At 38.6% G+C, this 72,089-nt stretch overlaps 4 protein-coding genes and 4 pseudogenes across 4 annotated transcripts; 7 read left to right on the forward strand and 1 right to left on the reverse strand.

Moving 5' to 3' along the window:
* Positions 1-233: 233 nt before the first annotated feature.
* Positions 234-5,424, forward strand: LOC149113567 (allatostatin-A receptor-like; annotated as a pseudogene).
* Positions 5,425-16,753: 11,329 nt separating this feature from the next.
* On the forward strand, positions 16,754-17,689 carry LOC149113568 (uncharacterized). The gene has a single exon (XM_089287722.1). It carries the CDS (start codon positions 16,754-16,756, stop codon positions 17,681-17,683), a length of 930 nt encoding a protein of 309 aa, XP_089143848.1. The 3' UTR covers positions 17,684-17,689.
* Positions 17,690-17,917: 228 nt separating this feature from the next.
* LOC149113569 (allatostatin-A receptor-like) lies at positions 17,918-21,921 on the forward strand. Its single transcript, XM_089286129.1, has 2 exons — positions 17,918-18,161; positions 19,206-21,921. Exons 1-2 carry the CDS (start codon positions 17,948-17,950, stop codon positions 20,207-20,209), a joined length of 1,218 nt encoding a protein of 405 aa, XP_089142255.1. The 5' UTR covers positions 17,918-17,947; the 3' UTR covers positions 20,210-21,921.
* Positions 21,922-28,850: 6,929 nt separating this feature from the next.
* On the forward strand, positions 28,851-34,753 carry LOC149113570 (allatostatin-A receptor-like; annotated as a pseudogene).
* Positions 34,754-41,856: 7,103 nt separating this feature from the next.
* LOC149113571 (allatostatin-A receptor-like) lies at positions 41,857-47,630 on the forward strand (annotated as a pseudogene).
* Positions 47,631-51,256: 3,626 nt separating this feature from the next.
* LOC149113572 (uncharacterized) lies at positions 51,257-51,982 on the reverse strand. Its single transcript, XM_089287358.1, has one exon. The coding sequence runs from the start codon at positions 51,980-51,982 to the stop codon at positions 51,257-51,259; it is 726 nt and encodes a 241-aa protein (XP_089143484.1).
* Positions 51,983-52,139: 157 nt separating this feature from the next.
* LOC149113573 (melatonin receptor type 1A-like) lies at positions 52,140-55,997 on the forward strand (annotated as a pseudogene).
* LOC110069458 (somatostatin receptor type 4-like) lies at positions 55,944-57,989 on the forward strand (the record flags this gene model as incomplete). Its single annotated transcript, XM_020776982.2, has 1 exon — positions 55,944-57,989. A coding segment is annotated over one exon (1,026 nt), but the record flags the coding sequence as incomplete, so codon positions are not given.
* Positions 57,990-72,089: the final 14,100 nt, after the last annotated feature.

The following is a 72,089-nucleotide window of genomic DNA, read 5'->3' on the forward strand; positions in this document are numbered from 1 at the left end:
CTCATTTACAACATTTTGTCTTAGGTTTTCTTAGTTATGTAAAATAACCCTAAGTGGCTTACTAGATTGAGGGAAAAGCCGAAGAAAACAAAGAAACTAAGTGGCTCTAAAACTGATTAAACTTAGAATAACAATTTAAAAGTCTAAGAATGAATTGTCAGTCTCATGACATCAAAGGTCTACATTTGTGTATTTATTCTCTTAGTAAGACAACATTTGTTTTCTAGTCCAGCACCTAGAAGGCATGAACACCACAGACTCCGCAGGAAATAAAACCTTTGTTGACTACTCACGAACAGCTCTAAGGGTAACATTTGGAGTTATCGCCTTGCTGGCGGTTTTAGGCAATGGATTGGTTTGTGCGGTTATTCTCCGATGTCGCAGAATATTGAAGAACTCGTATAACTTGATGATTCTCTCCCTCGCCTTTATTGATATGTTCACAGGTAAGATGCATGTGACAAAAACAAAACTTACCTAAAGAAATAAATATAGGTGATATAAGCCCAGTTTAAAACCAAAATCACAAGCAGAGATCTATTACAATGAAGAAATCTGGCAAGAGACAAGTTATTACAGAAGCAAATTTATTATAACTTAAATCGGTTATCACAAACACTGGAACAGCAGCTCAGTCCACGGAAGTGAACACATATATCTTATTAGTCGGGTAAAAGCCGACTCCTGTCAAAGAGCAGTCATGTGCAATGGGCAATACCGCAGAAATGTAATAAAGGCTTAACCTTCTTTGCACGATGTCAAAGTCAATGCCGAAAGAAAAAGATACGTCGAATATGTTAACAAATGGTGTCATCTTTTCTACGTTCAAACATACAGACCCAGACACCGTTCGCGGTAGATCCACTCTAAAAGATGGCGTAGTTAATGAGCGTTTATTTCGAAACGGGTCGTTCCGCGGACTCAAAAATGCAAAAGAATAAAATGATTTGGCGAAGGTCTTACTAGAATAAAACTAGAAATCAAATGAGTTATCAATGAACAAAAAATAGGCAGAGACTGTTACTACAGACGACAGAAGAACATTTACGAAAGTTTTAGGTACTCATAAAGACAAGCTGCCTCGGTAACAAACTCTAGAAAACAACAACAAAGATTCTATGTTGGACTGCATAAGTGGCTTACATCAGAGTGAAGAGAAACGTTATTGTCATATTTACGTGACCTCTATCATGATTATTACATTTCTAGTTTTTGCTCAAACAGAGTGCATTGTCAGCTGTTATTTTTTCTCTTTGTGCCATTAGTTTTGTCGCTCTTGTTTATATTATATTCGCATGTTGTGCAGGAATGCTTGTGGGGTATCAAATAACCTGGTGTCAAATGAATGTGATATATTGGACAAAGCATGTATACAACAAATGTGTGACGAATCAGAGTTGTGTGTACAACAAAATGATGTTGAAAAGGAAATAAAATATGCAGAACAAATCAGGTCTCGTTATGCGATGGGTGTTAATTGTAATATTAACAATCGTGAGTACCATGTGCGCAGCAGAAGAATACCTGTAAAAGGAAAACTAGAAAGGTCTCACGTAAAAGCACAAAAATTAGACATGTGTATGCGAATTCTTAAAAACATTCTTGTGTCGTCAACAATGTATCGCTACATCAAATGCAGACTTAAAACAAGGATTGATAATGACAGTATCAAGTTTGTAAAAAAGATGAGGAAGAAATGGCATATTACACGGTCGACACTGCAACGAAAATCGACGATTTGACTGTAGAGGGTCTGTGGGCAAATATACCTCTTTGTATAGCTGTAATATGTCATCTAGTGTGTACAAGAATGCGAGCCACAGAGGTCATTGAACCTGTGTAATGACATTGAAACAAATCCCGGGCCTCAGGACTATACATAGTATTGATCCTACTCTAACAATCAAGGCACCATATAGTCAAGCTGATATCATGTACTTTGGTGAAAATGCTGGAAAGCAATGTGTTGCTATGAGTTTAAGTGCGTTGATTTATAATTAGATAAAACTAATACATAGCTGTAATGACCTTGTGCAAATTGCTATGTCTGAGAAAAATACCAGCTTAGTTATAGTGAAAACTACACCAGTAGTCTACATCATTGTGATTCAGTAATTGAGGGATATCAGTATAGTAAAGTATTTCCAGACTACACACTCACTCGGTGGCAATTAAGAACTCAGAGGAGTGCAGATTAATACATATAAAATAACTGCAATGAACAGTGTGAGAGAAGAACACAACTGCTCTTGTAAACAATGTTATGCTGTAGGGCTTTATGCAATGTGTTACTCAGTAGCAAAGACATATGTGTAATTATTAAATACTAAGCGTGACAGAAACCCTTTTCTCCCCTAGCACATAAGTGACATCGCAACTCAATCAACTTCAGTACGATTAACGTAGATTAAACTGCCATCTATCGGTCAGTACAAATAAGCAATGTTTTCATGATGTACGATTATAGTTTCATAATATTTCTTTAAGACATGCATCTATTAGCATGTGCATATTACACATGCTATTTTTAGAATCGCTGCGCACCGCAAAAGATCAACACTCGTGGCAGTGTTTTTTCTCAGGACTACAAAATTATGTTCGTTTAAGTTACAAGCATCGGATATTGTATCAGAGTTAAATAATATTAATTGAACCATGTTTGTTTGTTTCAAACAACTTTTGTTCATTGAAGTTGAACTTGAAGTTGAATTGAATTGAATTTTATCTTCTTATATGGAGTCACAAGAACTGCTTGTCCCCTCAGCTAGTTCCAAGACTAATCGAAGCGGGGTCAAGAGTTTATCTTAAAAAGGAAAGAAAGAAAAAAAGTAATGATAATTAAGAATAAGAAGCAGCGATATTATAGAACGACGTTTCGACGACTCCATGCCATCATTCTCAAATTGAAATAAGATACGTTATGTGAGTTCGTTATATAGTGAATCAGCGATCAGCCGACTTAGTACGAAGACAGCTCTCCGATCTTGCGAAGAAAATTAACAGTGACTTGCGCCCAGTGTTTACGAGCAAGAAATTTGCTGAAGAAATCAAAGTGACGGAACCCAAACCACCTCTTGTTAACGAACAATGCGTTGTTTATGAATACAAATGTGATCTGTGTGACGCAGATTATGTGGGCTATACATGCCGACACTTATTTCAGCGCATTAATGAGCATATTAAGCATTCTGTCATTGGTAAGCACCTGCGGGACGTACACAATCTGAGGAACAAAGATCTCCGTGACCAATTTACAATCCTCAAGAAATGCCGTCGGAAACTGGATTGTTTAATTTATGAAATGCTCTTCATCAAAAACAAAACACCAACACTTAACACCCGATCTGACTCCATTAAAGCAAAACTTTTTATTTGACACTTCAAGCGCACCACGCTTGGTATTTTTATTTTTATTCATCGATTTTTTTTTTATCTCTTAATCATATGCACTGAGACCTTCACACGTACATTCACTATATAACGAACTCACATAACTTATCTTATTTGAATTTGAGAACGATGGCATGGAGCCGTCGAAACGTCATTCTTTAATATCGTTGCTTTTTATTCTTAATTGTTTATTGAAAACCTTACTTATTAGTAGTGATAATTTACAACAAAATTACAAAAGGTACAAGTTAAACAATGGAAACAACTACAGGTAACCGAAAACAAAGTAACAGTGTAACGTCCACACACATAAGCGACTAGAATACTAGTCGTTTCAACCAAAACGTTCCGGCAACGCTTTCGATTTTGTCTTTGTCATCATACTGTGTACATCTTCAAACGAGAACAGAACGAACTAGTTTGCCATTACCTTCTTCACAGGGCACAGGATTACAAAACATATAGCTCAATAGCATGTTCAACTGTTAATTTAGCCACTGAATGTTGAATTGAAAGCAAGGACGAGCAGTTTTTACCACAACGTTTCAACGATACACGGTTAAATGAAAAGTGATGGTAGACAATAGGCCATTTCCGAGTTCCTTTTGGCTTTGTGTCAAGACGAGTCTTCGTGTGAAATCATTTATATGAAAATGTGTTTCGCACACAGGTTCATTTCCATGCAGATCAAACTCATTTTCAAATGAAAATTTTAGCACGAGGACTCCTTTTGAATCACAGACCCAAGGTAACTCGGAAATGGCCAATTGTATTTTGTTGTTGTTGTTATCTTCGCAGGAGTTATACTGGCAATTACTCCTGCCTTTGTCATAGGAGACGAAAACTTTCCCGTCCCGGGAAACTTGGCAGGAGATGTTTTCTGCCATATACTTAGTTCCCAGTACTTCGTCTTCACCTTCGGCAAGATCTCTGTTGCCATTGTCATGCTATTGGCAATAGACCGCTGGTATGCAATAACTAGACCCGTCAAGTATAAAGCTACATTCAAGCGGCGGAGAGTCATTATGTACATTACAAGCGTCTCCATGGTTTGTTGTGCACTCAACTGGCAAGCGTTAATCGAGAAGAAACTTGTCATCGAAAACGGAACTCCCTCTTGTGTTTGGATCACGCTGATTGAAAACAGGTTCTCCTCTCAGATTTTCACTGTCGTTTACGTGGCATTTACCTTTTTCATTCCACTGTTTATTTCCATGATTACCTTTTTTCACTTGCATCGAGAAATGCGGAGGTCACGTGATCGTCTGGCCAGGAGCAACAACACGAAATCTTTTAAAAGCCTTTTGCGCATGTGCGCTATAACAGGTTTGTTCCTGGCACTGTGCTGGATTCCAAACCAGTTTGTTTATGTGCTGTCAAAGTTCAACATCACGCAACTGGATACACCTCTCCATCACGCCACAGTTGTTTTAGCCATGTTCAATTCTTGTGTAAATCCTTGGATCTACGGAGCTACCAACCGTAATTACAGGAAAAAATTCGCAAGAATTCTCTGTTTCTGGAAGAAAGTGGAAGTCGCGCCACAAGAGACAGACATTACAGGAAAGGAAAGAGGGACCAGACGTCGCCACGTTGGAAGATGTAGTAAGATGGAGCATCAGCCGGAACGGTCAAAGGATGTGAACTACTCGGCATTTGCACTCGAAGGCTCCCAAGCAAAACCAGAGAAACACCAATAAGAAAGCAACGGAAATATCTCAATGACCGGAATACCCGGTGACGATGGCGAAACCAAAATTCGCGACAAAGCCACGATTGAATCCGTCACATAAAGCAAACTATAACTTCAGGGAAGCATTGTCTTAATCGACTTGCTCTTATAATAATAACATCGACTTGACTTATTATCATGTTAGATTTAAGCGATAGAGTTCTCTTACCATGTATACATAGCCTCATCTAAACGCGAGGGAGAGACACTTACGTAAACCTGAGACGCAGTCGATGGTTTGCATAACTTTCGAGAATTCTCTCAACCCCACGAGTACAGTACCCGGGAAGACATATAACAATGCTGACTAATACAAGAATGTCTTGTGTAGAAAAAGGCGTTATTATTATTTTTTTGCCAGTTATTACCACTTATATTTAATCTCTAATTATTTTCATTGATTGATCCAAATGTGGTTTTAATAACTGTCAGTCTTTTTCCACCATTATATTTCTTGCTAGTAATACTTATGATTACTATGTTTTCTGCACTATTTTCATTTTACTTCAGTTGTTTTACAGTTTTATGGGTTATTTATGTCTCCTTTGCTTTGTGTTTCTGTGTTTCAGTTTTTTGCCAAGAGGCGAGCTTAACCTACGCTGCTATTGTAATTTCGGTCACAGGATAGTCTTCTGACTATTGCTCAATATTTTTTTCTTATACCTGTCATGCCCTTTGATGTTCAACTGCCACCAGACCCCTAAGGTCTATTTTGCTAAATAAATTATAATCAACAACTTGTCTCTAGTGGGTAGGAGTCATAATTTTTTTATTTGCTGGCAAATAAATTCCTTTTAAATAATGTAGTGGTAATAGGGTATGGTATGTAAAAACATATTGTAAGTTATGTTCTGTTAGTGAAACAGTTGAGTAAGGTACCAAGTTTGTAGAAGTGTTTTGTTATGTAAATTTAGGTTCATTACCTAAATGTAATGAAACATCATGTATTAAACTTAGTGGTTATGCTGTTTATCATTAAAAAAAAGTGTCTACATAAATTTCATAACCAATATAGCTGGCTTTTATCGCAATCTGTCTGCTTGAAATCAGCTATTTAGTATTACGAGAAAAAATTTTGTTTTATTCAAATCGTACAAGTAATTAGAGCAACAAAGCAACGTAGTTTAATAATTACTTTTTAACACATTTTGTCTATCAAGAGGATTAATTAAGTCTTATTATTGTTTCAATTTAATTACATTATTACACTTAATGTAGTCATCTATTGACCAATCGTATGATTACTTTACTGTGATATTTTATTATAAGGTACCCTAACAAAATGTAAGTTAGTGTATTAGGGTATTAGGGTATTAGGGTATCAGGGTATTAGGGCAATAGGGTATTAGGTGTCATGTATTTGGTTTATTTCTATCGAAGCACATGGAACAGAGTGCGCATAAGTGCGCATGCTCATAATGTCAACCGCTGGCTCAATACACTACAACTCCTCCCCCTTAAGCCAGTCTCGTACCCCAAAAGTTCAACACAACATGCAGAGCCCTAGAAATGGACAGTTCAATGTTCAAAGGTCCAGTCGGGCTGGGGGCTTCCTCTCTCTGGTAGGGTATCTTCTAACAGGAACATGTTCAATCTGGCTCGGCGGGCTGCTAACTGAAGCTTTAGCCGCTGGATTGGATGGCTGAAAACACGTTTCCCGTGGGACGGCTTCTGTCTGCTCAGGCGGCTCAGCTACTTGGTCACCATGGCATTCGACTGTGGGCGGGAACGGCAACGGCTGGATAACTGGCGTACGGTTGTCTGCAACAGGAACATTGGAATCTTTGATTTGGTCTGTGTGTCGACGCCAAACTAAGTTAGGCCCAATCTCCACTTCATAAGACAGGGGTCCTAGTTGTGCACGCACAATACCTGGTACCCACTTTGATTTTCCATTGTAATTTCGTGCTATTACTCTCTGGCCAATGGAAAAATGCCGCGTTACAGAACCACCCGTGGCGACAGACTGGTCTATCTGACGGTTGTTTATCTGGACGCTGAGATCTGGTTTTAAAAGGTCCAGTCGAGTGCGTAATCTTCTTCCCAAGAACAACTGGGATGGTGGCTCTCCAGTGGTTGAGTGGGGAGTGTTCCGATAAGCCAGCAAAAATCTTGCCAACTTAAGATTCAAGGATTTCACTTCAGTTTCGCTCTTCATCGCACTTTTGAAGCTCCCCACACCGCGTTCCGCCAGCCCGTTGGTAGCAGGGTGGTAAGGTGCTGACGTGATGTGTTTGATTCCGTTTCTCTGAAGGAATTGCTGAAACTCTTCTGATGTAAATTGCGACCCGTTATCGCTTACCAACTGGGCTGGTATTCCATATCTGGCAAATAATTTCTGAAGGACTTCAATGGTCTTCTCTGAGGTTGTACTAGTCATTCTCTCTATCTCTAGCCATCTTGAATGTGCATCCACTACCACCAAGAACATGCTGTTGAGGAACGGACCTGCAAAATCAAGGTGAATTCGTTGCCAGGGGGACGAAGGCCACTCCCATGCGTGTACCGGTACTGTACTGGGCTCTCTCTGTGTTAGTTGGCAACCTGAGCAGGACTTAACCGTCAGTTCAATTTCCTTGTCGATTCCAGGCCACCAGATGTAACTTCGGGCGAGGGCCTTCATCTTCACGACCCCCATATGTCCCTGATGCAGTTCCTCGAGAACTTGAGGGCGCAACTTTGGAGGTACTACGACTCTTATTCCCCACATCAGACAGCCTGATTGTATTGTGATCTCATCTTTGCGAATAAAATAGGGTTTGAGTGCAGGAGCAGTGTTGTGTGGCCAACCTTTGCTGGTCATCTCATACACTTGAGCCAAAACAGGATCTCTCTGTGTTTCTCGTCTAACGTTATCCACTGTGACTGGCAGTGGATCAAACTGCATCAAATTAAATACACCCACAGGGTCGACAACTTCTTCATCTCTGGATTCCTTTACGAGTGGAAGGCGGGAAAGACCATCGGCATTACTGTGAACTTTCGTGTTCTTGTATTCAATGGTGTAATCATAGCCCGCCAGGAACAAGGCATAACGTTGCAGTCGAGCTGCAGTGACCACAGGGATGCTTTTCCGCGGATGAAAGATTGACGTTAAGGGCTGATGATCTGTGTACAATGTGAAAGAGCGGCCAAACAAATACATATGGAACTTCTTTACCCCCCAGATTATTGACAAGGCTTCTTTGTCAATCTGTGCATACTTTTGCTCAGTTTTGGTGAGTGTTCTTGAAGCAAAAGCTATCGGTCGCTCGGTACCATCGTGCATCACGTGAGATAGCACCGCTCCAATACCGACAGGGGATGCATCACAAGCAAGCCTTAGTGGTAGGCTGGGATCATAATGCGTTAAAACTTGCTCTGACGTGATCATTTCTTTCACTTTGTGGAATGCTATCTCGCACTGTTCTGTCCATTTCCACTGATGATTCTTCTCCAAAAGTTGTGTCAGGGGATGCCCTACTGTCGATAGGTTAGGCAAGAACCTGTGATAGTAATTGATTAGCCCGAGAAAAGATCTCACTTCAACTACATCGTTTGGACGTGGCGCATTCAATACTGCTTCTACTTTCTCTGCTGACTTGTGTAGGCCATCTTTGTCGATGTCATGTCCACAATAAGTTATCTTCTCCTTGAAAAACTCACATTTTACCTTGTTTGCTCTCAATCCATGAAGCTGAAGCCGTCGTAGAACTTCTTCTAAGTTAGCCAGGTGTTCTGCATCATCCTTGCCAGTAATGATCATATCATCAAGGATACAGCTTGTGCCAGATGTTCCTTCCAGCACTTGATCAATGGTGCGCTGCCAGATTGCAGGTGCTGATGTGATGCCAAACACCAGTCTGTTGTACTGAAACAGGCCCATGTGTGTGTTGATGGTGAGGTATTTCTTGGAATCTTCTTCCATCTCTAGTTGGTGGTATGCCTGACGAAGGTCAATCTTTGAGAATTTCTGCCCACCACTAAGCTTTGCAAAGATATCTTCAATGCGGGGTAAAGGATACCGCTCAGCTTGTAGTTCTGGGTTCACTGTGCCTTTGTAATCACCACAAATTCTGACAAACCCATCTTTCTTTGGGACAGGTACAATGGGCGTTGCCCAGTCGCTCCACTCAACTTTCGTGAGAATACCTTCGTTCTGAAGTCTTCTCAGTTCTTCTTCAACCTTGGGCCTCAAGGTGTAAGGTACAGCACGAGCTTTGCAGAAATGAGCTTGGCTATCTTCTTTGAGGGTTAGCCTTGCCTTAGCTGATTTGAATGTTCCCAGTTTATCTTCAAAAACATCAGAGTATTTGTCTAGCGTGGTCTGCAGACGTTCGTTAGCAATTGGTGGGGTTTGTGAAGCTTTCAGTGATTTAATAGCATACCAATCCAGGCGTATCTTGTAGAGCCAATCCCTTCCCATCAACACAGGGCCCTTATTCTTAACCACATACAGATCCAATAGTAAAGGTTGCTGACTTTTGTACTCAACATTTGCCTTAAGCACTCCCAGTGGAACAATGCTTTCCTCCGTGTAGGTTTTCAACATTAGTTCAGTTTTATGCAAGGGTTTGTCGTTAAATTTCTCCTCGTACAAATCATGTGGAATGATCGACACAGCCGAGCCTGTGTCCAGTTCCATTTTCAACGGTTTCCCTTCTACTTTCAGATCTACCCAGATTACATTACTGCTCGGTTTCCTCACATTGTGTATCCTCATGCTTCCTAACACATCTTCAAATTCATCACTTTCACTGTACTGAACAGTATGGACTTGAGTGTTTTGTGGTGTTTTGAGTGGTTGCTTTGGCTTACCTTGTCGTCTCGAGTTACAAACTCTGGAAATATGGCCCACCTTCCCACAATGATAACATGTCTGGTCCTTGAATCTGCAATTGTGTGATGCGTGCGAGTCTCCTCCGCATCGATAGCAACCCTTAGGCGTGAGGTTCGGCGGCGGCGGCGGCGGCGGCGGTGGCGGTGGCGGTGGCGGTGGCGGTGGCGGTGGCGGTGGCGGTGGCGGTGGCGGTGGCGGTGGCGGTGGCGGTGGCGGTGGCGGTGGCGGTGGCGGTGGCGGTGGCGGTGGCGGTGGCGGTGGCGGTGGCGGTGGCGGTGGCGGTGGCGGTGGCGGTGGTTTGCTGTTATCTGAGATCTTGTCAACTCGAGGTTCTGCGTGCAGCTCACTGTGCAATTCCGAAGCATCACGTACGGCAGTTTCCATCTCCAAAGCCTTGGAATATTTCAGTTTTGCTTCTGAAAGCAAACGCCTTTGTATCTGCATATTTTGAAGGCCACAGACCAATTTATCCCGTAAAGCTTCGTTAAGGTTCGCGCCAAAATTGCAGTGAGTCGCTAGTTTCTTCAGTTCTGCTACGTAGGCCAACACGGTTTCTCCTTCTCGCTGATTTCGTTTGTAAAAACGAAAGCGTTCTGCTATTTCCAATGGTTTAGGACTTAAGTGTTGCTGAAGGGTCGTGACGATCTCTTGGAAGCTCTTCGTGGCTGGTTTATCCGGTGAAAGAAGGTCCCTCAACAATGTGTACGTTTTGTTGCCGATCAAGCTTAACAAGGTTGGCACTTGGCGGTTCTCATCGATGTTGTTTGCTAAGAAAAACTGTTCTACACGTTCCGCATAAGTTTCCCATTTCTCTTGTGTCTCATTAAAACTCTCTATCTTCCCGATAGCAGTCATATTTTCGACGTTTTCCTACGACTTCATCCTCGTCGCCACTGTCATGTATTTGGTTTATTTCGATCGAAGCACATGGAACAGAGTGCGCATAAGTGCGCATGCTCATAATGTCAACCGCTGGCTCAATACACTACATTAGGGTATTAGTGTATTAGGGTATTAGGGTATTAGGGTATTAGGGCATTAGGGTATTAGTGTATTAGGGTATTAGGATATTGGGGTATTAGGACATTAGAATAGTAGGGTATTAGGGTATTAGGGTATTAGGGTATTAAGGTATCAGGGGATAAGGTATTAGTGCATCAGGGTATTAGGGTATTAGGATATTAGGGTATAAGGGTATAAGGGTATTAGAGTATTACGGTATAAGGGTATTAGGGTATTAAGGTATAGGAGTATTAGGGTATAAGGGTATTACGGTATTAGGGTATTACGGTTTTAGGGCATTAGCGTATTAAGCCATCAGGGTATTAGGGTATTAAGGTGTTACAATATCATACAATGTAATGTTTAGTCTTTCAACGTAAGCTTAGTCGGGCCTCTACAGGCTGGAAAGCCGTTGTGGACCAACTACATACAGGTTGTGTATGAAACAAGTTATCGATAAAGAACATAAATAAGAACAACTTGTTCACAGCTAAGATGAACTTCTTTTCATAAAGAAAACTGATTTTCGTTGATAACAATATGTCGATACCTAGTTTTTCCTACTCTTTGAGATTTTTGTCGAGAAGACATATGTTCTGACATGCGCAGTGAATGCTGGTTAGCAAGATTACATTAGGGAAAAGCTATGTTGAGCACTAAACGTTTAGTTATCAACAACAAGCTCTCTAGTCTGTCGAGCTTCTCAATCCTGGAAGTTTTTTTTTTGTGACTACAATTACAAAAGTACAAGAATGATAAATGAGCTTCTCTTTATTGGGGTAATAGATACTGCAAGTAAAATGGTTTGGATTTGATATTTCTTCGAAATACTAGAAGCTACTAAAATAGATCATATGATACCGGCTTTCATGTTTATTCAGATTATTTACTTCGAGATAACACTTGTTTTACAAGAAAAAATTTAATTCATTAAATTATGCATATTTGAGGCAAGCAAGAGCTTAGGTAGCAGCAGTTCATGCAGTTGCTTTCAATTCATCCGTCGAGGGATCTCTTTCTTACATGTATTCTTGATTTAAGTGTCGTTGTCAGAGAAAGCCGGGCAGAGCAGAAAGATCGAGATTCGTCGTTTATCTTCATCTTTTCATAATAGCTATCCGAAAACATTAACAACCATTGCGTTCGCCAAGAAAAAAAAAACATGAAGCGACCGGCAACTAGGACTTCAATTCTAGATTAAAACACACTGTGGCTAGGCCGAGATGAATAACAATATTGCATGTTGATTAGAACATCCTGTTTACTTAGTTTGCGTCTTCGCTGCTATGTCAGTGCTGTTTGGACTCGTCGTTATGAAGAGGTTTATGGACCAACGTTTGCCTCAAAAGCCCTCTATGCCTAATCTGAAGCATAATATGTAGTCATAGTACTTAAATCAACCTCCAAAACATTTAAGTTTGTTTATCATATTTTTGAGTTACTCAAGTTCCAGCATCTGTTCATTAGAATGACACTGAGTCACGCAGAAATTAGATTGGGGGAAAAGTGTTTACCCCTCGTTGTGAGTTTTGGTGACGTCACACTACGTTTCAGTATTGGAAAACGTTTATACAAAAAAATTACATGACAGCCTGTCTCCACAGAATAAACCATTAGTTAATTACAAAACAGTTTAGAATTGTGGCCATTATTCACATAGCCATCTAATGCGAACATTAGAGGTCGAGCATACTTTTCTAACGGTTATACTGGAGAGAGCTATGGACTAAGTAACAACAGATATATCAGATATCATATATACAGATATATATCCTTTCGTTTTTCACGATGCTGAGAGGTGCTTAATTCAAGACCAAATATGGAACTTTAAAATGAGGACGAGGACTCTCTTAGTAATCTTTATGTTGAGTGAGTATAACCTTTTCTTCTTAAGGGAGGTTCTGAAAGGGTTTTCTGATTGAGAGATGAGAATACATCTAAAACTTTGACTGACATTTGAGAAATGAAGCGTTTTTAAACTGATAACCGAGATCGAGAACTGCAAAAATTAATGAAATGTGGACTTATAGCTCACGAGAAATGCTAGAAAATTTAACTGATATCTGAGATTCCAGCACACCTATCTGAATCCTTCAGGACTTTAGGTTTTGGAAGCCCTTAACTGCTGATCAAAGCGGCTAAATACTACACCTTTCCAACTGGTACTAAATGTTTGTTAAGTTGAACACTGAACCAGAGGAAAATAGCAAGTAACAGACCGATTTTCGGCTCTCATGATCTATTTCCATTGCGAAACAACATTGACTGCTAACAGTCTTATTTTTATCAGGGAAAGCCGACGTAAACAGTTTTTGTATGAAATAACTATTCTTCGTAATTTTCATAATTTTTAACGGCCTGTTTTTCTTTTAATCATACACCTGTTCTCCAAACATCAGTCAAGAAGTTGACTTCATAATGAGGATCACCGAGTAAAGTTGCCGGCTCGTCAGAATTTTCTGTTAGTTTTTGACATCTTGTTGACAGGTTTTAATGAGCGCTAGGTTTCTCTTTGTTTCTCTCGAAAACTCAACTTTGTTGTCTGCAATTAGGCCGTTCCATCCCCTTTGTGATGTATATGGACTCACAGGAAGACACGTTGGAAACCAATAAACTTTAATATCTAAAAGGTTAAACTATCAAACTTGGCAAATTGATCTCAAACCAATGTTGGAGGCAAAAATAGAGGATAGTACATGACCGCGCGGAGATACGAAATTTCTCTTCGAATGTTGAAAAATATTTCACGAATGAGCGCAGCGAACGAGTCAAATACTTTTCAACACCATTTAACTTTCACTGCGAAAAGCGCGATTTATTATGTAACCACAGCAACGGTGTTTTCACTTGTGAGGATAACATGTTATTTTCACTTGTGAAGAAGTAGTATATAGTGTAGTCGACAAATACCGTTTCGCAGAGGGAAGAGTATTTCCCCGTTTTGCAACCCCCAGCTTTAATACCGAAGCTCGCAAGCTCGCTTCGGTTAAACCAGGAGGTTTCAAAACGGGGAAATGCTGAGTCCCTCTTTGAAACAGTATTTGTCGACTACACTATATACTACTTACAACAACGGAGGGACACCAATTAGAAACAAACGAGCCCGCTGTTATACCGTCCGAGCATAAGCGATGCTTCGCGCAACAAACAAATGCGCTTGGTTGATGCGGGGTCGGAAAGAAAGCTGCGGAAAGCGGTGTGTCGGCGTTTATTGCAGGCAGCACAACTATCAACTCAAGAAAGGAATGAAAATGCCAGCGCCGTGTAGAGGCTGCGGGGTCGGGGTTTTGTGTGATTACCGTCTATGCATTCCATGTGGCGGGATCGCGCTAAAACAGCGACTTATCCGCAAACGCAAAAAAGCAAAGAGAATTTTTGAACTTGTTTTGCAAGAGATGATGTCAACCCAATTAGAGAAATGAAACCTCTTGTTATATCACAAGTCACTCTGGCTTCCATGGCAGCAGCGCAGTCAAGCAACACACAAGAAATTGAATGGAAAAAAGTGCATCAAGAAATAGAAGAAAGCCCTTACTGCTACAGAGAAGAAAAACTTGTAAAGGTATTGCATTGCAAAAAATGTTACTTGTACGGCAAAAATTACTTTGAACCTTTTTGCTGTACGGGGAAAAAAAACGGTCTTTGCCACGATTGCTACAAAAAAAAATAATTTCCATTATCTGGGATACCCAATTTATGACGTCCATGAGTACGGCCTAGCCTTTATTAAAGTTTACTAAGACATAAAAAACATAATCGAGATCGCGTACAGTGTCACAAAAAAAGGGGGAGAAAAACCTTTTTTTTTTTAGCCAGTCAAGGTAATTGTAACAAAACAAAATGGAGGCGGTCTCTGTTTTCCAATGTCGACAGGCGTCTTCAACAAAGTTTGATATCATAGTAGACATTGCCTGTTTCCACTGACAATTTAGCACCAAGATTCAAGATGAAGTTTGTTTTTTCTCTTTTTTCCATTGCATAAAACAACGAAGCCGGCGCCCACACCAAAAAGGTTGAACCGCTCTCACTTTCAAGTTTTAACACAACTGAAGGTCCGTATTTGTTCCGTCCTTGGTTGTATAAAGCAAGGACTTTAGACGTACCTACCTTAATATCACGCCATCTAAGCGTTTCTTCTGGCTCTTGAAAGTCTTCGAGAGATGGCCAGTCGCGCTTGTCGGGTGGAGGTGTGTCAACAACATCGAGAGCTTGTCCACGATCCATCGTAGAATACCAAATATACGCATCTCTTCAACAAGAAATTCACAGACCATTATCTACCTCAACCATACCATCGATGATCTCGCGCGCAATATCACGAACATTTTTTTGCCACTCAGGAGTAAAAAATTCTTCATGAACGAAAAGGCAGAGCATGTGGAACCACACAATCATCTTTTAAAAACATGAAAATAAACCCGGGAGTTTTTAAATGTCAGTTCGAAGTGGGAGGATTCGTGATTTTTTTTATCATTTCCGCTTCAAGTCTGCCGCGGATGTCTTTCTCAAGTTTCTTGACATCAACATCGATAATCTTTCTCTTTGACGGTTGGCGAAGCATCTTTGCTCGGACTTGGTCCTTGAGTGCGTTATACTGCTGAAACTCGGAAAGGATGGTGCCAAACTCGTGGGAAGACACATCGTTGTTGTTCAAAGCTTTGGAGAGCAGTCTGTTGATTGTATCCCGCCTGGCAACGGCGAGCGTGGTAATCTCTTGATGTTTCTTTATCTCCGAATCGAGTTTTTTGCTGGCGATAATTAGCCCCGAAGAAACGAGAGCGAAGCACCCCCTAACGCCGCCAATAGGAACTGCTACCGGCAGGCCAACCACAGACATAGCGGAGTCAAAACTTGCGCTGGAAAACGCTGCCGAGATAACACTGGAGCCGGCGGCACCCCAATTAACGAACTTTTTCGCGCGTTTGTATTTTTTTAGCAACGAGGCGATAGTGGCCGACCTCATGGTCCAAAGCGTTGGAAATCTCATTGATCTTTTGCAAGCGGAAATTTTGAGAAGGCTCCGCCAGCACTGGATAGAGAGGGTCGGCAGGCGGCGCGCTTGGAGGTAAAAGATTTGCTGAAGACATTGCGTATATAAAGAAATTTAATTTAACTCTAATTCAAAAAGAAGCGGGAAGCCCTTGAAATCAAAGAGTTTGCTGTTTTCATCTTTGACGCTGATAGTGATGCTTTTTATAAACTCGTCCGTAGAGCAGTCGCGCAAAACCTGTTGCGGAGAACCCTGGTAGCTAACATTTTCAAAAGGCTTCCCTTTCACATCAAACATGGCTAAGACATCTGACCTTTTGCCATTGAACAGATTCCGCTCTTTGTCGATCAAATCACAATGAATAAAATATGTCGTTGGAGATGTAAGCTTTTTTATGCGGGTAATATGATTCAAATTTCGCCCAGTACCAAGAAAACTGGTTAAATCGCGATCAAGTTCAATAATTCCCCCCCCCCCCCCCCCACCAAATTTCTGATTACAAGCTGGCCAATAGGTTGATTTATTGCTGTTTCCAACTTATAGTTATATTTGCCGAACAGACCTTCCATTTCTTTTGCAATTCTTTCTAAAGTGTAATGCCCTCGGACTATTTTACTAACTGACAAATTTTTACCTATCAAAGAGGCTGAACCTTCCTTTTTCAAAGTATCCCAGCTGTTGAATAGACTACAAGATATGACTTTCATGAAATGGACTCTCGGTATCGGCTCTTCAAAATAGATAGTCTCTCCATTCTGTTGTGTGACAATAGTGAGGACAACCATTTTATATTTAACAAACAAACATGTGTTCAAATACAATGGCGAATTTGTGGAAAGATCCTGAGTTTGTGAAAAAAGCGGATGCCGCGAAGAAAAAGGCGTGGACAAATTTTTTAAACCACTTTCCAAAAGCGGACAAAAGTCGGTTCGTTTCACAAGAAAGCATCGACGAGAAAAACAACGCAACCGCAGAGGTGTTTTTCAAAGAAAGCGAAGGCTCGTTTCAAAGCGTCTTCGGCTCAGACAGGCGGTATTGGAGCGCGGAAATGAAACAGGCGCTCGGTTTGGGAGACAGCGGGGGTTTTCCTTACCAACTGTCGCCACTCGGTTCGAAAGTTTCATTGGCCATCCCTGCGGTACCTTTCGATGGCAAAGCGCCAAGCTTGAAAAAAATATTCAACGCCGAAATAAAAATCTACGTCACACCTGGGCAATATTTCACTACAAAATTCAGAGAAATATTTCAAAAAACCAAACTCAGGCACACTTCTGGAACCGAATCAAAACACTGGTTAGGAGGGCCTGACATGAAATATTGGCCGCAACAGCTCAACTTCGCGGTTTTCTGGGCCACACAAGGGTGTGGAGTTTCTCGCGAAATCTTTGACAACGGGATGAATCTCCCCCCGCAGATAAGAGCTTTTTACATCTTCCACGTGTATTTCACGGTCAGGCGCATTTTGTACCAGCTAGGAGGTATTCAGAGCATAAGCGCTTTGCCTGGAGACCCGACGTTCAGCCAAATGAATAATCATTATGACGTTGCTTCGTACAAAAGGCTATGCGACGAGTTCGGCATAGACCCCTCGAGCGATTTTCGCCTCACACAAGGGAAAAACCACGGTTTGGGAAGTGTATACATTGGTGTGACAGGGCACGGGCCCTTAAAAACAGGAACCGCTTATCCAGGAGGGTTCTATAAATTCAGTGATGAAGGCGGTGCGGCAAGCTTTAAGAAGCAAAAATAGTTTATACTTGGACCGATTAAGAAGGATTCCGTTCAATCAAAGGTAACAAAATTGCTACCAAGTTGACACTAAAAAGCCAAAGCTGTAAGGTGGGAAACAATGGTATCAATTTTAGGTATCAATAATTTTTCTGGTATCAATAGGTAATGAAAATGTGTATACAAAGTCCACTATAGGCCTAGTCAACCATTTCATTAATCGTTAATAATGCACGGTGTCTTTTTTCGTAGAAAACATCTGTTACTAAGAAAGTGATGAGACATCATGGCGTTTACTACGAACGACACAAACTCGGCAGACAATAAGACCAGTATCGACTACTCACGAGCCACTCTAAGGGTAACATTTGGAGTCATCGCTTCCTTGGCACTCTTAGGCAATGGGTTGGTTTGTGCGGTTATTCTTCGAAGTCGCAGCATGTTGAAAAACTCGTATAATATGATGATTCTCTCTCTGGCCTTCACTGATATGTTTACAGGTAGGGTACATGTGATAAAAGCAAAACTGAACGCTTAGAATAGGACGAAATTCAGCTGACCTCAATGCAGAGCAAACCAGATATTAAAAACCAGGATTTTCCGGAAATCCGTCGTACAAACATTGTACAACCTGCCATTTATCAATTATACACTGACTAGGCTTTTCAACAGATCTATATCTATAACGAAGGCCATTTTAATGATCTATATACAAGGATTAAATAACTAAAAAAGAAACAATACGTTTTCGACTTATTTTTCGTCATCACCATGATGTCAATACGTTTAAAACCTTTGGTTTTATGATAATTTTTCTTATCTAGCTTTTAGCTTTGTATATATCATTTTACCTCTTTTAGAGGACATTATGTCAACGAAGACTATTATTACGAACAAATTGTTTGATTAAAATGCAAATTTATTATAACTCGACTCGAATATAACAAACACTGAAATTCAGTCTGAAAGAAAGAAAAAAGCTCTGATCATCAACTACGTTTAATCTGCAATACAAAATTCTTTTTTTACCAAATTGCAATCGATGGATATAACAAGAAACCTTATTATACCGTCCTTGTAAGGCAAAATAAATAAAATGTCACTGATGCCATGGGTATTTTCACAAAGCTAATTAACATTTTTACATTTAAGAGCGTTTGTCTATAAATATGGAGAAGCTGCGAAAATTAGGATTTTCTTTTATTTCGTCAAAAAGGCCCTTTTGCTCAACTGTTTTTAGAAATATGGTTTCAATTGTCAAATCGATCAGCCAAACTTGAGCATTTTCAACAACATTCACAAGGACACTTGCATTGATTTCATATTTACAGTTTGCAATTTATGCCTTGAACATTTCTCTGCAACACATCATTCTGCAACTATCGCGATTAACAGACCAAATTTCAACTGATTTGATAAGATCGTAACTATTCTAGCATACAAGCAAACGGTCTGGGGTTTTAAAAATTGATCCATCATTTAAAAAGTACCGGCATCTTTTCCGATTTGATTAATTTTGCCTCTTTCTTGATGGTTTCTTGCAGGAGTTATATTAGCCATTACTCCTGCCTTTGTCATAGGAGACGAAAATTTTCCAGTCCCAGAAAACTTGGCAGGAGATGTTTTTTGCCATATTCTTAGTTCCCAGTACTTCGTCTTCACCTTCGGCAAGATCTCTGTTGCCATAGTCATGCTATTAGCAATAGACCGCTGGTATGCAATAACTAGACCCGTCAAGTATAAAGCTACATTCAAGCGGCGGAGAGTCATTATGTACATTACAAGCGTCTCCATGGTTTGTTGTGCACTCAACTGGCAAGCGTTAATCCAGAAGAAACTTGTCATGGAAGACGGAACTCCCTCTTGTGTTTGGATCACGCTGATTGAAAACAAGTTCTTCTCTCAGATTTTCACTGTCGTTCACGTAACGTTTACCTTTTTCATTCCCTTGTTTATCTCCATGATTACCTTTTTCCACTTGCATCGAGAAATGCGGAGGTCACGTGATCGTCTGGCCAGGAGCAACAACACGAAATCTTTTAAAAGCCTTTTGCGCATGTGCGCTATAACAGGATTGTTCCTGGCACTGTGCTGGATCCCAAACCAATTTGTTTATGTACTGTCAAAGTTCAACATCACGCAGCTGAATACACCTCTCCATCACGCCACAGTTGTTTTAGCCATGTTCAGTTCTTGTGTAAATCCTTGGATTTACGGAGTTACCAACCGTAATTACAGGAAAAAATTCGCAAGAATTCTCTGTTTCTGGAAAAAAGGGGAAGTCGCGCCAGAAGAGACAGACATTACAGGAAAGGAAAGAGGGACCAGAAGTAACCACGATGGAAGATTTAGTAAGACAGAGCATCAACTGGGAGGGTCAAGTGTTGTGGACTACTCGGCATTTGTACCTGAGAGCTCCCAAGGAAAACCAGAGAAACACCAAGAAGGAAGCAACGGAAATATCTCAATGACCGGAATACCAGGTGACGACGAATCCCAAATTCGCAACGAGACCACGAATGAATCCGTCACACAAAGCAAACTATAACTTCAGGGAAGCATTGTCTTAATCGACTTGCTCTTATAATAATAACATCGACGTGACTTATTATCATGTTATATTTAAGCGATAGAGTACTCTTACCGTGTATAGATAGCCTCATCTAAAACACGAGGGGAGTTGGGAGATTTCGAGACAGTTTATGCATAACTTTCGAGAATTCTCTCAACCCCCCGTCTGCAGTGACCGGAAAGACATATAACAATGCTGACTAAGACAAGAATCTCTTGTGTAGAAAAAGGCGTTTGTTTTGCTGGTAGTTATTACCACTTATATGTAATCTCTAATTATTTTCATAAAGTCTGATTGATCCAAATGTGGTTTTAACAACCGTCAGTCTTTTTCTACTATTTCTTGCTAGTAATACTTTTGATTACTGTGTTTTCTGCATTATTTTCATTTTACTTCAGTTGTTTTTACAGTTTTATGGGCTATTTATGTCTCCTTTCCTTGGTGTTTCTGTGTTTCAGTTTTTTGCCAACAGACGAGCTTCATTTGCTCAGAGCATCATAAAAAAGAGAGACCATCCACGTTTTAGAGTAAAATTTGGCCATGTTTAATGACCGCTTTTATTATTAAAGACCGATCATAAAAAGAAGCAAATGAATAACTAATCTATTAACTATTAAGCTCTAGCAAAGGTGAGGGCACAAGGAAAAAAAGGTAGTCCCCAAAAATATATGCAATACATCAATTTTAGGTGGAGAGAGGGGAGGAAGTGGATTGAACTTGCAGAGCGTGTCAATGTCCTAAGAATGAGAGGAAGAGTAAGTAACGATATCCTCTCTTTATCCTCTCTTTATGTGTTGTCGAAGCTAAGTACTTTTCCGTAAGAGGTCACGACTATTGCTCAACCTACTCTACTATTGTAATTTCGGTCACAGGATAGTCTTCTGACTATTGCTCAATATTTTTGTCTGATACCTGTCATGCCCTTTAATGTTCAATTGTCACCAGGCCCCTAAGGTCTATTTTGCTAAATAAATTATAATCAACAACTTATCTCTAGTGGGTAGGAGTCATAATTTTTTATTTGCTGGCAAACAAATTCCTTTTAAATAATGTAGTGGTAATAGGGTATGGTAGGTAAAACTATATTGTAAGTTATGTTCTGTTAGTGAAACAGTTAACTAAAGTACCAAGTTTGTAGAAGAGTTTTGTTACGTAAATTTAGGTTCATTACCTAACTGTAATGAAACATTATGTATTAAACTTAGTGGTAGTGCTTTTTATCATTGAAAAAAGTGTCTACATAAATTTAATAACCAATATAGTTGGCTTATATCGCAATCTGTCTGCTTGAAATTAGCTATTTAGTTTCATGAGAAAAAAATTTGTTTTGTGTAAATCGTACAAGTAATTATAGCAACAAAGCAACGGAGTTTAATAATTACTTTTTGACACATTTTGTCTATTAAGTGGATTAATTTAGTCTTATTAGAGCGGCTTTCAATTGAGTGTCGTAAAACCAAAACCAAACCAATTACTTACCAATTAGACTACTCAGCCAATCTCAAACCGAAGTAAAACCAAAACAAAAGTAATTGTTTAATTACTTTCAACACTCAATTGAAAACCGCTCTATTGTTTTAATTTAATTACATTATTACAGTTAATTTAGTCATCTACTGACCAATCGTATGATTACTTTACTGTGATATTTTATTGCAAGGTACCGTAATAAAATGTAAGTTAGTGTATTAGGGTATGAGTGTGTTAGGGAATTAGGGCATTAGGGCATTAGGGTATTAGGGTATTAGGGTATTAGGGTATTAGGTTATTAGGGTATTAGGGTATTAGGGCAATAAGGTATTAGGGCATTAGGGCATTAGGGCATTAGGGTATTAGGGTATTAGGGTATCAGGGTAATAGGGTATTAGGGTATTAGTGTATTAGGGTATTAGGGCATTAGGGTATTAGGGTATTAGGGTATTAGGGCAATAGGGTATTAGGGTATTAGTGTATTAGGGTATTTGGGTATTAGGGCATTAAGGTATTAGGGTATCAGGGCAATAGGGTATTAGGGTATAGGTGTATTAGGGTATTAGGGTATTAGGACATTACAATATTAGAGTATTAGGGTATTAAGGTATCAGGGGATAAGGGTATTAGCGCATTAGGGTATTAGGGTATTAGGGTATAAGGGTATAAGGGTATTACGGTATAAGGGTATTAAAGTATTAGGGTGTTACAATATAATACAATGTAATGTTTAGTCTTGCAACGTAAGCTTAGCCGGGCCTATACAAGCTGGAAAGTTGTTGTGGACCAACTACATACAGGTTGTGTATGAAACAAGTTATCAATAAAGAACATAAATAAGAACAACTTGTTCACAGCTAAGATGAACTCCTTTTCATAAAGAAAACCGATTTTCGTTGATAACAATATGTCGATGCCTAGTTTTTCCTACTTTGAGATTTTAGGCGAGAAGACATACGTTCTGACATGCGCAGTGAATGCTGGTTAGCAAGATTACATTTCGCTGTACTGTACGGAAAAGCTATATTGAGCACTAAACGTTTAGTTATCAACAACAAGCTCTCTAGTCTGTCGAGCTTCTCAATCCTGGAAGTTTTTTTTTTTGTGACTACAATTACAAAAGTACAAGAATGATAAATGAGCTTCTCTTTATTGGGGTAATAGGTACTGTATGTAAAATGGTTTGGATTTGATATTTCTTCGAAATACTAGAAGTTACTAAAAATAGATCATATTATACCGACTTTCATGTTTATTCAGATTATTCACTTCGAGATAATACTTGTTTCACAAGAAAAAATTTAATTCATTATATTATGCATATTTGAGGCTTAGGTAGCAGAAGTTCATGCCGTTGCTTCCAATTCATCCGTCGAGGGATCTCTTTCTTACATGTATTCTTGATTTAAGTATCGTTGTCAGAGAAAGCCGGGCAGAGCAGAAAGATCGATATAGCTATCCGAAAACATTAACAATCATTACATTCGCCGAGGAAAAAAAACATGAAGCCACCGGCAACTAGGACTTCAATTCTAGATTAAAATATACTGTGGCTAGGCCGAGATGAATAACAATATTGCATGTTAATTAGAACATCCTGTTTGCTTAGTCTGCGTCTTCGCTGCTATGTCAGTGCTGTTTGGACTCGTCGTTACGAAGAAGTTTATGGACCAACGCTTGCCTCAAAAGCCCTTCTATGCCTTTATATGATCTGAAACATAATATGTAGTCATGGCGTTTAAATCAACCTGCAAAACGTTTAATTATCATATCTATCATATTTTTGAGTTACTCAAGTTCCAGCATCTGTTCATAAGAATGACACTGAGTCAAGCATAAATTAGATTGGGGGAAAAGTGTTTGCCCCTCGTTGTGAGTTTTGGTGACGTCACACTACTTTTCAGTGTTGGAAAACGTTTATACAAAAAAATTACATGACAGCCTATCTCCTCAGAATAAACCAAAAGTTAATTACAAGAGTTTAGAATTGTGGCCATTTTTAACATAGCCATCTAATGTGAACATCAGAGGTGGAGCATACTTTTCTAACGGTTATACTGGAGAGAGCTATGGACTAACTAACAACAGATATATATCCTTTCGTTTTTCGCGATGCTGAGAGGTGCTTAATTCAAGACCAAATAGGGAACTTTAAAATGAGGATGAGGAGTCTCTTAGTAATCTTTATGTTGAGTGAGTATAACCTTTTCCTCTTAAGGGAGGTTCTGAAAGGGTTTTCTGAGAGAGAGATGAGAATACATCTAAAACTTTGACTGACATCTGAGAAATGAAGCGTTTTTAAACTGATAACCGAGATCGAGAAATGCAAAAATTAATTACTAACAGCTGAGAAATGGGCCGAAATGTGGACTTATAGCTCACGAGAAATGGTAGAAAATTTAACAGATATCTGAGATTCCAGCACACCTATCTAAATCCCTTAGGACTTTGGTTTTGGAAGCCCTTAACTGCTGATCAAAGCGGCTAAATACTATACCTTTCCAATTGGTACTAAATGTTTGTTAAGTTGAACACTGACCCAGAGGAAAATAGCAAGTAACAGACCGATTTTCGGCTCTCATGATCTATTTCCATAGCGAAACAACATTGACTGCTAACAGTCTTATTTTTATCAGGGAAAGCCGACTTAAACAGTTTTTGTATGACATAATTATTCTTCATAATTTTCATAATTTTTAACGAGCTGTTTTTCTTCTAATCATACACCTGTTCTCGAAACATCAGTCAAGAAGTTGACTTCATAATAAGGATCACCGAGTACTGTTGCCGGCTCGTCAGAATTTTCTGTTAGTTTTTGACATCTTTTTGACAGGGTTTTATGAGCGCTAGGTTTCTCTTTGTTTCTCTCGAAAACTCAACTTTGTTGTCTGCAATTAGGCCGCTCAATCTCCTTTGTGAAGTACATAAGGTCTCAAAGGAGGACACGTTGGAAACCGATAAACTTTTATATGTAAAAGGTTAAACTATCAAACTTGGCAAATTGATCTCAAACTAAAGTTGGAGGCAAAGAAAAGCGCGATTTATTATGTAACCACAGCAACGGTGTTTTCACTTGTGACGTTAACATGTTATCTTCACTTGTGAAGATATCTTGTTTTCGTGCGAAAGCTCACCTGGTAGTTCACCGGTGTTTATATAGGAAATAAGATTTTCTCCACCGTGTGCCATCTTAGAAACACAAAAAAGAAACGAGAAGTTTACAAATGAGAAAAATATTTTCGATAGTAAGATTCGTTACTTTTACTTTCCACTACTTGTACTTTCAAACAAATATCTCCAGTGTATTGCTTCAGGAGTGCTTGTTTTACACGAATATTTAATGCTGTTGTCACCAAACATTTTTCTTTTTGGCGGACGACTGATGAGGCTCAAAGGGAGCAATATAATTTGACCTACCGCGGTCTACAGTTTTTACATATTTAATTTTGAAGTCATTTAAGTACGTCGGATGTGGATAAAAGACGTGATATCCTGTTCTTTTCGTCAAGCATAAAAGGTTTAAATGATTAAAACTGAGGTTTGGATTAAGTGGTTTTGTTAATTTCCTCTCTGCAGCCAATAAAGTATCTTTCTGCTCATTGATATCTTTCGGTAAGGTGTGTTTGGTTTCTGCATTGACAGCAAGTTGACTAAAAGAAAAACCAGTTTTGTTTAGTTACGATCATACAGACAAATGTAAACTTTACCAAGGCAGCACACAGTGCAATTACATGCTTAACTTCAGTCGTTTAGCTTTTATGTTTGTCTTGTATGTAAATCTAACCACTTTTCTCAGTTGTTTGAAAGTTGCTGTTAATGTACCAATGTTTATTCAGACTAAAGGAAAATGCGTTGCAATTAATTTTCAACAGCTTTACAGCTCTTTCGCTTCGTTTTTCTCGCTATATTCTTTCTTATTTCTGAACAAAGTTTATTTCCAAATATTTTGTAGAAGATTATTCCTTTTCTAATGTTGTCCGCAGAAATGTTCTTTTTGACCTATGCTTGACCGTGAGCTGAAAGATCGTCATGAATTATTTGGTAGTTGCCAAGGTGACCAAGGTTACTTTTCCCCCGGGCAAAAATAAATTCACTTCTTCATAGCTTTGTTTCAGAAATACCCAAAGAAAAAAGTTAAAGACATTATGTTTATCATTATCACTGAACATTGCGTGGAAATCTTTTTTATTCTATCGTCTGACTGGATTTGATATTTTGAACCGTTTACGGAAAATTAACTTCTCAAACTCATTAATAATTCATCAAGTTTAAACAAAGGAAATCATGACGGAGACGGTGTTTGGACGTCTGATCTTAATCAGCATAAATTTTTACGATATCATTTCTCCGTTTTCTCCTTAGTTTTAGTTTCGATTTGGAAGATATATAAAACACTTAAGACCATATTTTCAAACACCTCGAGTTTCGTCAAAAATTCTCTGCTGCTCGTCACAATGTGGTCAAATACGGTCGATCGTTCTCTCCTTTACACAGAGAGGATCTGAGCAAAGAGACAATTTGATCAACTTATTTCTCAAAATCAATGCCGAGTCAACGTAGCATGGTTTAGAAAAGTTCACTGAAATAACTCACTGAGAGAAAAAACACGGCCCGCATTTTCACTTGGGGTCGCCGCCCAACTAACAAAAACATTTGCATTACTGCGTAGAATTCTCAAAATAACTGACAAATACATGCATAGGTAAAGTTTTCGTTATATCTAACTTATAATTATTTTCAAAAACACAACAACGCTTTTTGGTTTTGGGAACATGTTTCGATGTTTCAAACATCATCATCAGCCATAATGAATATATAAGGTTACAGAAAGATCGTTATTATATATGTAACAACCTATACAATGAGCCTTTATAAATTTGAATTAATGTAAAATGAAAACTTATTTAAACTAACCAATAAAACAGGATGTAGATACTGCAACATCTGACACATCCAAATGCCATTTTTATAAACTACCATATATTGGTTTTTATTCTACCTACACAGGTAAGAAAATTTCATCTATTATTAATAAGTATTGCAAAGATTTAAATGTAAAAGTTATATTCTCTCCTTTCAAACTTAGCAGTATGTTTAGTCCTAGAGATTTTATTCCCGAGTCTCTTAAATCACGTGTTGTGTACCAGTTTACATGTGCGAGCTGTGGAGCTCGTTATATTGGTGAAACCAATAGGCATTTTCACACACGTGTTAATGAACATCTTTTTCGGGACAAAAATTCCCAGGTTTTTAAACATCTCAATTGTTCTAAGCATTGTCGAGACAATTGTGATGCCTCCAGTTTTAAAATTATTGATTTTGCTAAGACTTTCTCACAACTTAAAATCAAGGAGAGTTTTCATATTGAACGGTTAAATCCAGAACTCAACAAACAAGTTGAGCATGTCAATTTATCGTTACACTTTTAAATGTATCTATTTCAGCTTAGTGGTTTTTCACTATTGTTCTTTTCAAAAATTTTTTTGGTTAGTTTAAATAAGTTTGCATTTTACGTTAATTTAAATTTATAAAGGCTCATTGTATAGGCTGTTACATATATAATAACGACCTTTCTGTAACCTTATATATTCATTATGGCTGATGATGATGTTTGAAACATCGAAACATGCTCCGAAAACTGAAAAGCGTTGTTGTGTTTTTAAAAATATTTACAACACTTGTGCTATCAAGGCCCTTTGGTTAACTTATAATTACAGCTCTTTGCTAACATAGGTATTTTTTTGTTTGAAAAGGTTAGTCATTAGCTCAAATTCACCCAATTTGACATTTCCTTTTGCAGTGGTTTATTTAAACGTTAATTAAGCAGCTTGCACCTAACGCAATTATTTTCTTGAAAATAGGTCTTAAGAACAAGGTTTCATTTGTGACTTAAAAAAATCAATATATCATGATTCAAAGAAAAACAAGACAAAAAATGTCGCCTGTGAACCGCAGTCCCATAGCGAAACAAAATACATCAATTAATCTCCAATCAAACAAGTTCCAATCATTGATAAATTTTCAAACGATTACAATACATTACTGCTTTGGTCTAAAATATCTCAGTAAGAGCCATGCACCGGTAAAGGGACAAGTCCATACACAGCCTAAGTGAGGAGGGATTCTCACTTTGGTAGGTAAGATTCGCTTTTCTTTCAGTTTGTTCAGTAACATTGTGTAATATACAAGTGAATATATGAAATATCATATATTTGAACTGGGGATAAAGATATGAAGAAATGATTGATCATCGCGATTATATACACAGCTTAAGCAACTGTGAAATTAAAGCCTGAAAAAAAATTCAGGCTTGAATAGGATTCGGACCCATGACCTATGCGATACCGGTGCAGTGCTCTACCAACTGAGCTATCAAGCCGACTGGGAGCTGGTCACGTTGTGACTTCGTAATATGCCCGTGGATGGTGAAGATACAAGTGAATATATAAAATATCATATATTTGAACGGAAGATAAAGATATGAAGACATGATTGATCATCGCCGTTATGTACACAACTTAAGCAACTGTGAAATTAAAGCCTAAAAAAACAGGCTTGAACGGAATTCGAAACCACGACCTTTACGATACAGGTGCAGTGTTCTACCAACTGAGCTATCAAGCCAACTGGAAGCTGGTCATGTTGTGAGTTCGCAATATGTCCGTAGATGGTGGAAATACAAGTGAATATATGAAATATCAAATATTTGAATTGCGGGCTTTAATTTCACAGCTGGTTAAGTTGTGTATATAACTGCGATGATCAATCATGTCTTCATATTGTATAATATCTTTGCAACTTTTAACTTTCGGTAGTCACCTTCCTAACACTTTTTTTAATTTTTGTTGGAAAATATATCAAACCAAAAGCCAAAGCTAAGCGAGCAACTGCTAATTTGAATTCTACATGACTCATTTACAACATTTTGTCTTAGGTTTTCTTAGTTATGTAAAATAACCCTAAGTGGCTTACTAGATTGAGGGAAAAGCCGAAGAAAACAAAGAAACTAAGTGGCTCTAAAACTGATTAAACTTAGAATAACAATTTAAAAGTCTAAGAATGAATTGTCAGTCTCATGACATCAAAGGTCTACATTTGTGTATTTATTCTCTTAGTAAGACAACATTTGTTTTCTAGTCCAGCACCTAGAAGGCATGAACACCACAGACTCCGCAGGAAATAAAACCTTTGTTGACTACTCACGAACAGCTCTAAGGGTAACATTTGGAGTTATCGCCTTGCTGGCGGTTTTAGGCAATGGATTGGTTTGTGCGGTTATTCTCCGATGTCGCAGAATATTGAAGAACTCGTATAACTTGATGATTCTCTCCCTCGCCTTTATTGATATGTTCACAGGTAAGATGCATGTGACAAAAACAAAACTTACCTAAAGAAATAAATATAGGTGATATAAGCCCAGTTTAAAACCAAAATCACAAGCAGAGATCTATTACAATGAAGAAATCTGGCAAGAGACAAGTTATTACAGAAGCAAATTTATTATAACTTAAATCGGTTATCACAAACACTGGAACAGCAGCTCAGTCCACGGAAGTGAACACATATATCTTATTAGTCGGGTGAAAGCCGACTCCTGTCAAAGAGCAGTCATGTGCAATGGGCAATACCGCAGAAACGTAATAAAGGCTTAACCTTCTTTGCACGATGTCAAAGTCAATGCCGAAAGAAAAAGATACGTCGAATACGTTAACAAATGGTGTCATCTTTTCTACGTTCAAACATACAGACCCAGACACCGTTCGCGGTAGATCCACTCTAAAAGATGGCGTAGTTAATGAGCGTTTATTTCGAAACGGGTCGTTCCGCGGACTCAAAAATGCAAAAGAATAAAATGATTTGGCGAAGGTCTTACTAGAATAAAACTAGAAATCAAATGAGTTATCAATGAACAGAAAATAGGCAGAGACTGTTACTACAGACGACAGAAGAACATTTACGAAAGTTTTAGGTACTCATAAAGACAAGCTGCCTCGGTAACAAACTCTAGAAAACGACAACAAAGATTCTATGTTGGACTGCATAAGTGGCTTACATCAGAGTGAAGAGAAACGTAATTGTCATATTTACGTGACCTCTATCATGATTATTACATTTCTAGTTTTTGCTCAAACAGAGTGCATTGTCAGCTGTTATTTTTTCTCTTTGTGCCATTAGTTTTGTCGCTCTTGTTTATATTATATTCGCATGTTGTGCAGGAATGTTTGTGGGGTATCAAATAACCTGGTGTCAAATGAATGTGATATATTGGACAAAGCATGTATACAACAAATGTGTGACGAATCAGAGTTGTGTGTACAACAAAATGATGTGGAAAAGGAAATAAAATATGCAGAACAATTCAGGTCTCGTTGTGCGATGGGTGTTAATTGTAATATTAACAATCGTGAGTACCATGTGCGCAGCAGAAGAATACCTGTAAAAGGAAAACTAGAAAGGTCTCACGTAAAAACACAAAAATTAGACATGTGTATGCGAATTCTTAAAAACATTCTTGTGTCGTCAAAAATGTATCGCTACATCAAATGCAGACTTAAAACAAGGAGTGATAATGACAGTATCAAGTTTGTAAAAAAGATGAGGAAGAAATGGCATATTACACGGTCGACACTGCAACGAAAATCGACGATTTGACTGTAGAGGGTCTGTGGGCAAATATACCTCTTTGTATAGCTGTAATATGTCATCTAGTGTGTACAAGAATGCGAGCCACGGAGGTCATTGAACCTGTGTAATGACATTGAAACAAATCCCGGGCCTCAGGACTATACATAGTATTGATCCTACTCTAACAATCAAGGCACCATATAGTCAAGCTGATATCATGTACTTTGGTGAAAATGCTGGAAAGCAATGTGTTGCTATGAGTTTAAGTGCGTTGATTTATAATTAGTTATAAAATGTTCGAGTAATTGCGCGCGCTGTGATTGGTCAGTTCGAGTTCATTATAGCTCCATAAAGCACTCTGCTTACGTCACGCGCGTGCATTATAACTCAACATATGCACGCAAGCTACGTCACGAAAATTTTGCCCTGGACAAAATTTGAGAATCAGCTAGTCTGTCCGCCATTATGGCTGAAGAATTTCCACGGTTTCAACTCGGGTTCGAATTCCTGAACGCCGAGAAAAGTAGCAGCGTTAAGGAGTCTGAAAATGAGGCACCTGTTCCAAAGAAAAAACGGTTTGCAGAACTGACAGAAGCGGTTTCATGACGGTTTCGTGTTCAATTCTTGCACAATCGGTTCAATGCAAATCAATCTTTATCCTCCTCAGAGCAAAAGTCAGTGAACTGGGGAACTACTTCAGCTTTCGAAGATTCTTTTTGCTGTAATAATTTCTTTAGAACCGTTCTGACTTTTTTTAGAAAACGTTTGTTTCTTGCCACAAAGGGAACGGTTTTACTTTTCATTCAGCATTTAAGCCAATAAAAAGAAAGCATGTACATGTAAGGAGAATACTTATTTTGATTAATTAAAATTCGCAATCCTTTTCTTGTTTAATATGTCTTTATGTTAATGTGGTGGTTTACATTTTATAAAAGAAATAAAAAAACTTGCCCTTCGTGCATTGTTGAGTTATATAAGCACTTGGGAATTTTTAAGAACACTCGAGAAGTGCGAGAAGCACTCGGCTGCGCCTCGTGCTTCTCTATGCACTTCTCTCGTGTTCTTAAAAATTCCCGCGTGCTTATATAACTCAACAATGCACTCGGGCGCGTATTTTATTTCTATAATAAAACTAACACATAGCTGTAATGACCTTGTGCAAATTGCTATGTCTGAGAAAAATACCAGCTTAGTTATAGTGAAAGCTACACTAGTAGTCTACATCATTGTGATTCAGTAATTGAGGGATATCAGTACAGTAAAGTATTTCCAGACTACACACTCACTCGGTGGCAATTAAGAACTCAGAGGAGTGCAGATTAATACATATAAAATAACTGCAATGAACAGTGTGAGAGAAGAACACAACTGCTCTTGTAAACAATGTTATGCTGTAGGGCTTTATGCAATGTGTTACTCAGTAGCAAAGACATATGTGTAATTATTAAATACTAAACGTGACAGAAACCCTTTTCTCCCCTAGCACATAAGTGACATCGCAACTCAATCAACTTCAGTACGATTAACGTAGATTAAACTGCCATCTATCGGTCAGTACAAAAAACCAATGTTTTCATGATGTACGATTATAGTTTCATGATATTTCTTTAAGACATGCATCTATTAGCATGTGCATATTACACATGCTATTTTTAGAATCGCTGCGCACCGCAAAAGATCAACACTCGTGGCAGTGTTTTTTCTCAGGACTACAAAATTATGTTCGTTTAAGTTACAAGCATCGGATATTGTATCAGAGTTAAATAATATTAATTGAACCATGTTTGTTTGTTTCAAACAACTTTTGTTCATTGAAGTTGAACTTGAAGTTGAATTGAATTGAATTTTATTTTCTTATATGGAGTCACAAGAACTGCTTGTCCCCTCAACTAGTTCCAAGACTAATCGAAGCGGGGTCAAGAGTTTATCTTAAAAAGGAAAGAAAGAAAAAAAGTAATGATAATTAAGAATAAAAAGCAGCGATATTATAGAACGACGTTTCGACGGCTCCATGCCATCATTCTCAAATTCAAATAGATACGTTATGTGAGTTCGTTATATAGTGAATCAGCGATCAGCCGACTTAGTACGAAGACAGCTCTCCGATCTTGCGAAGAAAATTAACAGTGAGTTGCGCCCAGTGTTTACGAGCAAGAAATTTGCTGAAGAAATCAAAGTGACAGAACCCAAATCACCTCTTGTTAACGAACAATGCGTTGTTTATGAATACAAATGTGATCTGTGCGACGCAGATTATGTGGGCTATACATGCCGACACCTATTTCAGCGCATTAATGAGCATATTAAGCATTCTGTCATTGGTAAGCACCTGCGGGACGTACACAATCTGAGGAACAAAGATCTCCGTGACCAATTTACAATCCTCAAGAAATGCCGTCGGAAACTGGATTGTTTAATTTATGAAATGCTCTTCATCAAAAACAAAACACCAACACTTAACACCCGATCTGACTCCATTAAAGCAAAACTTTTTATTTGACACTTCAAGCGCACCACGCTTGGTATTTTTATTTTTATTCATCGATTTTTTTTTTATCTCTTAATCATATGCACTGAGACCTTCACACGTACATTCACTATATAACGAGCTCACATAACTTATCTTATTTGAATTTGAGAACGATGGCATGGAGCCGTCGAAACGTCATTCTTTAATATCGTTGCTTTTTATTCTTAATTGTTTATTGAAAACCTTACTTATTAGTATTGATAATTTACAACAAAATTACAAAAGGTACAAGTTAAACAATGGAAACAACTACAGGTAACCGAAAACAAAGTAACAGTGTAACGTCCACACACATAAGCGACTAGAATACTAGTCGTTTCAACCAAAACGTTCCGGCAACGCTTTCGATTTTGTCTTTGTCATCATACTGTGTACATCTTCAAACGAGAACAGAACGAACTAGTTTGCCATTACCTTCTTCGGCAGGGCACAGGATTACAAAACATATAGCTCAATAGCATGTTCAACTGTTAATTTAGCCACTGAATGTTGAATTGAAAGCAAGGACGAGCAGTTTTTACCACAACGTTTCAACGATACACGGTTAAATAAAAAGTGATGGTGGACAATAGGCCATTTCCGAGTTCCTTTTGGCTTTGTGTCAAGACGAGTCTTCGTGTGAAATCATTTATATGAAAATGTGTTTCGCACACAGGTTCATTTCCATGCAGATCAAACTCATTTTCAAATGAAAATTTTAGCACGAGGACTCCTTTTGAATCACAGACCCAAGGTAACTCGGAAATGGCCAATTGTATTTTGTTGTTGTTGTTATCTTCGCAGGAGTTATACTGGCAATTACTCCTGCCTTTGTCATAGGAGACGAAAACTTTCCCGTCCCGGGAAACTTGGCAGGAGATGTTTTCTGCCATATACTTAGTTCCCAGTACTTCGTCTTCACCTTCGGCAAGATCTCTGTTGCCATAGTCATGCTATTGGCAATAGACCGCTGGTATGCAATAACTAGACCCGTCAAGTATAAAACTACATTCAAGCGGCGGAGAGTCATTATGTACATTACAAGCGTCTCCATGGTTTGTTGTGCACTGAACTGGCAAGCGTTAATCGAGAAGAAACTTGTCATCGAAAACGGAACTCCCTCTTGTGTTTGGATCACGCTGATTGAAAACAGGTTCTCCTCTCAGATTTTCACTGTCGTTTACGTGGCATTTACCTTTTTCATTCCATTGTTTATTTCCATGATTACCTTTTTCCACTTGCATCGAGAAATGCGGAGGTCACGTGATCGTCTGGCCAGGAGCAACAACACGAAATCTTTTAAAAGCCTTTTGCGCATGTGCGCTATAACAGGTTTGTTCCTGGCACTGTGCTGGATTCCAAACCAGTTTGTTTATGTGCTGTCAAAGTTCAACATCACGCAACTGGATACACCTCTCCATCACGCCACAGTTGTTTTAGCCATGTTCAATTCTTGTGTAAATCCTTGGATTTACGGAGCTACCAACCGTAATTACAGGAAAAAAAATCGCAAGAATTCTCTGTTTCTGGAAGAAAGTGGAAGTCGCGCCACAAGAGACAGACATTACAGGAAAGGAAAGAGGGACCAGACGTCGCCACGTTGGAAGATGTAGTAAGATGGAGCATCAGCCGGAAGGGTCAAAGGATGTGGACTACTCGGCATTTGCACTCGAAGGCTCCCAAGCAAAACCAGAGAAACACCAAGAAGAAAGCAACGGAAATATCTCAATGACCGGAATACCCGGTGACGATGGCGAAACCAAAATTCGCGACAAGGCCACGATTGAATCCGTCACATAAAGCAAACTATAACTTCAGGGAAGCATTGTCTTAATCGACTTGCTCTTATAATAATAACATCGACTTGACTTATTATCATGTTAGATTTAAGCGATAGAGTACTCTTACCATGTATACATAGCGTCATCTGAACGCGAGGGAGAGACACTTACGTAAACCTGAGACGCAGTCGATGGTTTGCATAACTTTCGAGAATTCTCTCAACCCCCCGAGTACAGTACCCGGGAAGACATATAACAATGCCGACTAATACAAGAATGTCTTGTGTAGAAAAAGGCGTTATTATTATTTTTTTTGCCAGTTATTACCACTTATATTTAATCTCTAATTATTTTCATTTTTAAAGTCTGATTGATCCAAATGTGGTTTTAAAAACTGTCAGTCTTTTTCCACCATTATATTTCTTGCTAGTAATACTTATGATTACTATGTTTTCTGCACTATTTTCATTTTACTTCAGTTGTTTTACAGTTTAATGGGTTATTTATGTCTACTTTGCTTTGTGTTTCTGTGTTTCAGTTTTTTGCCAAGAGGCGAGCTTAACCTACGCTGCTATTGTAATTTCGGTCACAGGATAGTCTTCTGACTATTGCTCAATATTTTTTTCTTATACCTGTCATGCCCTTTGATGTTCAACTGCCACCAGACCCCTAAGGTATATTTTGCTAAATAAATTATAATCAACAACTTGTCTCTGGTGGGTAGGAGTCATAATTTTTTTATTTGCCGGCAAATAAATTCCTTTTAAATAATGTAGTGGTAATAGGGTATGGTATGTAAAAACATATTGTAAGTTATGTTCTGTTAGTGAAACAGTTGAGTAAGGTACCAAGTTTGTAGAAGTGTTTTGTTATGTAAATTTAGGTTCATTACCTAAATGTAATGAAACATCATGTATTAAACTTAGTGGTTATGCTGTTTATCATTAAAAAAAAGTGTCTACATAAATTTCATAACCAATATAGCTGGCTTTTATCGCAATCTGTCTGCTTGAAATCAGCTATTTAGTATTACGAGAAAAAATTTTGTTTTATTCAAATCGTACAAGTAATTAGAGCAACAAAGCAACGTAGTTTAATAATTACTTTTTAACACATTTTGTCTATCAAGAGGATTAATTAAGTCTTATTATTGTTTCAATTTAATTACATTATTACACTTAATGTAGTCATCTATTGACCAATCGTATGATTACTTTACTGTGATATTTTATTATAAGGTACCCTAACAAAATGTAAGTTAGTGTATTAGGGTATTACGGTTTTAGGGCATTAGCGTATTAAGCCATCAGGGTATTAGGGTATTAAGGTGTTACAATATCATGCAATGTAATGTTTAGTCTTTCAACGTAAGCTTAGCCGGGCCTATACAGGCTGGAAAGCCGTTGTGGACCAACTACATGCAGGTTGTGTATGAAACAAGTTATCAATAAAGAACATAAATAAGAACAACTTGTTCACAGCTAAGATGAACTTCTTTTCATAAAGAAAACTGATTTTCGTTGATAACAATATGTCGAAACCTAGTTTTTCCTACTCTTTGAGATTTTTGTCGAGAAGACATATGTTCTGACATGCGCAGTGAATGCTGGTTAGCAAGATTACATTAGGGAAAAGCTATGTTGAGCACTAAACGTTTAGTTATCAACAACAAGCTCTCTAGTCTGTCGAGCTTCTCAATCCTGGAAGTTTTTTTTTTGTGACTACAATTACAAAAGTACAAGAATGATAAATGAGCTTCTCTTTATTGGGGTAATAGATACTGCAAGTAAAATGGTTTGGATTTGATATTTCTTCGAAATACTAGAAGCTACTAAAATAGATCATATGATACCGGCTTTCATGTTTATTCAGATTATTTACTTCGAGATAACACTTGTTTTACAAGAAAAAATTTAATTCATTAAATTATGCATATTTGAGGCAAGCAAGAGCTTAGGTAGCAGCAGTTCATGCAGTTGCTTTCAATTCATCCGTCGAGGGATCTCTTTCTTACATGTATTCTTGATTTAAGTGTCGTTGTCAGAGAAAGCCGGGCAGAGCAGAAAGATCGAGATTCGTCGTTTATCTTCATCTTTTCATAATAGCTATCCGAAAACATTAACAACCATTGCGTTCGCCAAGAAAAAAAAAACATGAAGCGACCGGCAACTAGGACTTCAATTCTAGATTAAAACACACTGTGGCTAGGCCGAGATGAATAACAATATTGCATGTTGATTAGAACATCCTGTTTACTTAGTTTGCGTCTTCGCTGCTATGTCAGTGCTGTTTGGACTCGTCGTTATGAAGAGGTTTATGGACCAACGTTTGCCTCAAAAGCCCTCTATGCCTAATCTGAAGCATAATATGTAGTCATAGTACTTAAATCAACCTCCAAAACATTTAAGTTTGTTTATCATATTTTTGAGTTACTCAAGTTCCAGCATCTGTTCATTAGAATGACACTGAGTCACGCAGAAATTAGATTGGGGGAAAAGTGTTTACCCCTCGTTGTCAGTTTTGGTGACGTCACACTACGTTTCAGTATTGGAAAACGTTTATACAAAAAAATTACGTGACAGCCTCCACAGAATAAACCATTAGTTAATAACAAAAGAGTTTAGAATTATGGCCATTATTCACATAGCCATCTAATGCGAACATTAGAGGTCGAGCATACTTTTCTAACGGTTATACTGGAGAGAGCTATGGACTAAGTAACAACAGATATATCAGATATCATATATACAGATATATATCCTTTCGTTTTTCACGATGCTGAGAGGTGCTTAATTCAAGACCAAATATGGAACTTTAAAATGAGGACGAGGACTCTCTTAGTAATCTTTATGTTGAGTGAGTATAACCTTTTCTTCTTAATGGAGGTTCCTGAAAGGGGTTTCTGAGGGAGAGATGAGAATACATCTAAAACTTTGACTGACATCTGAGAAATGAAGCGTTTTTAAACTGATAACCGAGATCGAGAACTGCAAAAATTAATTACTAACAGCTGAGAAATGGGCCGAAATGTGGACTTATAGCTCACGAGAAATGGTAGAAAATTTAACAGATATCTGAGATTCCAGCACACCTATCTAAATCCCTTAGGACTTTAGGTTTTGGAAGCCCTTAACTGCTGATCAAAGCGGCTAAATACCATACCTTTCCAATTGGTACTAAATGTTTGTTAAGTTGAACACTGACCTAGAGGAAAATAGCAAGTAACAGACCGATTTTCGGCTCTCATGATCTATTTCCATAGCGAAACAACATTGACTGCTAACAGTCTTATTCTTATCAGGGAAAGCCGACTTAAACAGTCTTTGTATGACATAATTATTCTTCATTATTTTCATAATTTTTAACGAACTGTTTTTCTTCTAATCATACACCTGTTCTCGAAACATCAGTCAAGAAGTTGACTTCATAATAAGGTTCACCGAGTACTGTTGCCGGCTCGTCAGAATTTTCTGTTAGTTTTTGACATCTTTTTGACAGGGTTTTATGAGCGCTAGGTTTCTCTTTGTTTCTCTCGAAAACTCAACTTTGTTGTCTGCAATTAGGCCGTTCGATCTCCTTTGTGATGTACATAAGGTCTCAAAGGAGGACACGTTGGAAACCGATAAACTTTTATATGTAAAAGGTTAAACTATCAAACTTGGCAAATTGATCTCAAACTAAAGTTGGAGGTAAAAATAGAGGATACATAGCCGCTCGGAGATACCAAATTTATCTTCGAGTGTTGAAAAATAGTTCATGAATGAGCGCAGCGAACGAGTCAAATATTTTTCAACACCATTTCACTTTCGCTGCGAAAAGCACGATTTATTATGTAACCACAGCAACGGTGTTTTCACTTGTGACGATAACATGTTATTTTCACTTGTGAAGATATCATGTTTTCGTGCGAAAGCTCACTGGTGTTGATATAATAACTAAGATTTTCTCCACCGTGTGCCATTTTAGAAACTCGAAAAAAGGAACGAGAAGTTGACAAATGAGAAAAATATTCTCGATACTAAGGTACGTTACTTTAACTTTGCATAACTTGTACTTTCAAACAAATATTTCCAGTCTATTGTTTCACGAGGGCTTGTTTTAGACGAATTTTTTTTTTTTTTTCTGTTATCAACAAAGATCTTTATTTTTAATATGGCGGACGACTGATGAGGCCCAAAGAGAGCAATATAATTTGAACTACCGTGGTCTACAGTTTTCACATATTTAATTTTGAAATCATTTTAAGTTCGTCGGATGTGGATAAAAGACGTGATGTCCTGTTCCTCTCGTCAAGCACAAAAGGTTTACGTGATTAAAATTGAGGCTTCGGATTAAATGGTTTTGTTAATTTCTTCTCTGTAGCCAAAAAAGTATCTTTCTGCCCATTGATATCGTTCGGTAAGGTGTGTTTGGGTTCTGCATTGACAGCAAGTTGACAAAAAGAAAAAACAACCGTTCTGCTTGTTTAGTTTCGATCATACCGACAAATGTAAACTTCACCAAAGCAACACACACGCGTTGGAATTAATTTCCAACAGCTTTACAGCTCTTTCGCTTGGTTTTTGCCACTATTTTCTTCCTTATTTTTAAACAAAGTTCATTTCAAAATATATTGTAGAAGATTATTCCTTTTCCAATGCTGTCCGCAGAAAAATTCTTTTTGACCTATGCTTGAACGTGAACTAAAAGATCGTCATGACTTTTTTGGTAGTTGCCAAGGTGACCAAGGTTAATATTCCCCCGGGCAAAAATAAATTCACTTTTTCATAGCTTTGTTTAAGAAATACCAAAAGAAAAGTTAAAGACATTATGTTCGTCATTATCACTAAAAATTGTGTGGAAATATTTTTTATTCTATCGTCTGACTGGATTTGATATTTTGAACCGTTTACAAAATATTAATTTCTCAACCTCATTAGTAATCATCAAGTTTAAGGTGATTCCTCACATTTGCATTGCGCATCCTTACTACGCATAATTTATGGCGTCACTAGCGCGCGCTCGTGCACGCGCACATTGAAAACATGGCGGATTTGCCTGGATTTTGAGTTCTGTCAGTTGAAAAATGGCTATAGCTCACTAACGAGTTCGGGCACCCCAATTTTTTTTCCGTTCGTTTTAATCAGCTAATCATTAGCTTTGCGTGAGAAAAGATTGATCTGATTTCTATTGCTGGAAATTGAAGAAATAAGGAAAATAGCAGCTGCACTGTAGTCATTTCTATTTTGTAGTTTGATAGCCGTGGCGAGCAGTTTGGTTCCAATATTTTAACAAAGATTCAGCTGTCTGTCAAAATCAAATTAAAAAGTTTATTTGTGTCCGATAGAAGTATTGATTGCAGTTTGAGGCGTGTTTTCATGAGTCTGGGCTCACAAAGAGTTTACAATAACTTGGAATGCGTTCTTGTAATAAGCATTCAATAATGCCAAAATGGGATATTTTCAATGCCTCACTGCTCCTTAACGAGCACGGGCACCCCCCATTTTTATTTTATAATTTAAGTTCTCATATGATAATTATTCAGTGGACAAAGTTTGAACAAAAATCTATTGACAGTTTTATTTCAGGGGAATTACCTTAAATAAAAGGAAATAGTGGAGGAGACGGTGTTTGGATGTCTGATCTTAATTATCATAGATGTTTAGGTTTTCATTTCTCCGTTTTCATCTTACTTTTAGTTTCGATTTGGAAGATATATAAAACACTCAAGACAGTGTTTAACCATATTTTCAAACACCTCGAGGTTCGTCAAAAATACTCTGCTGCTCGTCGTAATGTGGTCAAATACAGTCGTTCTCTCCTCTACACAGAGAGGATCTGAACAAAAAGACAATTTGGTCAACTTACTTGTCAAAATCCATGTCGTGTCCATGTAGCATGGTTTAGAAAAGTTCACTGAAGTAACTCATGATCACTGAGAGAAAAAACATGGCCCCGCATTTTAACTTGGGCTCGCGGCCCAACCAACAAACACATTTACATCACTGTGTAACTGACAAATACATACAAAGGTAAAGTTTTCGTTATATCTAACTTATATTTACAGCTCTTTGCTAACATAGATATTTTTTGTTTGAAAAGGTTAGTCATTTGATCAAATTCAACTGATATCAAAAGTCTACATGCCAAAACAAAACGGTTTTTTACCCAATTTGACACTTCCTTTTGTAGTAGTTTATTCAAACATTAGTTTAGCAGCTTGCACCTAACGCAATTATTTTCTTGAAAATAGGTCGTAAGAACAAGGTTTCATTTATGACTTTGAAAATCAATATATCATGATTCAAAAAATAAGAAGGCAAAAAAATGTCGCCTGTGAACCGCAGTCCCATAGCGAAATAAAATACATCAATTACTCTCCAATCAAACAAATTTATTGATAAATTTTCAAACGATTACAATACATTACCGCTTTGTTCTAAAATATCTCAGTAAGTGCCATGCACCGGTAAAGGGACAAATCCACACACAGCCTAAGTGAAAGGAGATTCTCAGTTTGTTCAGTAACATTGTGTAATATACAAGTGAATATATGAAATATCATATATTTGAACTAGGGATAAAGATATGAAGAAATGATTGATCATCGCAGTTATATACACAACTTAAGCAACTGTGAAATTAAAGCCTGAGAAAAATTCAGGCTTGAACGGCATTCGAACCCATGACATCTGCGATACTGGTGCAGTGGTCTACCAACTGAGCTATCAAGCCAACTGGAAGCTGGTCACGTTGTGAGTTCGTAATATACCCGTAGATGGTGAAGATACGAGTGAATATATGAAATATCATATATTTGAATGGAGGATAAAGATATGAAGACATGATTGATCATCGCACTTATGTACACAACTTAAGCAGCTGTGAAATTAAAGCCTGAAAAACATTCAGGCTTGGACGGGATTCGAAACCACGACCTCTGCGATACCGATGCAGCGCTCTACCAACTCAGCTATCAAGCCAACTGGAAGCTGATCACGTTTTGAGTTCGTAATAAACCCGTGGATAGTGGAGGGACAAGTGAATATATGAAATATCATATATTTGAGCTGCGAGCTTTAATTTCACAGCTGCTTAAGTTGTGTATATAACTGAGATAATCAGTCTTGTCTTCATATTGTATAATATCTTTTAGCTTTCGGTATTCACCAAACTGACATTTTTTTTTTATTTGTACTGGAAAATATATCAAACCAAAAGCCAAAGCTAAGCGAAACAACAGCTACTTTGAATTCTACATGACTCATTTGCAACGTTTTGTCTCAGGTTTTTTAGTTTTGAAAAATAACTTGAAGTGGCTTACTAGTTTGAGGGACAAGCCGAAGAAAACAAAGAAACTAAATGGCTCTAAAACTGATTAAACTTAGAATAACAATTTAAAATCCTACGAGTGAATTGTCAGTCTCATGACATCAAAGATCTGCATTTGTGTATTTGGAGGAGTAATACAATTTATTCTCTTAGTAAGAAAACATTTGTTTTGTAGTCCAGCACTTAGAAGGCAAGAACACCACAGACTCCGCAGGAAATAAAACCCGTGTTGACTACTCACGAACAGCTCTAAGGGTAACATTTGGAGTTATCGCCTTGCTGGCGCTTTTAGGCAATGCATTGGTTGGTGCGGTTAATCTCCGATGTCGCAGAATGTTGAAGAACTCGTATAACTTGATGATTCTCTCCCTCGCCTTTACTGACATGTTCACAGGTAAGATGCATGTGATAAAAACAACTTGTAAAACGATAAAAATGCAAGCAAGATATACATTCCCAACCATATTTATTCTTTGTAATAATGGGTAAAAAGTTAATGGTAATGTTTTAAGAAATAGGTGTTGGGTCATTGGAAATATAATATTGGAATATTTTAGGTGTTAAAAAAATGTTGCCTTTCTTATCGTTGTTGATGTGTACGCAGGTGCTGCTTTTCCTAGGAACTAGTTCTTCCGCGAAATATGTGTAAATTACTTGACTGTTGTTACACTGGAAATAGTGCCATGTAATCTAACTATTTTGAATGTAGTATCTACTTAAATAATTTGTTAGCCGATTCTTGGTAGGATGCGTTGGTACATTCATGTTCTGCGAGCTCCGTTGCTGCACTACATGTTTTCGGTTCAACTGCGTTGTCCAGCAACTCGTTTGATTACTCCTGGGTGTCGATCGAGAAAATGAAATAAAAATTGAAATCTAGATTTTGGAAGCGCTCTTTTTGGAATTAGTCGCATTAGACTCCCTACTTTTAGTCTCCTGTCCAATTTTTCAGTCAAACCTTGCCCTTTTTACTGACCTTTTCAAGGAGTTTGATAGCGATGTTTAATTAATTTATTCCTAGTTCACACCTCGACCCAATAAAGAAAAGATTCCTTACAATAGCAGCGGCACCTCGTTAGAGGATGTTTGTACTAAGAACACGTCCAGTTAAGGAGATGGATAGTTTCAACTGGAAATCCCGCCCACGAAGCTGGGAGTTTGCAAACCCATTTCTTGTAACACTTATGTTGTATGAAATATATTTAACAACAACTTTTATCTTTTAACTTAGTGTTATCCAAAACTTTTAATCGGTAAGAACGAAGATTGTAACTTTTATATTGCTCACGTTACCTTATTTAGGTCAACCACTTAAGAATAGTCGGTTAAAATCAAGGTAGAAAATGTTTTAGTCAACCTCGATAACCTCGAAGGAAAATATGCTAAGTAGCTCGGTGCGCAGTCTCAATAGAACCTTATTCGAACTGCGCATGACATTACGTTAGCCTAATTGACAGTTTGACATTGATTTGATGTATGACGTGGTTGTCCCTTTAAAAGGAACGTGACGAGTTAGCTCCTCGTAGTTGTAGTAATTGCTGTAACTAGTCTAGAGTAGCAGTAAGAGAACGTTGTGGGTATTGTACCGAAGTCATCAATAGTGGAAATAAAAAGAGAAGCAACCAAACAAAGAGTGTTGAAGTGATCGGCTAATTTCCCCAAAGGTCGCTTCAACAAACTAACTAAAGAAATAAATATAGATGAACTAAGCCTAGTGTAAAACCAAACTCACAAGCTGAGACCTATTACAATGAAGACAATCTGGCAAGAGACAAGTTATTACATGAGCAAATTTATTATAACTTTTATCAGTTATCACAAACACTGGAACAGCAGCTCAGTCCACGGAAGTAGATAGATAGATAACCTTTATTTTAAAACGATGAGTATTAAAGCTACATGAGCTTGTGGGGTCGTTTCTAATTAACTAATCGCTAAGTAGTCGGGTGAAAGCCGACTCCTGTCAAAGAACAGTCACGTGCAATGGGTAATACCGTAGAAACGTTATAAAGGCTTAACCTTCTTTCCACGATGTCGAAGTCAATGCCGAAAGAAAAAGATATGTCGAATATGTTAGCAAATGGTGTCATCTTTTCTACGTTCAAACATATAGACCCAGGCACCGTTCGCGGTGGGTTCACTCTAACAGATGGCGTAGTTAATGAGCGTTTATTTCGAAAACGGGTCGTTCCGCGGACTCAAAAAAGCAAAAGAATTAAATGATTTAGCGAAGGTCTTACTAGAATCAAACTAGATATCAAATGAGTTATCAATAAACAGAAAATGGGCAGTGCGTGTTACTACAGACGACAGAAGAACATTTTCGAAAGTTTAAGGTGCTCATTAAGACAAGGTGCCTCGTTATCAAACTCTAGTAAACGACAACAAACATGCCATGTTGGACTGCGTAAGTGGCTTACATCAGAGTGAAGATGAACGTAATTGTCATATTTACGTGACCTCTATCATGACTATTACATTTATAGTTTTTGCTCAAAAAGAGTACATTGTCAGCTGTTGTTTTTCTCTTGTGCCATTAGTTTAGTCGCTCTTGTGTGTTTATTATATTCGCATGTTATGCAGGAATGTTTGTTTGGTATCAAATAACGTGGTGTCAGATGAATGCAATGTATTGGACAAAGCATGTATACAACAAACGTGTGACGAATCAGAGTTGTCTTTACAACAAAATGATGTTGAAAAGGAAATAAAATATGCAGAACAATCCAGGTCTCATTATGCGATGGTTGTTTATTGTAATATCAACAATCGTGAGTGCGATGCGCGCAGCAGAAGAATACCTGAAAAAATAAACTAGAAAAGCTCTCACGTAAAAACAATGACATAGAAACAAATCCCGGGCCTCAGGACTATATATAGTATTGATCCTACTCTAACAATCAAGGCACCTTATGGTCAAGGTGATATTATGTATTTGGTGAAAATGCTGGAAAACAATGTGTTACTATGAGTTCAAGGATGAGATAAAGCTAATGACCTCAGTGTACAAATTATGGAGATGGTAATCAATTGTATTCAACACTCACAATGTACAGGGCAGGTATATTTAATGCAAACAGAATTACCGTCAATGATCGCTATGTCTGAGAAAAATTACCAGCTTAATTATCGTGAAAGTTACACTGGCAATCTACATCATTGTGATTCAGTAATTGAGGGATGTCAGTACACTACAATATTTCCAGACTACACACTCACTCGGTGGCAATTATGAACTCAGTGGAGGGCAGATTAATACATATGAAATAACTGCAGTCAACAGTGTGAGAGAAGAACACAACTGCTCTTGTAAACAATGTTATGCTGCAGGGCTTTATACAATGTGTTACTCAGTAGCAAAGACGTATGTGTCATTATTAAATACCAAAGTGACAGTGACCCCAATCTCCCCTAACACATGAGTGACGTCACAACTCAATGAACTTGAGTAGGAGTAACTTAAATTTCACTGTCATCTATCGGTCAGTTCAAATAAGCAGTGTTTTCATGATATACGATTACAGTTTCATGATGTTTCTTTGAGACACGCATCTATTAGCATGTACCTATTACACAAGCTATTTTTAGAATCGGTGCGCACCGCCAACGATCAACACTCGTGGTAGTGTTTTTCCTCAGGACTACAAAATTATATTCGTTTGAGTTACAAACATCGGTTATTGTATCAGAGTTAAATAATGTTAATTGAACCATGCTTTTCCGTCGTTAGTTTTTTGCAAAGTCAAACAACTTTTCTTCGTTGAAGTTGAACTTAAAGTTAAACTTTAATTTTATGTTATTGTCTTATGTAGAGTCACAAGAACTGCTTGCCCCACAACTAGTTCCAGAACTAATCGAAGCAGGGTCAAGAGTTTATATTAAAAAGGAAAGAACGAAAAAAAGTAATGATAATTTACAACAAAATTACAAAAGGTACAAGTTAAACGATAGAAACAACTACAGGTAACCGAAAACAAAGTAACAGTGTAACATGCGCATGCATAAGCGACTAGAATACTAGTCGTTTCAACCAAAACGTTCCGGCAACGCTTTCGATTTTGTCTTTGTCGTCATACTGTGTACATCTTCAAACGAGCACAGAACGAACTAGTTTGCCATTACCTTCTTCACAGGGCACAGGATCACAGAACATAGTTCAATAGCATGTCCAAATTTTAATTTGGCCACTGAATAGTAAATTGAAAACAAGGACGAGCAGTTTTTACCACAACGTTTCAACGATACACGGTTAACAAAAGAGATGGTAGGCAATAGGCCATTTCCGAGTTCCTTTTGGCTTTGTGTCAAGACGATTTTTCGTATGAAACCATTCATATGAAAATGTGTTTCGCACACAGGTTCATTTCCATGCAGATTAAACTCATCTTCAAATGAAAAGTTTTGCACGAGGACTCCCTTCAAATCAGAGACCCTAGGTAACTCGGAAATGGCCTATTGCATTTGTTTAATGCTATTATCTTCGCGGGAGTTATACTGGCAATTACTCCCGCCTTTGTCATGGGAGACGAAAACTTTCCCGTCCCGGGAAACTCGGCGGGAGATGTTTTCTGTCATATACTTAGTTCCCAGTACTTCGTCTTCACCTTCGGTAAGATCTCTGTTGCTATAGTGATGCTACTGGTAATAGACCTCTGGTATGCAATAACTAGACCCGTCATGTGCAAAGTTACATTTAAGCGGCCGAGAGTCATTATGTACATTACAACCGTTTCCTTGGTTTGTTGTGCGCTTAACTGGTAAGTGTTGATCGAGAAGAAACTTGTCATCGAAAACGGAACTCCCTCTTGTGTTTGGATCACGCTTATTTAAAACAGGTTCTCCTCTCAGATTTTCACTGTCGTTCACGTAGCATTTACCTTTTTCATCCCATCGTTTATTTCTATGATAACCTTTTTTCACATGCATCGAGTGATGCGGAGGTCACGTGATCGTCTGGCCAGGAGCAACAACATGAAATCTTTTAAAAGCCTTTTGCATATGTGCGCTACAACAGGTTTGGTCCTGGCACTGTGCAGGATTCCAAACCAGTTTGTTTATGTGCTGTCAAAGTTCAACATCACGCAACTGGATACACCTCTCCATCACGTCACAGTTGTTTTAGCCATGTTGAATTCTTGTGTAAATCCTTGGATCTACGGAGCTACCAACCGTAATTACAGGAAAAAATTCACAAGAATTCTCTGTTTTTGGAAGAAAATGGAAGTTACACCAGAAAAGACAGACATTACAGAAAAGGAAAGAGGGACCAGACGTAGTCACGACGGAAGATTTAGTAAGACGGGGCATCAGCCGGAAGGGTCAAGGGTTGTGGACTACTCGGCATTTGTACGCGAAGGCTCCCAGACAAAACCAGAGAATTACCAACAAGAAGGAAACGGAAATATTTCAATGACCGGAATAGCCCATGATGATGACGAATCCCAAATTTACACAGACCGAGACCAAAGTTAGGGGCTAGCATAAGATATTTGGGACTTTAAGATCTGGTACGGCTAGGCTGTAGTACGGCGGCAGATAGTGAAGATCACTTCCGGTGACGTCATGACGCGCGTACCAGTACGGCTTTCCCGCCGTAGCCTTACTTTCTACTACGGGAAAGTGCCTGGTTTTACGCACTCTTCAATACGTGAGTATGATCCTGCTTTTTACTTCTCATTTTAACGCTTTTTGCACTGTTTGAACAGCCTAGTTTGAAGATAAAGTTCTCAATCATAAAAATCAGTTCTAAGATCATTGTTTCTTTGTCATTATTGTTATTATTATTATTATTTGTACAAAAAATTTGAACGATTTTAACACCTGCCGCAAGAGGATCAATTCAGTCATATTAGTATCGGGCCGAACAGCCTTTTATAAGAAAGCTTCGTATGTTCTAATCTGAGCTATAATTGTTTGTTACTGTTCAAAATGCATTTTATCATAATCGAAAGTTTTGTATTTTTCGGGCTTATCACGTAATCGTTGTACGAACAACCTGTCCGTGTTGAAATCGAGCTTTTTTATATCAGGGTTTATATATATATATTTTTTTTGTGGTTGGAATTACAGGCGGTTCTATCAAGTTCTAAAAAGCAAATCTGAGTTCTGGGAGATGTAAGACGAATACAGGAGAAGGAAATCATTGTCATTAATCAAGCCTATTTCGTGTGAAAGTAGAATGATTTCTGGTTTCCTTGAAGGTAGTCATTTTTGTAAAGACACGTAGAGACTGCACATACCGTTGCCGTACAGCAAAATCTTAATCATTTGAGTTTGGCGGGTAAAACACCGTCGTTATTTTTCGTTCACACAGAAAGGATCTGACCAAAACGACAATTTCATCAACTCAAAATCCATAGTGTCAATGTAGAATGGTTTAGAAAAGCTCATTGAAGTAAAACACGGCCCCCATTTTAACTTGGGGCCGCAGCCCAAACAACAAAAACAGTTACATTATTGCGTACCCAGAAAATTCTCAAAACTGGCAAATGCAAGTTATCGGTATATCTAACTTATATTTACAGCTCTTTGTCGACATAAATATTTTCATGTTTAAAAAGGTTAGCCATTCTATCAAAGCCATCTGCTATCGAAAAGTCTACATGTCAAAGCAATGCTTCTACCCATTTATAGTAGTTTATTTAAACTTTAATTACGGAGTTTGCACCAAACACAATTATTTTATTGAAAATAGGACGTAATAACTATAGGAATAGGTTTCATTTGCGAGTTTGAATATTAATGTTCATGAATCAAGGAAAAGGAAAGTAAAAATAGTTCGCCGGTGTAACGCAGTCTAATAAAGAAATTACAAAAAAAAATCGATTACTTTTCAATCACACAAGTTCCAATCTGTGTTGAGGTCGTTGATATATTTTCAAACGATCATTACCGCTTTGCTCTAAAACATCTCAGGAGCCATGCACCGGTGAAGAAACAATTCCACAGCCTAACTGAAGGGAGATTCTCAACTTAGTCGGTAAAATTCGCTGTTTTTTCAGTTTGTTCAGTAACATGGTATGGTATCCTTACAACGTTTCAGTTTGGGTATTCACCTTATTAATATTTTTGCTATTTGTGCTGGAAAATATATCACATCAAAAGCAAAGCTAAAATTATATTAAGGGAAACAAAAGCTAATTTGCATTTTACATGACTCATTTACAATGTTCTGTCTTAGGCTTTTTAGTTTTTGAAAATTGATTCCTCTCGTCTAAATACTCTCCACATATTCCAGCCGTGCGCAACAGCAATAACGCCAAAACAGATCATAAAAACACAACTTTATTTGCTATCGTGTGCTCACTGGAGGCCGCACGGCCCCAAGAGTACAAAGAAAGAAAAAAGGACAACAAAACAATATAAAATACAAGAGGAAAAACTTTCAGACAAAATGGATTCTCAAAGCAAGCATCCTAAAGTTTAAATTCTCATTACCAAAGACGCTATTACATCTACCGGGAATGAAAGCTTCTTTTAAAGATGGAAGATCCATCCAGTCAACAATAAAATCGGAAAATTTATCGCCGCCGGCGCTAATCATTGGCCAGAAGGGAGCGGAATGCCACAGCGGAACAATAAGAGTCCCTGACGCCTTGCAGTTACGCATATGAAGTAACACTCGCGGAATAAGGCAAATAGGCGGACATACATAATTGTTCTCCCCCGCCCAGTTCATAACGAATGAATCAATTCCTTCCGAGCCTGGATTCCAAAATCTAGAATTGAACCTCGGAAGTTTGGCATTTAAATAATTAGCAAAGCGATCGAAAGAGTGCGGACCCCAAACAGTATCAATGTTTTGAAATGTATCCCACGAAAGACCCCAGTCATCGGGATCGTAAATGCGGCTGAGAAAATCGGCCTGGTCATTCTGAGATCTAGGGATCCATTCCATCTCGATCGAAATACCGCGATGACAACAAATGTTAAAAATCGACAAAGCTTCAGTCTGCAAATGACCTTTACTGCTGCCAGATGAAATGATCCTGGGAACGTTCTGATTATCTGTAAACCATTTCACAGTCAACCTCACAACTTGTCCAGTAAAGAAAGAAGAACAAATTTAACGGCCAAAATTTCTCGCAAAGTAAAACTGGTATGCATTTCCTTTTCGGACCAAGTGCCAGACACAAAATCCTGACCGCATTGAACGAAATAGCCACCAAAACCAGTGTCACTTGCGTCAGAATAAACAACGCCAACAGCACTTGACTTGGGCGACATAGGCTTGCCATTAATGGAGTCAATGTTGTTCTGCCAAAATAAAAGCTCATTACGAATCTCAAGGGACACGTCCAAAGGCTGATCCCAGGAGGTTCTTTGCTCTAGGGCCGCATAACAATTTCTTGTCAACAATCTAGTAATATTACCGACAGCACACGACATAGAAATAATTTGCCCCGTAATTGAAGCAAGACCACGGGCTGAAAAACTACTTTTTTGAAGACAGGAAGCAATGGAGGATTTCAGCTTGAGAATACGCTCTTCGGGAATATGAATCAAACCGTGTTGGAAGTCCAAAACCGATCCCAAGAAGACTAACTTCTGGACAGGTTCCCAATTTGATTTTTCGTCATTAGCTGTAAAACCGGCCAAAGTCAGGTCCTTACGAACTTGAACACTAATGTTTTCGGCACTTTCGAAAGACAAATTTCCCCCGATGCCATCGTCTAGATACATCAAGGCTAAATGGCCGTGAGCCCTCCAAAACTTAACTAATTGACGTATGACTTTTGTAAAAATATACGGCGCTGAAGTAAACCAAAAGGTAGCACTTTAAACTCGTAGAAATGCATCACGCCATCGACTGAAGGCCATTTGAACGACAGAAACTTCATATGTTCTTCACAAATGTCAATGTGATGATATGCCGATTTGAGGTCGAAGGAGAAGACAAACATCCCAGGCGAAAACATTTGAAGAACAGTTCTTAAATCTTCATACTTGACAGATTTTTTGACGACAAATTTGTTTAAATGAGACAAATCTAAAATAAGTCTTAACTTCCCTGAAGACTGGACAGCGACGTGCAGCGGATTACAAAATTGAGGGTATTCCTGAACTTCCCTTACACAGCCACGTGCCATCAACTCTGAAATTGCCTCCCGAACAAAACTATCCCTACGAAAGGCGGAAGATCTATTTTCAATCGAAAACGGTAAAGGCGATTCCATAAAAAGAATCTTGTAACCATTCTGGATAATGTCTAGAACAAAGTCCGAAGCCTGGATAGTATCACGCCAAAATGTGAAGTTCGCATGCAGTTTTCCTTGAGTAAAGCTGGATGCCTCGATATCCTGTTCAAATTCGTACTGATCCAAAAAATTAAGGTTTTGATCCTGAAGACAACGGTTTGTCTTTGGTGGGGCACATATTGCCCCAGTGTCCTCGTTTACCGCATCGAAAGCACATGTCGAGGCCTCTGAATGAGTTGTAAGGGTATCGACCTTGGGGATGAAAATAACTAGTAGCTGGAGGAAAAGAGCTAAACGTACCGCCAACTCTGGAGGCGCTAGAAGATGAAAGCGCAGAAGAGGAACCTTTAGGACTAGTTTTCCTCTTTTTCTCTTGCAGTGTTTTGATCTTAGCGGCGGCTCTTTTCTCGGCTTTTTTAATCTTCGAAGCGTCGGCCTCGTCGTCGGCCAAATCGTCGCAAACATACTCTTGTACCGTAGCCCAACCGAATTCAGATTTGTCGGCCAATTTAATAATTTTTTGCCTATTATTTAGCAAAGAAATACCTTTGTTAAGCTCTTCCTTGGCTTTAGGAATATTTCCACCTTCCAGGGCTTTCAGGGCCAAATTACTCGTCTTGGCCACTTTGCGGTTGAAACTAAACTGTTGCTCGTTTCCTTTCTTCTTGAAGACGTAATTGTCGGGCTGAAGATCCGTCGCAATTTGAACCGCTAAATCAGACTGGGCTTGAAGCAGGTTGGTCTGAAGTCCTTGGATCTGGGAGTTAACGGCTGATAAAATTGCATTCTTCTGGGCATCTAAAACAGCACTCAGTTCTGGAGAAATAGAGGTGCTGGCTCCTGCTGAGTCTTCCATAAGGATGAGAGCAACACAAATAAAAGCGAGTCACCTCCAGAAAAGAGCACCAAGAGGACGAATTAGCATAAAACCACTCCTAAATACCCTGTTCAAAACCCCTAGAGAGTTCATACCGACGAGAGAATATTTTTCCGCTAATTTCCAAACCGCGGAAAAATTCTATTAGTGGCTTACTGTTTTGAGGGACATTTGACACGTACAGCCGAAAAAAACAAAGAAAATAAGTGGCTCTAAAATTGGTAAGACTTAGAACAGCAATTTCAAATACAAAGGATGAATTGTCAGTCTGATGTCATGATAGGTGTATGTTTGTGTATTGAAGGAGTGTCTTACTGAGATAACATTTGTTTTCAGTCCAGCACTGAGACTCGGCCATGAACACCACAGATTCCGCAGGAAATAAAACCCATATTGACTACTCGCGAACAGCTCTAAGGGTAGCATTTGGATTTATCGCCTTGCTGGCAGTTTTAGGCAATGGATTGGTTTGTGCGGTTATTATCCGATGTCGCAGAATGCTGAAGAACTCGTATAACTTGATGATTCTCTCGCTGGCCTTTACTGATATGTTCACAGGTAAGATGCATGTGATAAAAACGAAACTTAACTAAAGAAATAAATACAAATGAAATAAGCCCAGTGTAAAACCAAAATCACAATCACAAAATTACAATGAAGACAACTGGAAAGAAGTTATTACAAGAGCCATTTTATTGAAACTTTATTCGGTTATCACAACCACTGAAGAGCAACTCAGTCCAAGGAAATGAACACATATATCCCATATTTTTTTCTCAGGACTACAAAATTATGCAAGTTTGAGTGACCAACATTGGATACTGTATCAGAGTTGAATCATATCAATTGAACAATAGTTTTCCATTTCAGCGATGTCATTGTTTGTTTTACAAAGTCAAATTACCTTTTTTCATCAAAGTTTCAATCAAAATGTCCCGGCAACTTTTTCGATTTGTCTTGTCAACACACTGTGTACATCTTCAAACGAGAACACAAGAAAATAGTTTGTCAGTACCCACTTCAACCAGAACAAAGTTCACCAGCATTTCCAACATTTAATTTAGCCACTGAATATTTAATTTTTCGAATAAAACCTAGACAGCACACTTTTTTCTTACATTTGAAATATTTGTTTCCTTTGTTTCAGTGGCATGCCTGTAAACTAGCTAAGCTTAGTGCTTGTATAACTAAGTGCATGACCACTATAAGAAAGAGGTACATTGTTTTTTTTGTTACATTTTTAGATCATATGCGATTTTCTTTATGTGACATTTTCGCGCTTTCTAGAATAGCCATCGTAATTGGACCAAATGAGTTTTTCGTTTTGAATTTTTATGAAATCAATCTCCGGACGAAATGAAACACCTGCCCACAGTTTGTCGCCATATGGGCGATACATATCGGAACAATTTTCCCTTCTGCTTTTTCAGAGTCCTGCATTTTCAGTGTTGTTATTTCAGTGTTGCAATACAACTTTGTACAAACCAAGAAAAATCCACAAGAATAATAGGAGCAAAGTTCACTCAAACTAGAAATTACAGGATGAAAACGTTAACAAACGTCGCATTACTCGTTAGGAACAAATAGTCAATTGAAAACTAGGGCGAACAGTTTTACTAGAACGTTTCAACGAAACACGGTTACGAAAGGGATGGTAAAAACTTACATTTTTTTGGTATCTTCGCAGGAGTTATACTGGCCATTACTCCCGCCTTTATCGTAGCAGACGAAAACTTTCCCGTCCCAGAAAACTTGGCGGGAGATGTTTTCTCTCACATCATTAGTTCCCAGTACTTCATCTTCACCTTCAGTAAGATCGCTGTTGCTATAGTGATGCGATTAGCAATAGACCGCTCGTATGCAATAACTAGACCGGTCAAGTACAAAGTTACATCTAAGCGGTGGAAAGTCATTATGTATATTACAAGTGTTTCCATGGTGTGCTGTGCGTTAAACTGGCAAGCGTTAATCGGGAAGAAACTGATAATGAAGGAGGGACAACCCCTTTGCATTAGGGTTATGCTTATTGAAAATCAGTTCGTGTCTCAGATTTATACCGTCGCCCACGTAACATTAACCTTTTTGATCCCAGTTGTTATTTCCATGTTCACGTTTCTCCACTCGTACCGAGTTATGCGAAGGTCGCGTTATCGTCACGCCAAGGGCAGCCGCCCAAAATCTCTCAACAGCCTTTTCCGCATGTGTGCTATAACAGGTTTGCTCTTGGCATTGTGTTGGATTCCAAACTAGTCTTTTTATGTCCTGTCAAAGTTCAGCATCACTCAGTTTGATACGCCCCTCCATCATGCCACAGTTGTGTTAGCCATGCTGAATTCCTGCTTAAATCCTTGGATCTATGGAGCCACCAACCGCAATTACAGAAGATTCACAAGAATTCTCTGTTTCTGGAAAAATGTGCAGGTAGCATCTGAAGAAACGGGTATTACAATAAAGGAAGGAGTCATCAGAAGAACGGATGATAAAAACTTCAGTAAGACGGGGCCACATTTAGAAGCATCAAGAGTTGTGGACTCCTCCGCATTTATACCTGAGGGCTCCCAGGGAAAACCAGAGGTTCCCCAGGGAGAAAGCAACAGAAAAAATCACAATGAATGGAATGCCCCATGATGATAAAGACACTCATATACGCGAAGAGGCTGCCAACAACTCTAACAGCCATAACCAGAGTGAGCTATAAGTGTAACAAAGGATTCGTATAAACAATTTTGAATGGTTTTTCATTATCGCATAAGCCCAAACTTGAACAACTGGCTTACTGAGCTCGTTGACCCAATCTACTTTCAATATCGAATTTTCTAACATCATCTGTTAAGCCTTTTTGTTAGTTCTAAGAGTTTTGATGTTGCGAGTTTATCAACTCGATATTTTGAGTTTTGGGGCAGAACTTAAAATGAATGAATGAATGAATGAATGATTGATTGTTTGTTTAGAGTATACATGCATACCGTGCAGTGTTTTCATGATGTACGATTACAGTTTCATGATATTTCTTTGAGACACGCATCTATTAGCATGTACATATTACACAAGCTATTTTTAGAATCGCTGCGCACCGCAAACGATCAACACTCGTGGTAGTGGTTTTCCTCAGGACTACAAAATTATGTTCGTTTGAGTTACAAACATCGGTTATTGTATCAGAGTTAAATAATGTTAATTGAACCATGCTTTTCCGTCGTTAGTTTTTTGCAAAGTCAAACAACTTTTCTTCGTTGAAGTTGAACTTAAAGTTGAACTTTAATTTTATCTTATTTTCTTATATAGAGTCACAAGAACTGCTTGCCCCACAACTAGTTCCAAAACTAATTGAAGCAGGGTCAAGAGTTTATATTAAAAAGGAAAGAACAAAAAAAGTAATGATAATTTACAACAAAATTACAAAAGGCACAAGTTAAACAATAGAAACAACTACAGGTAAACGTAAACAAAGTAACAGTGTAACATGCACATGCATAAGCGACTAGAATACTGGTCGTTTCAACCAAAACGTTCCGGCAACGCTTTCGATGTTGTCTTCGTCATCATACTGTGTACATCTTCAAGCGAGAACAGAACGAGCTAGTTTGCCATTAGCTTCTTCACAGGACACAGGATCACAGAACATAGTTCAATAGCATGTCCAAATTTTAATTTGGCCACCGAATAGTGAATTGGAAAAAGGACGAGCAGTTTTTACCACAACGTTTCAACGATACACGGTTAAATAAAAAGTGATGGTAGACAATAGGCCATTTCCGAGTTCCTTTTGGCTTTGTGTCAAGACGATTATTCGTATGAAACCATTCATATGAAAATGTGTTTCGCACACAGGTTCATTTCCATGTAGATCAAACTCATCTTCAAATGAAAAGTTATGCACGAGGACTCCCTTTAAGTCAGTGACCCAAGGTAACTCGGAAATGGCCTATTGCGTTTGTTTAATGTTGTTATCTTCGCAGGAGTTATACTGGCAATTACCCCTGCCTTTGTCATAGGAGACGAAAACTTCCCCGTCCCAGAAAACTTGGCGGGAGATGTTTTCTGCCACATTCTTAGTTCCCAGTACTTCGTCTTCACCTTCGGTAAGATCTCTGTTGCCATAGTGATGCTGTTAGCAATAGACCGCTGGTATGCAATAACTAGACCCGTCAAGTATAAAGCTACATTCAAGCGGCGGAGAGTCATTATGTACATTACAAGCGTCTCCATGGTTTGTTGTGCACTGAACTGGCAAGCGTTGATAGAGAAGAAACTTGTCATGGAAGACGGAACTCCCTCCTGTGTTTGGATCACGCTGATTGGAAACAAGTTCTTCTATCAGATTTTCACTGTGGTTCACGTAACATTTACCTTTTTCATTCCCTTGTTTGTTTCCATGATTACCTTTTTCCACTTGCATCGAGTGATGCGGAGGTCACGTGATCGTCTGGCCAGGAGTAACGACACGAAATCTTTTAAAAGCCTTTTGCATATGTGCGCTATAACAGGTTTGGTCCTGGCACTGTGCTGGATTCCAAACCAGTTTGTTTATGTGCTGTCAAAGTTCAACATCACGCAACTGGATACACCTCTCCATCACGTCACAGTTGTTTTGGCCATGTTCAATTCTTGTGTAAATCCTTGGATCTACGGAGCTACCAACCGTAATTACAGGAAAAAATTCACAAGAATTCTCTGTTTCTTGAAGAAAATGGAAGTTACAACAGAAAAGACAGACATTAGAGGAAAGGAAAGAGGGACCAGACGAAGTCACGACGGAAGATTTAGTAAGACGGAGCATCAGCCGGAAGGGTCAAGGGTTGTGGACTACTCGGCATTTGTACGCGAAGGCTCCCAGGCAAAACTAGAGAATTACCAACAAGAAGGAAACGGAAATATTTCAATGACCGGAATAGCCCATGATGATGACGAATCCCAAATTTACGACGAGACCGAGAATGAATCCGTGGAACAAAGCAAACTGTAACTTCAAGGAAGGATTGCTTAAGAATTGCTTATATAATATTATAATATAGATAGGACCCCCGGCGCGCTATAATTGGTCAAAAACCCATGTTTTTCAAAATATAAAAGATAGAAAAAGCGTGTTTTATTGTTTTTCGCCACATTACCTCTATATCATAAAGCAAATGAGCCTAAGCCATGTATAACACTGCGATAAAACACTCGAGAAATCTCTGTCGTGTTTTATCACGGTGTAATACACGGCTTAGGCTTCTTTATTTGTTGAATAAAATCGACTTGACTTAATTTCATGTCAGAGATATCAGCCATGCGTCCTGTTCATCGTGCGAGTCATAGCATAAACCGAAACTTGGCCAAAGCCTATTTACAGAATAACTTGAATCCCGAAATAGTAATGATTCTTGCCCTAGTTTTCGAGTATTCTTCGCCCTAGTACAGGAAAATATGACCCGGAAAGATATATAACAACGCAAGCTAATACAAGTATTTCTTGTATAGAAAAGGGCTTCATTTTTTATCTCTAATTATTTTCATTAAGTCTAATCAATCAATTCGAAATATTTTGTACATGATAAGATAAGATAAGATAAGACTTTATTAACGTGTCGAAGTCGCTAGCATACAATGTAGTTAATGACTGTCAGTCTTTTTCTGTTGTTTCTTTTTAGTGATACTGCAATATTTGTATTTTACTGCAGTTGTTTTACAGTTTTGGTATTTTAAATAGCATGGTAGTTAATTGTAATAGTAGGGTATCGTAGGTAAGAACACATTGTAAGTTGTTCTTTTTGTGAAACGGCTAAGTAAGGCAGTAAGTTCATAGAAGTATTTCGTTACGTAAATTTAGGTCCATAACCTTAATGTAATGCAACGTTATTTATTAAACGTAAAAGTAATGTTGTTTGTGATTGAAAAAAGTTTCTGTACAAATTTAGTAAGCAAGATAATTGGTTTATATCACAGTCTGCCGGCTTGAGATTAGCTATAATGAGACAAAATTTTTCTTTGTTTTGTTTAAATCGTAAAAGTAGCAACGAAGTTTAGATATTACGTTTTAACACATTTTGTCTATTTAGAGGAGATTGTCTTAATTTACTCACGTTATTGTTTTAATTTGATTAGTCATATACCTTAGAATTACTTTACTGTGACATTTTATTGTAAGGAACCCGTAGTAAACTGTAATTTAGGAAGAGTGATGTATATACCTAGTAATGCAATGTAATGTTAGTTTTCCAAGTTGGGGGCCACTGTACGCATAGGCGTCCTCTACAGACTGGGGATTGTGTGTGAAACAAGTTATCGATAACGAACCTAAATAAGAACACAGCTAAGATGAACTCCTTTTCATAAAGAAAACTGATTTTCGCTGATAACGATATGTCGATAGCTAGTTTTCCCTACTCTTCAAGTTTGTTGTCGATAAGTCATACATTCTGACACGCACAGTATAAACTGATTTTCGTCGATAACAGTATGTCGATACCTAGCTTCTCTTCAAGATTTTTGTTGATAAGACATACGTTCTGACATGCGCAGTGAATGCTGGCCAGCAAGATTACACTAATGTACTGTGCGGTAAAGCTCTATCGAGCACTAAACGTTGAAGCATTTTAGTTATCGACAACAGGCTATCTGGTATGCCGAGGCCCTCACTTATGGAAGAATTGTTTGTGATTTCAATTACAAAATCATGCATAAGAATGAGAAAAAAAGCTTGTAACTATTGGGGGTATTAAGAGGCTGTCCCTGTAAGAACCGACCACTGATTTTACTTCGAAAATTCGATTTTTCTCATAAGCTGGGATTTCGAAGCCCTTACCTAGTCAATCCCTAAAATGAGTTTTATTTCATTAAAAATTCCAATTGAAGTTTTCTAGGACTGATTGAAGTTCGGTCCGCTCGACACAAGTTTCATGCCCGCCGAAACTGGAAAAATAGCACATATTGCCGGCGCTCTAAAAAAAAATAATATTCGCTCAAAAGTCCCAATTCTATTTTTCAACTATAGATATATCATAGCAGTTTGTTTGGCCATGTTGCAATTATAATTCAATGTTGTTCCTTCAACGGTTAAAAGAAGATTTTCTACCCGTTCAATCGAGTTTTGAACCAAACGCGAAAATAGCTCTACTTTGCAGGCACGTTTTAAAAATGTGGCACCTGTTTGAAACTGCTGAACTACATGAATAGAAAGTATAAGTGTCCCTTAATTTAAAACAATAATAAAATTGGTCTGCCCACTAGGTTTTCAAAACTAACGACTGCTTAAAGTTCAGGAAATTTTGAAAATATTCCAGTGAGTAACTAACACACTCGCCTTCGTAAAGTGCTCCGATGAATTACCGTAAATCTCTTACCTGACTTCAAGATTAAAGTTTTGGTCCTTTGTAGGGATCCTTGAAACCTAGGTAGCATTAAAACTGCCAGCTTTTCCTTCCAACTGTAGGTTTGTACATAAAGTAGAGTTATATGTTCCTCATCTGTGTCGAGCGTGACCGTCACATACTTCGATGTTCATTGTATTGATGACCATTGTTTCCCTCGAAGCCGGTTTAATCATGTAGACACCTCTTGAAAGGTTTGTAGAAGCACTCTTTTGGTCCAAAAGAAAATCTTCTTTTAACCGTTGAAGGAACAACATTGAATTATAATTGCAACATGGCTAAACAAACTGCTATGATATATCTATAGTTGAAAAATAGAATTGGGACTTTTGAGCGAATACTATTTTTTTTAGAGCGCCGGCAATATGTGCTATTTTTCCAGTTTCGGCGGGCATGAAACTTGTGTCGAGCAGACCGAACTTCAATCAATCCTAGAAAACTTCAATTGGAATTTTTAATGAAATAAAACTCATTTTAGTGATTGACTAGGGAAGGGCTTTGAAATCCCAGCTTATGAGAAAAATCGAATTTTCGAAGTAAAATCAGTGGTCGGTTGTTACAGAGACAGCCTCTTAAATAGGTGCTATAAGTAAAGGGGTTTTGATTTGTTACTTTTTAGAACTACTAGAAGGTACTAGAAATAAACCATATAAACGGAGTTTCATGATTATTCAGAGTAGATATTTACTTCTAGATAAAATTCATTTTACAAGAAAAACGTCAATAAGTTATATAATACATAAAAAATGGAGGCAGGGGTAACTTAGGTAGCAGCAATTTACGCAGTGGTTTCGAATTAATCCGTCGAGGGCTTTCTTCCGTACATGTATTCTTGATATAAGTGTTACTGTCAGGGAAAACAGGACAGAGCCAAAAAATCGAGGTCAACAATTACCTTCAACTTTTCGCGATATAAAAGCCATCCAAAAGCCATCCACAAAGATTAACAGCCGTGACTGTTTTTGAACATTTGGCATGGTTTTTGGCATACGGCATGGTTTGAGTTTCATTTCAAATGACGCGCAGAAACTTGTTACCATAGTCTCACGGACGATTCAGTGACTTGATCTAGAGGAAACTGTTCTTGTCATTAGCTTTTTCGGATACGTCAGCTGTGAACATCTGTGCTGTCTAAATCTAAAGATGTGTAAAAACCATGAAGCGACCGGAAGCCATGACTTCAATTCCGGATTAAAATAAACTGTGGCTTGGCCAAGATGGATATAAATATTGCATGTTAGTTGGCACATCCAGTTTATTTAATTGTCATGTTTTTCGTTGCTTTTCTACGTCTAAAACAAGAGTAGATCATCGTCTATGGGTCTAAAATATATAATTCAGTCATGGCGTTTTAATCAACCTCCAAAATATTATATTTGGTTGATCATATTATTTGAGTTGCTCAAGCTCCAGCATCTGCATGTCCATTAGAATGACAAGTTACGCCAGCATTAGATTGGCGGAGAACTCTCCTTCTACCTCGCATAAGTTTTGATGACGTCACCTTACTTTCGTTTATACAAAACAAGTTACATGACAACCTATCTCCTAAATAAAAAACCATTAGTTAATTACAAGAGAGTTACGAATTGTCACCATTTTCCACACAGTCATCTAAGTGAACATCAGAAGTCGAGCATACTTTCTAACGACTATACGGATAAGAGCAACGAACTAACTAACAACAGATATATTGGCGTTCGTTTGTTCGGTTTTTGTGATGCCGAGTGGAACGTGATTCAGAAACAAATTAGGAACTTCAAAAGGAGGACGGGAACTCTCCTAGTAATCATTATGTTGAGTAAGTATTAACTTTTTTCTTCAAGGAGGATCTGAATGGGTTTTCTGACTGAAAGCTAAGAGTAAAACTAAAGTTTTGACTGTCATTTAAGAAATGAACCTTTTTTAAACTGATGGCTGAGATCGAGAACTGCACAAATTAATTACTTACAGCTGACAAATGGACCCAAATGTGGACTGACAAGTTCGCAGAAAATTTCTCATGAGTACGCAGAAAATTTTGTTGATATCTGAGATTCCAGCACACCTATCTAGACTCTTCAGGACGTTAGGTTTAGGACGCCATTAAGTGCTGATCAAAGCAAAATATTATTTCTTTCCAACTGGTACGAAATATTTGATAAATTGAAACGCTGAACCAGATGAAAATAGCAACTAACAGACCAATTTTCGGTTCTCATAATCTACTTCCTCTGCGAAAAAACATCGACGGCCAACATTCTTATTCTTACCGAGAAAAGCCGACTTAAGGTGGCTCCCTAGAGTATTTACGAACACCCTCCCTATACAGCGCGAGTTAGAAAAGGAAACTTAGCTAATTTCTCTTAAAGTTTTCACCGTACAGATTTACCAGTATGGGTACTGTTAAAATAAGGCTTATTTTTTGGTTGTCAATTTTTGGATTAAGGCCGTTACCATGACAACATCTCATCTAATGACAGGCAGATGTATTCCTCTTTTTGGCATAAACTCCTTACTATTTATACTTTCCTTCGGTGAAATTTTTTCATACTTTGCCACATCAGGGAAATGATATTACCTGAAATTTTGAATTGGTAAAAAGTCAAGGCTGTTCAGACGGTTTTGCCAATATTCTGTAATTTGTAATTCTTCTAAATATATATATATGTTATAATAAAGTGTATCTACCACGATGAATAACAACAACCTTTTCCTCGATATATATATATGTTATTTGGGCTGGGAGGTCCGTATAGTGAAAAACTGTCATCGAGGTCTTGAAAATGCTGCCCGAGGCCGCAGGCCGAGGGCAGCATTTTCAAGCTCAAGGTCACAGTTTTTCACAATACGGACCGACCCTAAGCCGGCAAATAACATGTTTATTTTTTTTCCTGCGGTAAATTGGTTTTACAGATTACAAATGGGTTTGTTTACACAACTTTGTCACTGAATCGGCTTCTGCGCCGTGTACTAACGATTTCTAAAAAAACTCTTAACAACGAGCGAGTAACTCAGATAGTAGACGAAGAAAGATGTATCAAAGAACAGAACTTTTTCGAACTACTATATGTTAGTTGCAGTTATTTCACCAGTTAAATTCTCCAAAATTGTTTTTGCGGTGTGAAATTTCTTGCGAAGTTTGAAGTTTTACTACAAAAACAATTTCTCTCAGTCGTTGCTTTTAAAATCACTTGAAATCAGACTATTCTACCCTAAATTGAATAGCAGAATGCGAGGAAATTCGTTAAGTGTATTCCATAGAAATTCTCCGAAATGCAGCAACGATCAGAGAGATAAACCCGACTGAAATTGACTCAAATTTTACAGCGAGAGAAACACAGGATTACGCACCATTACAGCGCCAAGCTACAAACAACCAAGCAAATTCTCACAACTTCAAAACACTCAATTGAATTTACTTACAGTGACTTTCCTTGCCATTTTAAAGTGAACAGAGATAAACTTGTGTTGACTAATCGTCGATGGATGTGTAAAAAAAGCAAAAGATTAACGAAAACCACTAACTTTTAGAAGCAAAATTTAGGCAGCGTGGAAAAAATCCGGCCCGTATCGTAAAAGCGGGACCGCTCATGTGCGTATGATTAGCCAATCAAATTGGAGGATTTAGGATTCCGGCCCGCTCAGATGCTTGAGAAAAAAATAAATTAGATTAGCCCCGACAGATTTTAACAAAAGTAGGATACTTTATAGGAATTGCATGTGGTTACAACTCAGCCAAATTTTAAAAAAATTCACAGAAGGAAACGCGAGAAAATTCACTGTCAGTTTTACGTTTTGTGTTAATGTTGACGTCATAAAATATCGAAAAACACTGACGTTTTCCTTTGAGCGCGCGCAGATTACTTGAGCTTTCGTGCTCAGCGCGCGTGCGATCGTAAAACTATTGGGAGCTACCTTAAACAGTTTTTGTATGACATGCCACCATTTTTCTTCAGAAGTTTTAGAATTTTTAACCAGCTGTTTTTCTTTAATCATACACCAGTTTTCGAAAAATAGTCAAGAAGTTGACTTCATAATGAGGATCACCAGGTACTGTTGCTGACTGGCCAGAATTTTCTATTAGTTTTTGACATCTTATTGAGAGGTTTTCTATTACGGTTTGGCTTCTCTTTGTTTCTTTTGAAGATTCAACTTTTCTGTCAGCGATCAAGCCGTTCAATCCTAGTTGTGATACATACAGACTCCTAGGAAGAAATTTTGGAAACCAATTAACTCTTATATCTAAAAGGTTAAGCTATCAAACTTGACAAATTGATCTGAGACCAAAATTAGGGATAAAATAGGATTTTCTCCACCTTGAACAAATTTAGAAGTTGACAAATGAGAAAAATATTCTCAATACTAAAGTACATATTTTTTTACTTTACACCACTTCTACTTTCATACAAATATTTCCAGTCTATTGCTTCACTAGACCAATATTTATTTCTGTTGCCACCAAGCATTTATTTTTTTTAATTTTGCAGATGACTGACGAGGCTTGAAGAGCGAAATATAATTTGAACTGCCCCGGGTTTACAGTTTTTATATATTAATTTTGAAGTGATTCTAAGTGCGTCGGATATGGATAAGAGACGTGATGTCTTGTTGTTCTCGTCAGACACAAAATGCGTTCATTATTAAAATGGAGGTTGAATTAAATTTTCTCCCTAGCCAAAAAAGTATCTTTCCGCTCATTTATATCGTTCGGTAAGGTGTGTTTGGATTCTATATTAACGGCAAGTTTGCAAAAAGAAAAACTAAAACTTCTGTTTACTTACGATCTTGTTCATCAAAGCAACACACAGTGCGATTACATGGTTAACTTCAGTCGTTTAGCGTTTTGCAGGAGGCAGCGTGGCCGAGTGGTTAGGGCGCCGGACTTGAAATCCGGAGGTCGCGGGTTCAAGTCCCGCTCTGACACTAAGCTGGAGTTGTTTCTCTGTAGACCCTAGTTCAACTCCTCGGCCACGCTTGTAAAATAGCCAATTGGTCTGCCTCCCTCCAGTTGCAATTTTTAACCATGTTATGTTCATTTGCATTATTTGTTTCATCATTTGGTTTTATTGGCCCTGAAAAGCCCCATTGGGGGAGTGGTCAATTAAGATAGTTTTTAAAGATATTTATTTATCGTGTCGACAAATGTAAACTTTACCAAAGCAGGACCAAAGCAACACACGGTTAACTTCAGTCGTTTAGCGTTTCTATGTTTATCTTTCATGTAGAATTTAATCACTCATCTTAGTTCTTTCAAAGCTGCTGTTAATATGTAAATGTTTATTCAGACTAAAAGAAAATGTGATGGAATTAGCTTTAAACAGCTTTGCAGCTCTTTCGCTTCTTTTTTGCTGCCATTTTCCTCCTTATTTTTAAACAAAGGTCATTTCAAAATATTCTGTAAAAGACAAACTCTTTTCCAATATTTGTCCGCAGAAATATTATTTTTCCCCTATGCTTGAACGTTAGCTAAAATACCGTCATGAATGATTTGGTAGTTGCCCAGCAGGTGACAAAGTTTAACATTCCCCGGGCAAAAATGTTACCCTGTAACGTCTGCAGCGACTGGCAAATTCCAAAACGAGACGAAACAAAACGAGCTCTAGGCGTGTCGCGACAAACTAGTGGGTGGGACTACTTTACAGGTCGTCTTCAAGGGTAGACAAGTAAACCACGGAAAACCAAAGTTGACGGTTATCGGCGATTTATTGCATCAACATAAACCATCGTAAACTGAAATAACAATATGTAGCGAATTTCTTTCAATTTAGCGGAAAAGTTGCGTAACAAATAGTCAAAACTTACACGAGACAAACTAACGATTTGGAATCGACAACATAACGAAATTGAATAACAATACATCAAAAAATAGCTAGCGTAAATGCTACGCTAAGATACTAAATAAGATTCGATCACAGAAGTAAACAACAAAAGGAACTAATTAACAGCTCAATGCTTTCGAGCCTAAAAGGTAGGCGTTCACTCTAGTGACGTTCAGAACACTTTCTAATTTAGACGATTATAAATCAATCAACATTGTACAAATGTTCCTTTGTATTCCTTCGCCCATAGCTATAAAAACGTAACCTAATCAAAATGACAAAGGTACTCACATATTGGTCCCGCTTGAGCCAAGGGTTAGGAAATCAAAAAGCATCAAGAGTTCAAGGTTGTCAAGACCACGCGAGATGGAAAGAAAAACTACTTTAAAGGGACGCTAACTCAGCTTTTATATGCGCGTGGTGACGCTTAAAGTTCCGAATACAAAACCAATAAAAAAGAAGTAAACATTGTAACTACGTTCGTAACTAAGATAAAGAGACAATTATGAACTAATCAAAATTGACCTTTGTAAACATATCAGGTTTTGAGCATGCGCAGTAGGACGAGACAGAATATACACGTGTGCTTGTACTCGTTAGCTGGAATAAAAAGTTATCTTTCTGATCTCTGCCATAACATTACATGGTGTCAGAAGTGGGATCGCGAAGTAACCAAACATACCATTTAGCTCGATACACTGGAGAAGGTGGAAGAGTGAAGTAATTTCCGAAAGACACGTGTACGATCGATTCAAGAAAACAACATGGCCGCCAGCGCCTCATTCATTGACAAGGGTCCAACCATGGACTGGAGCACGGATGAAAACCTATACTCACGCTTCAAAATGTGGAAACAACGCTGTGAACTGCTCTTTACGGGCCCGATGGCCAAAATTGACGAAGAAATTCAGTGTAAGCACCTGCTTTACTGGGCCGGTGAGCACGGCTTGGAACTGTTCAACGGCTGGGGCCTCTCGGCAGACGAACAAAAGAAACTGGAAAACTACTGGAAGAAATTCGAAAACTACGTGAAACCTCACTCAAACGAGCTGATCGCCGCCTGGGAGCTACACAATCTTCGACAAGGTACACTATCGTTAGAAGAATTTATTGCAAAGCTTAGAATCCTTGTCAAAGAAGCCAACTATCCATCGGAACATCATGATCGATTCTTGAGAGACTTCCTTGTACTCGGCATGAATTCAGACCATGTCAGAAAGGAGTGTTTCAAAGAAGGAAATGCTCTGACATTTAGTAAAGCTAGAGAAATGGCAAAAGCAGACGAATCAGCAGACAAGCAGCTTCAGCTAATGAACCCAGTAGTGTCAGCAGTACACCCTGTTAGCTCAACCAGGAGAAACCAATTCCAAAGCGACCAGCTGAACCCAGTAGCCGGTGGATCAAGGCAAAACCCAAAAGGCAACAAGTCAGGAAAAACGCAGCTCTGCAGGAATTGTGGTTGGGGCCCTCACTCTCATGAACAGTGCCCAGCAAGAAATGCAACGTGCCATTACTGCCAAAAGGTGGGACACCTTGCCAAGGTATGCTTTTCAAAACTTAAAAAGAAGGATGTGCATGAGATTGAAGCTACTAGTAATAACAATGCCATACCTGAGTCAGAGCCTACCCAATCATTAGATGATTATGTGTTCCTGGGCCCAATTGAAGCAACACCCCTGGCCATGAGTGTAAACGTTGTATCCTGTAGAGAAAAGGCTCTGCTAGAAGTCTCCTTGGCACTGAAGCCAGAAGGAAAATAAATGAATGCACTCTGTAAGATAGACTCAGGTGCTGAAACAAACATTATACCCAAGTCCCTATACAAGCAACTAAGCCCTGAGACACTAAGCTTACAACAACCTACAGTGAAGTTAACTGCTTATGGTGGAGCCGAGATCCCAAATCTTGGATCTTGCCAAATATGTGTGAAGGGTCCTAACAATTCCAACCCCAGAGTTATCCAAGCAGAAGTTGTTGACGTTGATGGCCCTGCCATAATTGGTAACATGTCTGCACAAGATCTGAACCTCCTAAAACTCAACTGGCCAATCACAGCCAGCACAAATGAAACCACCCAGAATGTTGTACAAAGTGAAAAGCCCATGCCCAATGCAAATACTGTCAAACTATTTGACATCAGAGGCAAACAACACCCCTTCCCACTGACAAAGGACTATTTGTTGGAAGAATATCAGGATGTCTTTACAGGAATTGGCTGCTTTCCAGGACCCCCGTACCACATCGAAACTAACCCTGACATTCCCCCAGTACAGCATGCTCCAAGACAGGTTCCAGTACAACTACAGAAAGCCTACATAGAAGAGCTAGACCAGTTAAAAGAATCTGGAATTCTGGTTGAGGTCCAAGATGAAAATACCCCTTGGGTTAACTCTGCTGTGGTCACCATCAAACCCAACGGGTCGATCCGTCTGTGCTTGGACCCTCGGAATCTCAATAAAGCAATCAAGCGCAACCCCTACTATGTGAGAACCATAGATGATGTGATACCGAAAGTCAGCGGCTCCACCCACTTCAGTATCCTTGATGCACGCAGTGGATTTTGGCAAGTTAGTCTTGACGAGGAAAGCAGTAGGCTGTGCACCTTTAACACCCCATGGGGAAAGCATAGATGGACAAGACTTCCATTTGGCCTTACGTGCAGTGGAGATGTGTTTCAAGAAAAAATGGATATGGTCTTTGGCAGACTTGAAGGGCTCAGCGGTATTGCAGATGACACATTTGTCTATGGCACGGGCGAAGCACAACATGATCAGCACATACTAACTGTCCTTGACACAGCAAGAGAGAACAATGTGAGATTTAACCCGGACAAATTCCAGTTTAAAGTGAAGGAAGCATCCTTCTTCGGGCTCACATGGACCCCCGACGGGATCCGCCCTGGCGAAACCAAAATCAAAGCAATCCGTGATATGCCATCCCCGAAGAACCTTACAGAGCTGCAGTGCTTTTTGGGCATGATTAACTACCTGAACAGGTTCTCACCCATTCTAGCCCAAGTGTCAGAACCTGTGCGACAACTGATGAAAAAAGATGTACCATTCGTGTGGCAACCAGGACACCAAAGGGCATTCCAGAACCTCAAACAAGCAATCACTGAAGTACCAGTCCTAGCCTATTACGACCCAGAAAAGGAGAACCTAATCCAGTCTGATCCAAGCCTTAAAGGCATTGGATGTGTGTTGACGCAAGAGGGCAAACCAGTGTGCTATGCCAGTCGATCACTAACTGAAACTGAGTCTCGATACAGCAACATAGAGCGAGAGTTACTCGCTGCCTGTTGGTCGCTTGAAAAGCTTAACCATTACGTATTTGGTAAGAAGGTGGTCATCGAAACTGACCACAAGCCGCTCGAAAGCATCTGGAAGAAGAGCATATCGAGCGCACCACCACGCCTTCAGAGGCTCCTACTTAAAATGGCCAAATACAACGTGGAGATCAGGTACATTCAAGGAAAAAGCAACGTGATAGCAGACGCCCTTTCCAGGATTAGCCACATGGAGCCCCCTGCAGAAGACAACGAAGTCCCCGTGGTGGAACTGGACACAATGTCTCGAACACTGCCAGCCAGCCCTGCCAAACTAGATGAAGTACGAGAGTACACTGATCAAGACGTTGTACTCAGTCACTTAAAAGATTTCGTGCATCATGGATGGCCAGAATATCCAAATGAGTGCCCACAAGACCTGAAAGAGTTCTGGAACTTCAGAGAGGACCTGAGTGTTGAAAATGGCCTCATTCTCAAGGGACACAAACTCGTAATTCCCAGTAAGCTACGCCCACAGATGTTACAAATCATACACCAAGGACATATGGGAACAGAGAAGTGTCTCCTGAGAGTAAGGGACAGCCTGTTTTGGCCAGGCATATCAAGGGACATCAAACAGATGACAGAGAACTGTCCGACATGCGCACAGTTCTCCAAACAGCAACAAAAAGAAACATTGCATCCACACAATGTACCCAGTTATCCATGGCAGAGGCTTGGATGCGATCTGTTCGACTATGGAGGTGCTCAATACTTACTAGTCGCAGACTATTACAGCAAATACCCCATCGTTAGAAAGTTGAGCTCAACGACATCTGCTGCAATAATCAACCACCTCAAATCAATCTTTGCAGAACATGGTATACCAGAATCCCTGGTATCTGACAATGGCCCTCAATACAGCAGCAAGGAATTTGCAGCGTTCTGTGACCAATGGGGTATCAATCACATTACTAGCTCACCAGTGTATCCAAAGAGCAATGGATTCATAGAAAGGATGGTACAAACCGTAGAGAACCTTCTAAGGAAGTCCGAGGCTGCAGGACAGGACCCGTATCTTGCGCTCTTGTCATACCGGGCCACGCCTGTCGATAGCAACTTACCATCACCAGCCAAGTTACTGAACAATAGAGAATATCGCACACAACTACCCAGCAGTGGACGACTCCAACGGTCACAAGCAAAAGAATGCCACCAAGATCAGCTGCAGCACCGCCAAGATGTTCAGAAACAGCAGCATGATGGCAAGTCCACACGTGAGCTACAAAAGCTAGTACCAGGCCAACCAGTATCGGTGTTTCAACCAAAAACCAAGACCTGGACTCCGGCAACACTGAAAGAGCAAATGAACCAGCCAAGATCCTACATTGTAGAGATAAACAGTGGTTCTGAACTAAGGCGCAACAGAATACAGTTAAAACCGTCAGGCCAAGTAACACCAAGCCTTGAAGGTCAACTGCTCTCTAGCCAAGACAATCCACCACAGCCCAGTGCACCTACATTTACATCTCACCAAGTCCCGTCACCAGGATTACCCCAGACACCCCAGAAACCAGCTACAGTTGGTGAGGGAAGTGCCGACCAACATCTGACAACCAGAAGTGGTCGTGTTGTAAAGAAGCCATTAAGGCTGGACCTTTAAACTTTGTTAATCAGAACAACTCGGCTTAGCCGTCTGAGAATTTTGTTGCGTTGGATTCAATTTGAACAATACTTGCGTTATTTAGGTTCCAATTTAGAGACCAAGTTTGTTTCTTTCACCCGGCAAAGTTTTTAGGGTGGAGATGTAAACATATCAGGTTTTGAGCATGCGCAGTAGGACGAGACAGAATATACACGTGTGCTTGTACTCGTTAGCTGGAATAAAAAGTTATCTTTCTGATCTCTGCCATAACATTACACTTAACATACCTCTTCATAGCTTTGGTTAAGAATAAACATTGTTTGAAAATATTTTTTATCTATTGTCTGACTGGTCTTGATATTTTGAGCCCTAACGGAAAATTAGTTTTTCAAACTCATTAATAAATCTTTACGTCGTATTTTCAACTCTCCTCTAGGTGTGTGGAAATGTGGTAAAACACGGGTTTTCATGTTTGATATATTACGTGGCATATAAATGTATTCGTGTAATGACTCGATAGAAGCAGAAAGACGTATCAAGACAAAATGTTGAATAAACGTTGCTTCAAAATCTCACAAAGCGTTTTCGAGTGGCAGTGGTAGGGTGGGCTTATAATCACTGCAATTAAAAAATATCCATAAAATGTTAAATGAAAGCTTAGTCATGGTCAACCAACTGTTTCTAAAATTTCCAACTTAAGAGTCAAGTAGTAGATTGCCCAGTAATAATGAAATACGAAAATATATTTTAATGTGTAACAACTCCTTTTTGCCACCTTTGGCTGAAGAAATACTGTGATATAATTTCCTTTAAAGAAATTATGAACACTCCTTTGTGCATTCGTCAGGTTTTGACAAATAAATATCTCATATGATCTTTCGTTATTTCAAAAGTCTTGAAATGTGTTAAGCTAGCATTCTGATTATTAAATAGAGGATGTTAAGCCCCTGCCAAACGATCCCAACATATCAACACAACATATCGCAACATTGTTGGCCCAGCATTTGCACGCTCCGGCCAAACGATCGTAGCATTTCAGCTCAACATATTGCAACAATGTTGGGCGCAACATGCTGCACGCTTTTGGCCATCCTGTTGCGACTTGTTGCGACATGTTGGGTATTGAAAATCGAACTAGTCCGCATGCCCGGGCGCAACATTGTTGCACGAACCTGGCCAAACGACTACAACGTCATGCAACATCCACAAATGTTGCATGAAAAATTTGACCAGTTTCAAATTTAAGCCAACAACACCCAACATGTCGCAACACGTCGCAACACATCGCAACAGGGTGGCCAAACGCACGCAACATGTTTTTCCCAACAATGTTGCGATATGTTGCGTTGAAATGTTGCGATCGTTTGGTCGGGGCTTTACTTCAAATATTTAAATGCAGAATTTTTCCATTTACTTGAATGTTGTGTTGAACTATATTGATTTTTGTTAAGCTGGTAACCTGCAATCAGTCCGTCCGCTCCTCTTTGCGACACACAAGCTGAAAACCTATAAACCGTCATGTCTAAAAAGTTAAGCTACCATACTTATCACAAACCAAAGTTAGGGGCTAGAATAAGATATTCTCCAGCGTGCAGCATTTTAGAAACTCACAAAAGGCACGAGAAGTTGTCAGATGAAAAAAATATCCTTGATTCTAAGGTACGTAATTTTTTACTTCGCACAGCTTGTGCTTTCGAGCAAATATTTCCAGTCTCTTATTTTACGAATGCTTATTTTAGACGATATTTGTTAACTCCCATAAACTGATTAGAACTACGAGTTGTAACCATAAGATGTACAAAAAATCCAGTTTTTTCTCATAGTTGACATAAAACTTTACCCGCTTTCCTTTCCTGAAACACCGTAGTCTGTCTTGTCATAAGATCCGGTGTTCTATGGCTTAAATAATCGATCCTTCCACATCCACATTGACGTCCAAAGGAATAATGTTATCACAGTAGTCCGAGAAGAATTTTTTCCTGTTATTTCCATTTAACTTTTTTGTAAGTTTTTCAATATTTCT

This window comes from Orbicella faveolata, unplaced genomic scaffold (assembly GCF_042242905.1).
Source record: "Orbicella faveolata isolate gen_17 unplaced genomic scaffold, um_ofav_v1 contig_14, whole genome shotgun sequence".
Lineage (NCBI taxonomy): Eukaryota > Metazoa > Cnidaria > Anthozoa > Scleractinia > Merulinidae > Orbicella > Orbicella faveolata.

Bases quoted from the DNA above. Each gene is read 5' to 3' on its own strand.
- LOC149113568 (XM_089287722.1), top strand. From the start codon at position 16,754: ATGGCGAATTTGTGGAAAGATCCTGAGTTTGTGAAAAAAGCGGATGCC.
- LOC149113569 (XM_089286129.1), top strand. From the start codon at position 17,948: ATGGCGTTTACTACGAACGACACAAACTCGGCAGACAATAAGACCAGT. The intron at 18,162-19,205 runs GTAGGGTACATG...GGTTTCTTGCAG, and splicing joins CTTCACTGATATGTTTACAG to GAGTTATATTAGCCATTACT.
- LOC149113572 (XM_089287358.1), bottom strand. From the start codon at position 51,982: ATGGAAGACTCAGCAGGAGCCAGCACCTCTATTTCTCCAGAACTGAGT.